The sequence below is a fragment of the Pagrus major genome, chromosome 10, assembly GCF_040436345.1.
Source record: "Pagrus major chromosome 10, Pma_NU_1.0".
In the NCBI taxonomy this organism is placed as follows: domain Eukaryota; kingdom Metazoa; phylum Chordata; class Actinopteri; order Spariformes; family Sparidae; genus Pagrus; species Pagrus major.
Window position 1 is genome coordinate 6,225,126 of NC_133224.1, and position 72,089 is coordinate 6,297,214.

The following is a 72,089-nucleotide window of genomic DNA, read 5'->3' on the forward strand; positions in this document are numbered from 1 at the left end:
CCAGAAATACTATTGACACTGTTAGATATCATCAATCCTGAAACAAAAACTTGACGATTGATCTTGTGGAAGAATAAAACAAAAATGTTAGTAATCTCTAAGATTTGGCTTTTAGGCACAGTGGTACTATGAGCTAAATGCTAATGTCAGCATGCTAATGTTTCAACAATGTTAATGCTAGCATGCTGATGTCTGGACTGGTGTAATGTTTATCATTAATATTATTATATTTTTAGCATGTTAGCTAATGTCAGCATAGAGTAAGCTAAAATGCTCATATATCATAGTGTATTGTTGACCATTTTCCCCTTGATCGCTTAGCATGTAAGCTAACATCAGCATGCTAACATTCTCACAATGACTACGCTAAAATGCTAATGTCTAGAATCATAGTGTTATTTCTACCACTTTAGTTTAGCGTGTTAGCATGCTAACAGTTGTTAATTAAAACAAGGTATAGCCGTGGCTGTTATTAGCGTTGCAGGGAGGCCTGGTGGTCTTAAAATGTAATATATTGAACAATCAGATGAACTGTAGAGGGGATCACCAAATTGATTATATTTCATCCTGATTGTGCGAAATTGACATTTACATTCTCAGTACTGAACTGCTAAATGGTTCAAATCAAAGTATAGCCTATATATAACAGTGTCAAAGTGTTTAAGGGTGGATGATTCCTTAAACAATACTATAAAAAAATCAATCTGGCCTAGATTAACTGGATGTTTAATGCAAAGAAACATGTCCAGTGTTTGTAAGAGTATCAAACCTTGCTATACGAACGCAGGCAATTAAAGGACTACTGAATGTTACTTTAAGACGTTTCCTGCAAAGTAGTAGACTGAGAATCAAACAGTATAGTTGGTCTAACAATGAATATTGAATAACAAGCATTTGTTTTCTTTCCCGACAATGCACACTTTCCAATTCCTCTCGGGGATCTTATCAAACAGCCCGACGTGTCACGATTAAAGAGTTCAGTTGTTTAGATTGAGTGGTTTGTTGGGAGGATATGTTACAGTGCAGAGTTTTCCTACAGACATTAATGCATAGGATACAAATCAGTCCAACACTACAATATACGGCGAGCAATACAAAAGAAAAAAAATATAACAGATCACAGAGACTGTGATCGAAATAAAAGTCTTGGTCGTTGGCACAGGGTTTTGGTGAGGGAGGAAGAAGGGAGGGAGGAATGACTAGTCATACACTGATAGATTTTTATGACGTTTGTTCGTCTTTTTTTTTTTTTGTTATCCTACAGCTTTGAAAAACAACAAAGATGGGGGGGCAGAAATAGACCCACAGACATTCTGTACACACCAAACGCTGAAGTCCTTAGCAAATTTCAGAATAAAAGTAGCGTCGCTCTCTTGAAAAAGTGAGAGCCGTTTTTGATTAACTTGACGTGTGCGCCGGCGTCACACAATCCCTCACAGTTCTGAAAAAACTTTGGGGTGAACACAAAGTCCGCTAAGGCTTCAACGCGGGGAGAAAAGAGACACAGTGTTCAAAAGAGCAGTTATTATAGTTTAGTTTCAACAGTCTTGCTAGCTATTATGTTTGTGCATGGCGGGAATGGCATAGTCAGCGGGTTATGAGCCGTTGTGTTCATTAGAGATCCTTGTAACAATCGACTTTATGTACAGTGTATTAAAAGGACATGTTTTATTATCACATGCCATGTTTTCTTTCTTTCTTTCACTTCCATCTCTACATATATTTTTATTTCCAGAGGCCTTAGTTTGTCCTCTTTCAGACAAATCACAAGCCGGTCAGTTTATTTTGGGTGCAACAAATGAAATGGCAACAACGGGGGTGAAAAGAAAATTTAGCGTTCGCCTCTTTGCAACATTTTCACACAGTAAATACAATATCCAATATGCTCAAGTCCAAGGCAGATGTACTTTTAGTGCTCGCTAAGACACAGAATAGTTTCCGATTAGATAAAATTAGGGTGAAAGTCACAAAACCAGACGTGGTGAAACTGAACGTTGGGTGAAAATTTTGCTGCTAGAGCCACAGTGTCCTCCTCTGTGGACTACACACTGTGGGTCAATATATTATTTCTGCTATATTTTCTTGTCATATATTATTTGTATATTTACATCTCTAGCCAGCTGATACAACAGACTTTCATGCTAACTGGTTCCCCTGATGAAAAGAGAACGCATGAACAGGGAACATCGATAGTATAGAAATAGAAATAATTGCTTTAACTTTCCCATCTAAATATTTTCTCTAAATAACTCTCACTATGACGCTTTAGCTAAAGGCAAATATTGGCTTTTCCTATGAAAATCAACTTTAAATATCTTTTAAAATACTTGACTTTTATTCTTTGCTGCTCATAAAACATGACATAGTCGTCTGCGTAAGAGTAAAGGGAATGCATACAGAACCTCAAGCTGTCTAATCCTTTAAGTTTGACGTAAAGTTTCTTTTAAAATACAGCAACCCTGTGGCAATGTAGCCAAAAGAGGCAAAGGGATGCTAACATTATAACTGTGTTTTTATTAAATGAACTGTACAGTCTTTATAAGGAACAGTCAGACAATTTTGGAAGTCCTTTAATTTGCCTTTTTTTGCTGAAACTTAGATGAGAAGATCGACACCACTCTCATGTTTGTATGGAACATATGAAGCAGTTAGCTTAGCTCAGCTTAGCTTAGCTTAGCACAAAGACTGGAAATGTGGAGAAATTTCTGGCCTGGCTCTGTCCAAATGTAACAAAATTTCTAAGCTAAGCTAGCTGTTTTTCCATGCTTCTGCACTTTATGCTAAGCTAAGCTAACCATCTGGTGGCCTCATATGTAAAAGACAGACATGAATGTGGTATTGATCTTAACATCACGGCAAAACATGTGTATCTCCCAAAACGTCGAAGTACACTTGAACACAACTTAACACTTAATGCAGCTACACACTGAAACAATCACCCTCGTAGATTTTTAGCTTCTAAGCGTTAGGTTAAGCTGCAGGTTCGTTTTTTAAAATTGTTTGTTTTGATCACGTTAACGTTGTATTCACATGTTTTAGTTCCAGATAGAAGCTGTCAGTCGATCAATTTTGACATTTTGCATATTTAAGGCGAATTAGCAAAAACAATTGAGCACTTTTGAATCACGTTAGTTATAGTTAGGTGTCACCGTACACACAATACGTACACAGCTTAACTGTTTTCTAGTTAACTATCGGCTTTTCTTCAAAAATAAAACTTCGCTATTTCACTTTGTTGTTGACTTCTGAAGGCTCGGGTTCGTCGTTTTCTTACTGGGTGTTGATGATTTAACTATAATAAATTTAACTGACACACACGCACGCACACGGTTGCATAAACACAGCATCACAGATTGAACAGTGTTTACAGATTATACTCATTCTGAACTGACCCACTCAGCGTTTGAATCGAGGGTAGACTTTGGCTCTCTGACTCTGTCCATCCGTCTCCAGATTTCTTCTTCTAATGTCTTTTTTTCCCCCCCGCAGCTTCCCGTCTCCCCTCAGCTGAAGAAGAGGCTGCATCGCTACGATCTGATTGGTTGCTCTGTAAGGTGGATGGCCTTGCTTGGCTCTGTGTCACGGAGGGTGGCGTGGCTGGTTGTGTGTGTGTGTGCGGTAGGTGTGGATGGGGGGAGGTGGGCGAGTGATGGGGTCGGTCGGGAACGGTTGGTCGGTTGATTGGAGTGCCAGGAGTGAAGAAATCAAGATGCAAGGATCAGGCCCCGGGGTCGTGACCTCACACTTTTTTAGGGGGAGGGGCCAACTTGATGATCTCATCTTCAGAGGGCTGGCGGATGATGTCTTTTAGGAGAGGGGGGGTTGGAAAAAGAGAAAGAAAGAGAGATAATGTAAGAAGTTGTAGCCAAAACAAGAAAAGGAGAGTGCATCACACCAATTTTAGCATCTTTGGCTCAAACTCAGAATTATAATATTTACAATATAGCATATTATTATTATTATTATTATTGTTATTTTCTACTGTTTTATTTGTTTGACAGTTTTCCGCAGATTTACTTTCAGACTTTGAGACGATTTGTATGGATGAATTTTGATGTATAAAATGTTTTTTTGTTTGAAAAATCTACTGTAGATTCATTTCAAACAAAAGTTTCACATGTTAAGGCTGTGGGCGTATTATTGACAGTATGTGCAACACACTAACTTGCAATTAAAAAAATGATGTTTACTGAATCGCAGCGCTGTTGGTATTGAAAAAGGAAAAATGACTAGAAGTCAGAATCTTCTGATGTAATGTGCTTTCAATTTTTTACCTTTTGATTAAGAATCGATTTAAGAAGGTAAAACGGTAGCAGGAGATAAATAAAGCAAGAGACATTCAGAGGACGTAGCAGGAAAAAGAAAAAAAAACTATCTGTTAAAATCAAAATCACAATAAAGATAAAAATAAGAGCTTTTGAGTTCTTCAGGGAAACATGTCATAAAGATGACGCCTCCTGAACAGAACGGAGCCAAACAAACATTTAATCATTTTTAATAGTAGAGGAAGTCATGATTTTTTTATTGGCCACTGCACCCGCATTTTAATGTTGTTTTAACTCGACCTAGCTGCGAGCTGAATTTCCCCTGTGAACTGAGTTATAAAAAAAGAAATGAGGTTAATAACGGCAGCAAACAGCAGGAGAGAGGAGGAAAAACATTGCAACATGATGCCTGCCTCATGACATACTGATTACTTTGTCCTGAACAAGTACAATTATCCAGTAACTCACAAAAGAAAAGGCTCTCCTGCCCCCTCAATCATCCTCCGACCTCTTCAGAATGAGAGGATGTGAAGGCAGTTTTCTGTTTGGCCACTAGAGGGCAGAACTTGACTGGATTTGGCAGACCAGGAAGCCAATCAGAACCAGACACAGCAACGTAGATACTGTGTTTATACTCTAGAAAACTGACACATAAATGTAACACTATGTCTACATGTACAGTCGAGTGTGTTACCTTTGTATTTCTTGGCTGAGGGGATGCGCGTGAGCTTGGTGTCGATCTCGTCGTCCTCGGAGATCTTGAGCACGGTGGTGCGGTACTCGATCACCCTCGTCAGCAGGTCCGGTCGCCGCGAAATCTCGAAGATGTGCTCGATGTACGACAGATTATCTGCACGAGAGGTGTTGTTAGCAGCGTTGTTCACAGAGAGTTTTATATCAGACGTGTCATGCTAAGACGTTTTGGTCACCCGGGTGGACTGCAACAGGTGGACTTGGTGATCGGATGCCTCACCTTGGGCCAGCTTGTCGTTCTTCTCCAGGTAGCTGAACCACTCCTTGGAGGAGGTGATGTTGTTGCTCTGGTCCTCGGGGATGTCCTCCTTGCAGGCCGACTTGAGCTGCTCCAAGTCTTCGTTGGTGATGTTTTCAGACAGGTCGCTGAGCAGAGAGCTGTACTCCGCCATGGTCTGCAGGAGAGAGGAGAGACGGTTACATACACTGAACAAGAAAAGTAAAGAGGTCAGCAGAGCGAGGCGACAGAAACTGAAGAGGGAGAAAGATACAGCGACTGAAAAAACATAATGATGTTGTTAAACTGCCCACAGCCCACCTACTTCCCAGACTGCCGAGTGGAAAACAGTCCTGACGTGTTAGCTAATGACAATAACATACTGTCAGAGTGGGATGGAAAGAGGCTGAGCAGGACACATCAGACAAGGTCGATCGTCTCTCTTTGTGAGATCATTCGTGAGCAGCTGGAAGAGGAGACCGACTGAAAAGACAGAATGGGACGAAACAAAAGTCTTGCACCGTAATTAAAAAAAGTCCCAAAGGAGGAAATCTAAGCACTCGGTGAAGGACGTGACTCAGCGTTCAGCTTTTTGTTTTCCATCATGAGGTTATCCACTTAGACTGACACTGGTCTGGTGACGCTTGCCTTATTGTCAGCAAAAACCAACAATGAATTGATAACATTGTAATTTTTGGGTCATTTATTGTTTGTTTTTTCCACTGAAAGGAGCCCAGACATGATATGAGTCAAGAAGAAAGAGCCTGAGAGTCAAAAAACAAAAACTACACAGTCAAACTGTAAAAATGAAACTACAGAATAACATCTGCGGTTTCTTTTACTCTGCACCCTATAACCTCTTAGCAAGTACCCTAAAAATGGACTTGTACCCACACATATCATGTGCCAAGATGATGTCAGGAGTTATCAGTTGCTTTTCATCACATCAAGTCAAACTTTAATGAAGATTTATGTGGCTCTCTGCCTCCCTCTGGTGGACTGACCCATGAAAAACATGCATGTGTTCCTGTTAAGTAACAGAAAAAAGGCAAATTTGGCTTCTTCTGTGTGTTGGTTACATTAATTTTGTCTCTATTACCTCAAATAAAAAGTACTTCGAGCCTGGAGGTATGCAGATTTTCACATTTGACAAAAGAGGATATACTGGTTTGGTATTCTGTATCTGCAGACACCCTAAATTGAGGTATACTACCTCTGTATGTATGCAAGTGGGTAAGGGTAGTCCTTATTTTCCAACAATACACTGCATTTAACATTCAAAAATCACACTTAAACGTTGCTCTTTTCACTAACAGTTTCTGACTCATGAGTCTTGAGAGCATTTCTCACAGGCTTTACACACAATCTATGTTTTCAGGATCACGGTTTGCCACAGAAAAACGTTTTTTAATTGATTTCCACTGGCTTGTTTTTACATTTAAACCTCAAACAGCAACAGTGGGTAAAAGGATTCAGCACAAAGGCATGCAGTGGTTATGGTTCAGCCCAGCGTTAAGGAATGAGTGTTGTCAAGATCGCAGGGTTTTAGGTTATCCTCACATAAAGATAGGGAGGTGGACTGCCTGTGTGTGTGTGTGTGTGTGTAGGAGTGTGTGTGTTGGCATGCGAGCGGTTCAGAAACGGGCAGCCGGCGAGAAAAAAAAAGACGAGAAAGAAAAACAGAAAAACAGACAGAGTGATTCAGACATGTTGTGAGGCCGTCTGCTCTGCTCAGCTGCGTCTGTTCAGGAGAAGCGAACGAGACGGATCAAGAGGAAAACGCAGAGTCTCAGGCTGCAGCTCGTATCTCCGTTATTAACATATTTGGGTCAAGATATTCGTGTGATGTTCAGATGAGCGCAAACTTCCCTGCGTAGAGCCGTCGTTATCACGGTCGTTAGCACAATTTAAAGAGCATCTGGAGTTTGTGCAGGTGGTACATAAAAATGCTAATCTGATACGATAACTAATTAATAATTTATTATTTTTGATAATAAAGCAGGTGATGCTTTGAAAATACTGTTTAAGTATCAAAACACTCAATCCACGGAGAAATGCGTCCACCCCCGACTAAGAAACTGTGCCTTTAAACGAGCCGTCTGTAACGTTGTGATGTCACAACTGTTCAGTCTCCGCCCCCAGGCAGAAACACATTGGGGGTGGTGCCTGCTCAGGCCTGTGAGAGCTGACCAATCAGAACAGACTAAGGTTTTCAGTAGGAGGGCCTTAAAGAGACAGGAGCGTTCAGACAGAGGGTGAATAGAGGTGCTGCAGGAGTGGACAACATGAGAAACATAGTGTGTTTTTTAAAGATTAAAACGTGTAAAGATTTTTCTAGTATCCCAAAAATCCCCCAAAATTACGAACCTGAAAATATCAGAACTTCAAGTTGATTTTAGGTAAAGAAACCTTGTGATAGTAATTTGCCCCGTGGGTCAGAAAAAATAATAGTACAAGTGATTTAGGGCTGCAGTGGGTGCTTCTTCCTTATTATTAAGTTTCCTTTTTTGATATTTAAGTCTACAAAAGATTAAAAAATAGTGAAAATAATTCAATATTCAGTTTGATATCACATATAACACAGGTGGGAAATAGTCTCATAAGGGAAGCTGGAATCAGAATATTTCACTGATTTTGCTTGAAAATCTGGTGATTATTTGCAGTAGAGCCCAACTGATACTCAGCTTTTGCTGCCTGATACCAGTACCGTTATATCGGCTGATATACCCATAATTTTTGCAATGATCCCTCAAATGTGGTCATCAAACACTGGTGACAAAGATATGTAACAGAGGCAGGAGATTTCACAGTTAAGGGAATTTAATATGTTTAAACACCTGTATCTCAAGCATCTCTTCCTGCATCATAAAAGTTTTCATGTCGGCACAAAATATACGTCAAAACTGAATCATCTGTGATACAAAGACTGTCATGACATCGACTGCCACATGCTAAAACACAACTATAAAAATAATCAAAAAGGCAAATGTCTTCTTTATCAAACTAATATTAACTTATTTCATGTTTAGATTCTTTATTTATGGTCAAAGGTGTTAAAAAAAGATGATGTGAAGTTTTCTAGAAAAGGCTGCTACAGCGTATTCGCCCACTGCCCGTCAAACTTCCTGAGTCCGCCACTGCTCACATCCAATCAAACAGCTGCCTCAGGATTTCCAAAAGGACTTGATATCCCAGTATTTAGTAGAGATGTTCCCCTGCCTTCCAGTTTAGCTGTGTGGAAATGATTAAGGTCACCTGAAAGCAGCTGCGGTTGAGCTGAAAGGTATCGAGTGTCTTTGCTCAGGGACACTTTGGCAACTTTGTGCAGAGACACCAGTCGCAGCAGGACCGCCTCCCTTCCCATCCATCCCTTTCTTGCGCTCTACAACATAAACGTGCATCATACATCTCTGTCTGTGTCGCACACATCAGCAGCCCCAACCCCCCCTCTCAACCAAGTCGCTGGCAATCCATGCATCTGGCGTGAGGCTGCCGCTCGGTGCAGTGCATCATGGGCACTGGCATGAAGCTCTGTCTGCCTCTGATCCCCTCAGTCTCATCGCAGATAAACACGGCGTACAGAAAGCCCAGAAGAGCTGCGTGATGAGTGGTGTGACCTATATAACAGGGCTGCTGTTAGCGGCAGCTACCAGCAGAGGGCGCCCTTTAGATACTGTAGCAGCAGCTTTGATTATTTAAGAATCTCATGGTGGAACAATGCCTTACTTAATCGTCTCTGGCGTGCTCAGACGGACATATGGAAAGGAGTTGATGGTTTATAGCTGAGCAGCAGAACCGGAGCTCGACTTAATTCTGACATTAGACAAAAAAAATGATAATTCAAGGCCACATTTTCATGCAAAATACAGGTCAACCTGCATTTTAAATCAACCAGAAATCACAAATCCGCATTCCCAGCGACTTGATAAACAGGTGCTGCAATGACAAACAGTGATAAAGTTGCAGCAGCATGACGGCGAGTGTAACCGTCCCATCGGGCTGATTTAAGGTCAGATTTGTTTGTCCGCTCTCTAATGGCTAATGGTGGCATTTGGTTTGGTTCGCCTGATCCACGATCTCAGCCTCGGGGCGAGAGCACAATGATGACAGAGCGCTTTTTTACCGTGCATGTGGTGTGTGTGTATGTGTGTGTGTGTGTGTGTGTGTGTGTTTCTTCAGTCTTAAATGTCACATTCATCTCCTCTCTAACCAGAGCAACTTGCTCAATCAACACAAAGCGCTGCGTGGGAGAGAGCAGAGATGTGCACCTTAACTCCAGTGAATACAGCGAGGGTCTGAATGCTTAGTGTGTGTCTCTGTGTGTGTCTGTGTGTGTGTGTGCTGCCTTGAAATGCAAGTTCGTGAAGAGAGTGTGTGTGTGTGCGAATGTGTTTTTAAACGCTTCGACTCAAATGAATTGTGTGTGTGTGAGACGGAGGGGAGGCAGACTGAAAGAATGAGTGTGTGTGTGTGTGTGTGTGTGTGTGTGTGTTGCCTCCACTCTCGACCCAGGTCGCCCTGCCTGCTCTCTGTTTTGCACCACAATGGACTGGCGCTGCTTTTGTGTACTTTTAGAGGAGAAAAGAAAAAAAAAAACAACAATGGATAGAGTGGCTACATTTAGTGTTCGTCTCCCACCACCTCCATCACGTCGCTCCAGCTCCACGCCGCCTTTTAACTCTTTCTCCACCACGAAATAATACATGCTTCTGTTGAAGTAGTCGATACTGGCTGTGCTTCAAAACGCTATTCGTGCTTTTTAAATTTTATAAATCAAGTACTGGAATTTTTATTCTTTCTCTTGAAATGCACAGAATAGCTTTGTTTTCCTTTTGAGGGGCCTAAACGTGCTCAAACAGTTGTGAAACCTGGCCCGAAATTGAAAAGTGTTACAAAATTTAAGTTCTGTCTGAATTATTTTCTTTTTCTTTCATTTCTTTCTTTCTCTCTCATTATCTCTCTTGTTCTATGCCTAAAGTAAATCATGTTTTTGAGGGTCTAAACAAGCTCAAAAAGTCATGAAACTTTGCCCAAAACTGAAACGTGTTAGAAAAGTTAAGTATTTTCTTACTTTCTCTTTAGCAACATAACAGAATTTTTTGCAATTTGGCAATTTGGTGTTGCACCTTAAAGGGCAACACAGTTTCATACTGTTTTACTTTGTTTATATGTGGCGGACCCTGCCACCTGTCTAGCTTCTTACAGCGTCCCGAATGTTCCTCTGAGAACAGCTTGCTTATTCACTTATGGAAACTTTTTATTTTTTACAATATTGAAATTCTGAGTTTGAGTTTCTTCTCCAAAACTACGTAGTGCCCCTTTAAATACACGCATCTTAGTGTTCGTGGGTCATCAACGCTGCCTCTTAAGCAACTTTAACAGCAATTCCTTGGCAACTGTAATAAACCAAAATCAGTATATTTATGCTTTAGCTGTTGCTTGACAACAAAAAACAGAAAAGGCTGACGATAAATGAAGCGCCTGTGTTGCACAATCATCACAGCTGAAACCGAAAACCTTTATATTCCTGTGTAATATTGTAGTCATGCTGTGAGTAAGAGTTTGTGAAATCCCCCTCTAACTAACTAACACCCCCCCTCCCCTCCATAGTCTCTCTGGGACGAGCCTGACACTGCCTCCATACATAGAGACCCACTGTGCTTCACATTCTCATGAACACAAACATGCTTTTGTCTGCTCGCTCCTCTGTCTCTGATGCTGCCTGTGTGTGTGTGTGTGTGTGTGTGTGTCTTTAAATTTGTGAGAGATGGAGGGAAAGAACGAAATTATAATGACAAAATTCAGCTATAACGGGAGATTCTGACCTCCCCGAGTGTGTAACATTAATGTATGTGTTGGGTTAAATGTTGCTTTATGCCACCTTTTTGATCCTGCCGTTGCTTGTTTGCTTAATTTTGTTAAATATATAACTTCTGTGTTCGCTTATAATTCATACCCAGTTGAGATTCCTTCTATAAGCCTCTTTTTTTTAAAATCTCCTCTGCATGATTGTCTGTTTTTCTTGTGTTTTTAAATAAAAAAATGAAATAAATCTAATGAATAACAAAGGATTTACACTTGTGTTCATGCTCAGTTTGAAATCTCAAAGTTCAACAGTTTGTAAGCATCTGAGGGAGCTTACCGTCAGGTTTTGGCACACAGGCATCAACAGTGTTATCCTGTAATCTTTCACAGCTCAAGTTTCTGAAGCCGGGCTTCTCAAACGTATCACTCATCTGATTTTAGCTGAAGGTCAGGGGTCCAGAGAAATTGGCCACAACAACATAACTTTTCATTTTCAATTCATTAACGTCACATCTAAAGTCTTTAGTCATTAATTTTTTCAAAATGCTGCTGTAAAACAACCTGAACATTTAAGGCTACTTAGGGGCCTGTTGTACAAGAATATGGTTGAGTTTGCTAATAACAATTTGAGAAGATTTTTAAAAAATAATTTTTAAAATTTATGCAGAAATGAATGGGATATTGTTATTATTTTAACATTTAATTATAGAAAGCGCTGTAGTGAAAGAACAAAAAAGTTATAACAGAGTAGGACGACTTATTTCTAAGGAAAATAAGATTTTTTTTAACTTTCCCACTTTTAACAACCTTAGTGGCCACTTGAGTCTATGTCTCGAGTTTATGAGGCGCACTTGAACGCACCATGACCTCCCTGTCGGTGCACCGTTGCCATACGAAGCGCTTTTTAGATTTAAGAGTTTAAGACATGCACCTGAATGCACCATGAAGAGATTTTCTTTTCTTAGAATTTGCAAGACTAAAACATTTCATCTTGTTATACATATACTTCCTCTAAAAAAAGTATTCAACCGTCACTAAAGTTTATTTTGTTTTAATATGGAACGTGATAAATTAGCCACACTGCTGCAACACTTAGGGAAACATAAGTTTAATTAACTAGGCTTTAAATTTACCATGAACTTATGATGATTATTACAAAATGTTAAAGTTGTTTTTTTAGTTTTCAGTGGGAATCAAGGGTTTACACTGGCTTGAATAATTTCTGTGCTCATTCAGTTCTGTCATTAATGGACTTGCACAGCTCTCATGGTGTAAATGGATGCCAAGCAGTCTTTATCTACTCCGTGACTAAACTGTTAACCCCCCCCCCAGCACCACTTCCACTATAGTCTGCTTTACATTGTGCAATCAGGCCATTGTCCATCCAGACGAGACCCACTGTTCACCCTCCACAGCTCGTCTTCGTCCTTTTTCCCTCTCGTCTCTTTTCGTCTTCGATCCACTCTCTCGCGTCTTTATCTCCATGTCTGATCACAATGGGGGGTTTCATAAATGCGCAACAGCATGCGGGAAGGCACGCATGTCAGTAAACACAGCAGCAGGCGATCGATACGACCCATCGAGTACAGAAATGGTCTGAAGGCAGTGACGATACATCTGCAGAGTCCTTGTTCACTTACAGAGATTCAATCTAATATTTTATTTTCCATTATCTGCCTCATGTTTCACAACACTGTGTCTGTTCTCTTTACATTGTCAAGTGCTCGAATACTCAACCTGCTGAGTGCTTCTCACACACACACACACACACACACACACACACACACACACATACAGACATACATATATACCAAAACTCCATTCACCCTCCACACCAATGACGTTGCCATGGAGACCAGGCCTGGCTTTGCCTTTAGGCCCGAAGGCTGTTACCTAGCGACAGGGCAGAGACCATACTCCCTTCCTTCCTCACTTCACCTCGCACCCTCCCCGACCCTTTCAGAATAAAAGCGCTTCTCATTAGGATCACTGATGTACACACATTGAAAAGGTGTGCAGCTTGAGTAAAGTCACGTGTTGAGATTTTTTTATACACCAAAAAAAATACCTCACTAAAGACAGAAAAGCCATGAAAGCAACAAAAAAAGGCAAAAAGCATAACAAGAACAAAACAGCTGAAAAAAAGGCCCCTAGAAAAAGCCAAATTAAGCCAAAAAGCACAAAAAAGAACAAAAAAGCCCCTCAAAAAGCCAAAAAGCATTAAAGAAACACTAAAAAAAGCCAAAAATTACCCTAGAAAAAGCTAAAAGTAGATTTTTTTAATAGTTGTTAGAAAATTTAACAAGAATTTAGATTTTTGTTGTGGAAATGTATGTAAATGATCACAGATTTAAATACATACTGATGAGATAATGAACTTATTTGCAAATTTAAACATACAATCTCAGAAAATCTCAATGCACATAATCAACGGGGAAGTTTCACAGTGAAATCTATAAGTTGAAATCTTGATCCTTTTCACTTTTCAGTGTCTCGCCTCAATTATTGCAGCATTTTAGTCTATTTGCAAAACTGAAACATGACATTTTGTAATTAACAAACAACAGTTTTGGTTCACAGTATCTAACACGGTAATACAATACACAAAAATGTGTCAGAAAACACTGCACACACACACAAACACTGCACACACACACACAAACACTGCACACATAAATGAGTGAGTACAAAAACACGACATGAGGGAGCTGATCTCTTGACATCGTGACAGTCATATGATTAATACACATGCTCGCTCGCTCCGTCTCCTCTCACTCTCTTTTTTATCAAAGCCTGCATACATAAACACACACACAAATACACACACACACACACACACACACACACACACTGAGCCCTCGCCAACTGTGCTGGACTTCAGCATGGAGACAAGCCTTTAGATTTTACCATGGCAACCAAACCACCGGGATAGCAGCTCAAAAATCTCTGCGACAGAGATCTGGGAAGAGGAGTAGACTCTGTTGTACCGTTTTCAATAAATATATCCAGACTTCTTTGTGTCGCTGGTTTGTTTTTGCCAGCTCTTTCTAGTTTTCTTTGTTTATAACTCAATTAAGTTAAAAAGCGAAACTATATTAGAGGTATTGATCAAACCAGAGGCACAAAAGATACCAGCAGTCAGGTGTTATTTACTGTGGATAGAACGATGTGTATGTATCCGCCTTACTCCTGGCTAATGAAAAAATGGGCAAAGAGGTGGAGCGTGGGTGGAGATGAGGCAAAGCATAGTTAGTTAAACAAGACCACCAAGCTAGCTAAAGCTAACAAGCTATCAGTTTGATCGCAAAGAGTCAGAATACCTTCCTGTACAGTAGTCGCAAGAAAGTGTGTTTGTGTTCGATCGAAACAAAGTTAGCACTCACCAGGCACTCGTTTCTTTCTGTTACTCTGGAGTTTTTTTACTTTCTGTATGTTCATTATGTTCATTTAGCAGTTGAATAAGAGAGTTACTGTAAATTACAGTGGATTTAGGCATCTGCACAGCTCATTAGAGCAGGCACGACTGAAGATAAATACATTTTTTAATCCCAAAAGTTCTGTTTTCTCTCCTTAAAAAACTCTGGGTGTTTACTCCTCCAGAAGCACCAGGCTCTGCCAACCGGCTCCAGCTGCTAAAAGGGTGGTTTGTTAATGCAAAACACATGCGTCTGTCTCTCCCCTCCCGTCTGTTGGTCCAATTAGCCACACAGTGAGACATGTTATGTGCTAGATATTTACATTGAAATTCTCCAAAAAGACGAGACCAGGCTGTAAACATGTTTATTTTGCTGCCAGCCTCAAGTGGCCGTTAGAGGAACTGCAGTTTTTTGTTTTTTCTGAGTTAGCTTCGTTTCTCTGCCTCGGAGGTTGCAGCTTGATTAAAATTGAAAAAAATGTCTCTCACAGCACACAAGGTGTTGATAAATATATATTTATACTGCCTGCAAACTCCAGTATATTATCTTTTAAGGTTATCTCCTTCTCGTGAATAAAGTCACCTCAGTAAATAAACTCCAACAGCAAAAGAAAAATGAGGACAGACGTACATTTAAGCTAAACTTATCACCCAAAAAAGCTTCTGAGTCTCTTAAGACAGAGTTTGTACTATTACCTCATTATGTAAATATCAAAATTCTGAGTTTGAATTTCTTGTCCAAAACTACATAGTGCCCCTTTATCATTTTTTCATACTCATTGAGCGTTCTTATGTGAATAAACAGCGAAGAGGAGCTCGTGGGTTGCGGTCAAACACTTGAAAGAAAAAGCAATTAGCCGCACGCTCAGAGATGCAAAATGATATCAGTGGATGGGTGGGAGAGACTTCTGACCGGAGAGGTAGATTTCGGAGGCGGACATTTGCTCCGACCTGCAACTGCGAGCTCTTCTGCCTCCCACTCTCTAATCCCTCACCTCCTGCAAAAACTGAGGATATATTCTGAGAGAGAGGGAGAAGGTTTGTAGACGTAACATCCCTATAAACTGTGGTTATTTGCCTGAGCTGCATGAGGTAATTACATAATATTTTGTTGCATTTTTTTGGGACAAGAGCCTGTGCTGTTTGTTTGAGAGCCGGACAGATTTTTTTTTTGTTAAGTCGAGGTGAGTTTCATGGGAGATTTAAAGATGGAGAGTGGGTGGGACTCCTACACGCCTGCCTCTCGGTCCATGCGAGTGAAAGAGAAAAATATACCGAGAGAGAGAAAACAGAAGATAGGAGGTTCTGAAATGTCAGGGTGTATTTAATGAGAGATTTAATGAAGGAGATAGAGACTAACTGCATGTACGCTCTGTCTCCGAGAGTAAAACATGAAGCGACAGGGCGGAAAGAAAGAGGAGGTAGAGAAGTTGTGGGGTATTTAAATCGGCTTCACCACGTTTATTTGCGACGTTTACGGTTTGATGCCACTTTAAAGTTCATGAGGGAGACTTGCTGGTTTCATTGTCAGCATAAAACAGGCGGAAACACTCTTCTTCTGAAAGTTTCACACTTTCTATTCAACTCTTCTGGTGCCGTTTATTCATCGAGAATGCTTTGGTATGAGCTGCCGAGTTTTGAGATACTGAGAGATGTCTGCCTTCTCTTGAATATAAAGGAACTCAGCTTGTAGTGATAAAAACAAGCTGAAAAAAATAAATAAATAAAAGTACAATTTTGTACTTGCCCTGATGAAGGCCTCGGTGGCTGAAACGCGTAGGCATGCTTTAACTGTTGTTATGATTCAATAGCCATGAGATATTAAAGGCTTTTTAACTCATCGCCCTCTTGAGTGCCTCAGACTTCTTCAAAAACTCAACAGCAATGTCTCTTTCCAGAAATCATGACCTGGTTACACCGCCGTTACTCTATAAAATAATCTTTTATGAAAAAATGTGCTAAGAAATGCTGTTTTCAGCCTCTCGGATATGAAGGATTCCTGCCTTTCTCTGTTTTATAGTGTTGTAAAAAGTACTCAAAAGTAATACTCGAGTAAAAGTAAAGATATCGTGTTAAATTATTACTTTGGTAAAAGTGAAAGTCTCCCATCAAGTAAAAACCTTAAAGTATCTGATATCAAATGTACTTAAGTACAAGTAAAAGTAAATTATACATTGTTTGGCTCATTTACAGTATGTAATCTGTGAAGTAACTAGTAACTAAAGTTATCGAATAAGTGCAGTGGAGTAAAGAGGAGAATATTTGCGTCCAAAATGTAGTGGAGTAGAAGTATAAAGTAGCAGAAAACTTAAAGTAAAACCACCTTAAAGCTGTACTTAGGTACAGCACTTGAGTAAATGTACTTAGTTACATTCAATCATTGGTTTTAAATCATATTAAACTGAATATCTTTGGGTTTTGGACTGAGAAAACAAGACATTTAAAGACATAACCTTAAACTCGCATCGACATTTCCTCATTTTCTGACATTTCCTGTATCTGCTCTTGTCTGTAAACATGTGTGTGAACCACTGCAGGCTCTCACGCAGCGGTCACACATTGATCAGCGCTCCATGCCACAGGCGCTAAAGCGATCCAACCTGCCTCTCCGCGGGTTCCTTTTTCCGATAGTAAACAACAAACAGACGCCCCCTGCAGATGGCGACCGAGGAGGAGGAAACCCTGTCCGGTCACTGCGGGGTTCAACAAGCCCCTCGCCGCACATCGCCACGTAATAGCTTTATCCACCGCTGCTACACCGCGGCGTCCTGCTGGGCTGCAGAATGACACCATGCTGTTGGCGGGCAGCTGTGTCTCCTGTCTCATTTCTACTGGAGGTGGTTTGGGGGGCAGTTTGAGTTTTTCATTCTCTGCCTTGTGCTTTTTTTTCTGGTTTCTGTTCGGTTTCTGGCACTTTATATTATCCCACCGACAATGAGGAAATGTTTGAAATACCACAATAAAAGCACACAGGAACACAAACTTCTGTAAATGTTTTTTGCGTCTGGATTCCTGAAATTCTTTATGCCGTCCTAATATTTTCTTGACAGTCACAGCTGCAGAAAGATAACAGTCTTGCCAGGCTTCAGGTAAAGAGTACCACCTGGTGCTCGACCATTCGTCCTTGTTGGTGTGCTACTTGCTACGTAGCGCAAAGTGTGATTTGATTCATAAGGCTGCAGGTGTGACAGTGTGACACTGACAGCTTTTAAGTGTTTATCAGAGGACTACAACTTAACCTTTTCAGTTGGAATCCGTCTGGATTGTTAGCGATTGAAATGGATTGGAAACCACAGCTTGAAAAAAAAAAAAAAAAAAAAATTTACACGATCACATCTCATCCGTCCGCTTTAGCTGCTAATCTGAGTCTAAGTCGACGTGGCAGCTGGCCACCCAGTAACCCAGACATCCTTCTCTCCAGATACTCCAGCTCGTCTTGAAGGGTACAAACATGTACCCAGGTGCCCAGAACCGACCTCAGCTGGCCCCTTCCAATAAGAAGCAGCAGCAGCAGTGTACTCCGAGCTCCCTCTAGATATCTCAGCTCCTCGGTTTGTTTCTACGAGCCCTGGCAAAAAGATTTAAGCACTAGTGTCTGTGGTCTTTCCATGACCTCAATCTCGAGGGGCTCGAGTGCAAATCGACTCGTAAAACAACTCAGGCAGCTCAGGCCAGTGAAAGTTAGGTAGGTCATCTAAGTGAGGTGAAATGTCGATTTCTTTTTATTTCTGTGGCGAGCAAAACCAGCTATTTTTCACAGGAAGTCAGACCATCTCCATCCGTGATCATGCAACCAAAACAGGACAAGAGAGAGAGAAATAGAACATTTTAGTTGTAAGTTGTAACATGAAGAAAAGTCCAGTTTTAACTCATGTGTGGTTCTGCAGAAACATACTTGCGTTGTGGAGGTATAAAACTCCGATGGATCCCTAATGCCAAGGCTTTATTGAACATGTACATATGTAGACCATCTGCAGAGATTATGTCCTGCAGAAGATATTTTACTGGCTAGAGCTGCAGTGCTTTCATTTTTGGGAAAGTGCATTCAGTTTTTTCACTGTGAAACAACATCCTGCGGTTGTAAATGCTGACGGGGTGATCAAGACCCAAAAGTGGAAGCTAGCTAGAGTTATTTTCTGTATAAAAGCAGTTTAATTTAAGTTTTTAGGCTTGTAGAGCAGATCCCCGGGGCACATACGCATCAATGTACGCATTCCTATAACACTGCTGGGTAGTGTAATCGATACCTATGCACAAGGTAGCATGAAATGGAAATACTCAAGTACAAACTTCAAGTACTTGGGTCTACATCTCTGGTACTGCACGGCCAGTAAATATACAAAATCTGCTGACACGACTTATAATAATCTGTAATGTAATGGACAGATTATGATTAATTCATACCAGTGATGAGCCAACACTTAAGTTGGTCCACTGACGGTGAATCACTCGGGAAGACTTCTGGCTCTTAACAGCAGATGTTCCCGTTTTGCAAAACGCGAGTTTGAGTGAGCTGGATTTTAAACGAAGATGACATTTACGACGCTTGTACTGTATGTCGTTCTTTATCTGCTGAGCGTAGCGCTGCCATCTGGTACATGCATACACACGCAGACATCTTTAAAATTGAAACACAATCCTGCCACGAAAAGGTCAAAACACAACGCTCCAGAGGTTGTGCCATCAGCCCCCTCGCCTCATCCACATCATTCTCAACCAGCTTGTCTCACTTCGTCATCACTACTCCACCATTATAATTGATTTCTGACCATTAATCTTACTTTGATCCCTCTTCGCTGAGAACAATGTACAGTCGCCAACTAAAACACCTTGTGTAACACCATCCCTCCTTCAGCTGCTCGCCCTCTTCCTCTAAATCCTGCTGTTTCTCTTCTGGACGCCCTGTTTTGTTTTTTGAACGCTTTGGAAGAGATTCCCTGCCCACAACCCGCAGGATTAACCCTCGTCCGGTCGGTCATGTTGCCTCACCGCTCCCTTCCCATCCACACCACAGGCCCGGGCAGCGAAAAGAAGGATGCAGAAGTGAAGAGGGAGAGCAGAGAGAGCGATATTGTGTATGGGATTATGGGATGAGAGAGGGAAAAAGAGGAGGCTAGATGACGGGAGTGGAGAGAGAGAGAGAGAAGGAAACTCGGCTCGTTTCCTTACAGACGGCCTCGTGTCCAATGAGGCAGCGAGCAGTGCCAGCACTTATCAGTTCAAAAGCCCAGAGCGAGAGAGAGCGGGAGGGAGGGAGAGATATGGAGGAGAGGAGGAAGCGCTAATCTGGGGAGAAGCAGTGAAGCGCCGGAGAATATAGGCCACTGGCCCATTTTTTCATTGAGGAGAAAAGAAGATTTGCTGTGTGTAAAAATAGTCCCGTTGATTCAAATATCTTCATCTTTTTTTTAACAATCCATCAGATTGTTTTTAATTTTGTGAAACTACTCTTTTCTCTCTTATTCCATGTGTCTTCCCTTTGAAGCCTTTTTTCCAAACATTCATTTCAGCTTTCACTGTGATATTTTCAAATCAGTCTTCTAGTATGACTCCTTTGTTCATTAAAAACGTTTCTGCATGTGACTTTTGTGGCTGATCTTTCTCTGGAAAAATGTGATGCACTGCACACATGTTGGTTTGTTTGCAGAAAAATTGAGGAGTTAGCATGAGTAGTAACAGCTGCCAGTACAAAGAGACCAAAGACAAAAGCAAGAAACTCAAACCTTAGCAACAGAAAAACAAGGTTACAGACATGGCGAAGATTTGTGAGGCTGCACCTTTACACAGTAAATCTGTTAGACAGATAATACTAGCATGGCAACACGATAATATGCCGATGATACTGTAAATTATTTACCACATTCACCATCTCAGTGTAGTGTGTTAGCATGCTAACTTTTGCTAATTACTATTAAAGCTCAAAGTGTAGCTGAAGCTTTCTGAGGCTGCGATTTGGCACCGCAACGCTTTGAGCGAGTTAACGTCAGAATGACAACATGATTATGTGCAGATGATTCTGTAAAATGCTCACCAATTTACCATCTCAGTTTAGTATCTTAGCATGCTAACTATTTGATAATTAGTATGAACCTGAAAGTGGGAATGCCATTTGTTTTGCAGGCTAATCAACCAAAGTATTGGAGACATTAAAACCCAAGCCTGATGGTGGAGCTAGGATGAACCAACCGAGAAGCTCACATTGCCAACGGTGTGTTTGACGATATTCTATATTTTTGTTATTATGCAAAATCCCATTAAATGACTAAAAACAACAAACATGCTAACGAGTAATGTCTATGTAGCCACAGCCTGATGCAGCTTTATGTCAATTGTTGTGCAAAAACTAAAAACACCAGATGTGTATTAATCCATTTCTAAAAATAATCCCCAACAAATGCACATTTTGCCCCTGTTTGAGGGATTTTTGCTAAAAACCACAGTTCCCTGCTGTTTCAGGATATTAGCCTTGACCACTTCCAAATGTTTAATCTCCAGTAGCAATGAAAAGACAGGATCAGTTTACAAGTTTTGGTCTTTTGATGGAATTTGTTGAAAACTTGGAAATCTCCATGACAACTGTGTATCTCCATCTGCTGTGGAAGATCCTGTTATACGATTGATAAGTACTGAGACGTCCTCGCGATAGTTTTTGTCAAAAATGTGGAATAACGCCAGCCTTTAAATCCTCAGCAGATACTGTTACTATGCAACTGGCCTCGATTTTCAGTCAGCTGTATTTTTTACTGAGTGAAAGCCAACATTGAATTTATTCAAGATCTACAGAATAAATTTAATTTCACTCTTTTCATCACATCGATTTAGTCAATCAAACCTTCATACGATCCCATATTCAGTCTGAATGAACATGATTTACACCCTAAGGTTCAGTTTTTCTCATTTTACAGTAAGTAGCAGGACGGAGAAAAAGATCTGATTTACTGCTTATCATCTGGGATGGAGCTTATTGCAGTCTAAAGGCTCGTTTATGCTCCTCTACGTATGAAAATAGATACATCCCTCTCATACAATGCAACTGTAACTGCCCACATACAGTCATGCTTTCTTCATGTTACATGGACCTTTGGCAACACATCTACTAGAGGGCAGCTCAGAGTCACGAGCTTCCGACAACAACAAACATGGCGACTGTGGAGGAGGTTGTGATAATGCACTCGTTAAGACAGAGATGATGTGGACAGAGAAATCTGTTCTCTATACAGATGAGAGAAACTGACGTTGAACGTCGTTTCCAGTCCTGTCGGATGTGCACCATTGTTGAAACTTCTTCGTCGTCTCTCTTGAACTATTGGCTACACTGACACCCATGATTACTGGTGGTGCTGCTCCATTTCATCTGTAAGCTTTCAGAAATCGTGCACAAATATGGACAGAAGTCTCCGTGGTCGGCCCGACCTACCAACCCAAAGCATCTAGTCTGATCTAGTGGTATTTAACCATGGATTGGTTTTAGTTTTATTGGCAAAGGTTTTAAGATATTCATCTTTGAGAATCACTCTGTCACTGAGCTGTATAAATCGATAAGACGATAGGCTAATATGCCCTATAATATCGATATAGTGCCCAGCCCTAGTTGATCCAATTGCATCTAAAGACAATTTTGGTCTGTGCCTGTTAATAAACAAGCTGTATAAATCCAAAATGAACTGAGACGATCCAGACTAACGTGCAAATTAGTCTAGTAACACCAGACTATTGTAATAAAGAATTGGTCACTAAAACTTGGGTGAACTGAGCCTTTAAACTTCGTGCTGCCATCCAAGAAATCATCCAATTTATTGCTGCACACTGTGTATCTACCTCTGAACTTATGAATCTATATTAATTGTATTCACAAGCCTAACAATCTGTCTTTTACATAATGTATTCACAAAAAGTAAATACAACCACTTGTGTGTATTTATCCGTCCACATATATGTGAGTATTTTCCTCCCTCTCATTTTTCTCTTAGCTATAGAAGAACAACAGTGAGGAGTTTGTGTAGGCAGAGCCAACAATCAATCCTCCCAAGTGACACACAAACACAAAAAACAGCACACACAAACACACACTGTGGGCACTGTGTGGATGTGTCCTGCATACAGATACCCCTTATTTTTTTGGCACAAGCTAGCGTAAAGCCAGAGGGGAAAGGTCACCGAAAGAGAGGGAGAAAAACACCACGGGAGACTTTCGGCAGCTAAATCGAAGTGTTTCGCCGAGTGAACGCGAGGATGCACACAAAACATGAAAATGCTGAGAGTGAATGCACGTTCAAGAATGAAAAAGGGGTTCTGGGTTTGTTGTTCGGCAGTGGAGGAGATGGTGCTGTTTTGTACAGGCGGGGACGGATTCATTAGTCGACCCAGATGCTGTCTTTTTCAAACTCCCATTAAAAGAAAACCCAAACACGATAGCCTGAGTGCATCTTCACCTATTATAAGAAGAATGACTTTGATTTTGTTGCAGCTTCGGAGCCTAAATTAACATAAAAAAACACATTAAAACTCTAAGAGATGCACCTAAGGGCTGGGATGAAAGAGAAAACAAGATGTTTCAAGGAGCTGCAGACAGTGTGCTGCGTGCCGTGGAGACCTGGCTGTGACTGACCAGCCGAGGCTTTACTTCCTGCCGTCACCATGGACACACTTCCTGGCCCCGGGTTTAGGGCAGCGGAAAAAACAGCAGCCGCCAAGAGAGAGAAAGGGAGAGCTGGAGAGGATGGAGGGAGGAAGAGGAGAGGGGGAAAAAAAAAAAAGCAGCAGCTGGACTCGGAATTAAAACTGGAGCTAATCCCTTCTGCATTGTTCAACACGACCCTCTTCCTCTTCTCTCCAACTCTTCCCCCTCGGGGCTTTACGGAGAGACATTTTGCAGACAGTGACTCTTATTTGTCGAACCGTTTTCTCAAAAATATGCACAGAAGATGCTCCAAACACATCCACAGGAAGATATTTAGCGGCTTTGTTGACAACATAACGTATTAGCATAATTAATCCGATTACAGGACTCACTGATGACATAAACTAAGGTTATGTAAGAAGTATTGATGACATTTTTTGTATTCCAGCTCTTCACTGCGAGTGAAGACTTGAACAAGCTGTAAACACAAACATGTTGGCCTTCAGTACACATTCGACAGATACAGAGCAATGTTAGCATTCATTTGGATCCGTTTTCAGAACATTTTAGTCCATTTTAGCTCCGTTTTGGTCTCCACCAGAGGGAAATATGTCTTTCTTTGTTTTTTAGCTGTTAGTCTATATGCTCCACTGGCTAGCTAGTTGCTAACTTAGGCAGGTAGCATACAGTAGGTTTATCGGGGGCTCTTTTTTTTTGCTATTAAAGCTGAAAAATGCTAAAACGCTCCACTGATGACATAAACTAAAGTTACGTAAGAAGTATTGATATTTTCTGTATTTCAGCTCTTACTGCGAGTGAAGGCTTGAACAAGCTGTAAACACCGACATGTTATCACTTTAAAAAGCTGGCATGGCTAACATGTTAGCATTCAGCACTCTCGGCAGACACAGAGTAACATTAGCATTTATTTATTTATTTTTTTTTCCAATCAATTTTTGTCCATTTTAGCTCTGTTTTGGTCTCCACCAGAGGCAAATATGTCTCATTGTTTTATTAGCTGTTAGCCTACATGATCCACTAGCTACCTAGTTGCTAGCTTAACTGTTTGGTGCTAGGCAGGTAGCATACTGTAGGTTTATCAGAGGTTTGTTTTGCTAAAAAAAAGCTGACTCTGGAAACAAGGTTGATGTGAGCGGTGAGAATGAAGCATAAAATTGCAGCTGATGAAACCAAAACAATACGCTGAAAAGTGCTAAAACGCTCCAGTGAGCTGAGCAGAAACTGCAGAGTCAGGTGGTAATTCTCTGCAGGTTCATCACTACATCACTTTTCAAATCAATGTGGGATGCCAGGACTTCAGGAGAGCTGTGTGGAGCCATTTTATGTTTGTTTTTTTGACGTTATTCGGTCTTCTATCATAGAAATCTTTGAGAAGCCAGAACCAGACAATGCTTTCAGCTCAAAACCCCCAAACAAAAAGGTTTTCCTACAGAACTCATGACAGCTCAGAAGCACAGGAGCTAAGATCAACAACACCTGCATCATCAAAACAAAAGGAAATGACACTACTAACATTAACACCGGCAGCTTACAACTACCTTAAACGGCTTGTAAAGCCTGTTGACTGTGCCGTCTTATCAGGCGCAGAAGGTTTTTGACTTGCTTACGGTAGCTTAGCCCGCATAGAAGCAGGATTTTAATGGATTAGAGAATTTAAACCTGCATGGTGGTTCAGCGTCGTGGGAGTGCGTTGCGTGACTGTCGACGTCTCGTCGGGCCTGACCGCTGTCACTGCGGGGTCACGAGGCGGCGAGGTTCGTCCCAGAATAAACCGGGCTTTGCTTTGGTTTGAGGAAGCACAAAAGACAGTGTATCTGTGTGTTTAGACGTGTTGTGGGCTCAATAACTCACTCCTGGCATTCCTGCACCTTCATCTCCTGCTCACTCTTCTTTACTTCTTTTCCTTTCATGCCGCCAGCATCTCTTCCTGCATCTCTACACACCACATCTGGCCTGTCTCTCTCGCTCTCTCTCTGTCTGGTTTTAGTCACAACCATCTGGTCTTTTCCTGCAGCCACGATGAAGCGTTTGCCATTTCGAATTTAGATGAAGCAGAAGGCAGCTCCAGCGACAGGAGGATGGACTAACTCACTCTCTCTTACATCTCTTGCTCACGCCGAAGCACTCATCCACAGGAGTGTTGCACATGCAGCCTTTAATCATCATACAGCTATTCAGTGAGTCTTGTGTTTTAAGGAAGAAGAATGTCTAAGTCCTGACCTTAAATCCTCCAATCCTTTCTTCTGACATCTGACAACAATGTCTTGTTCAGTGATGTCATCATGTGTTTAATCGAAGCCTCTAACGTAAGAACAAAACAAAGAGAATAAAGATGGCGAACCTTCATTTATCTCATACAATCTCGTTCAAAGTTTCCGTCTCTTGCGACACACCTTTATTTTGTCAGAGCGTGCACAAGATGGAGCGAGGCGGACCCTGAGGAGTCGTCGACCGATCGGCACACATGATGAACACAAAGCACCAAACAAAACACAGTAACTGCACCGGCAGATCCGGCGCCTGCACAACAACTCCATTTAGCCATGAAGCACCGCGTCATACACACTGTATATGTTTGCAGAGGATTAAAACGGACATAAATCCGGATGATAAATAACCAGGGAGCAGGTATATCACATCACCTCAGCAGTAATCTGATAGCACTGAAGAGGAGTGATATCATGTTTGTCTGTGGCCTGCGTGGTTTGGCCAACAGAGATTTAAACGTCAGGCTCGATGACAGTCTGTTGCATCATTCAGACCGAAAGCACATCCCTCGATAGCAATGACACGATCTCCGAGTTTGTGTGAGTCCGTGTTTGTACGTCTCATTCTGAATCTCCTGATTGTGTACAGGTAAAGATATAGATCAAATATACCCCCTCATCCAATCACATGATTTAGCTTTAACTTTAATGTCTTGTTTGGTTAAAATCTGGCATTTTTGTAAACTTCCTTCACTCATTTCCAATGCAAACAAATCCATTTTAGAGAACTCCCTTGAATAATGTGTCACAATGTGGCGGACGAGCTGTGTGTCTTGTTTTATGACACCGCCTGAATCAAGTAAATGGACTGGAAATAAGTGGAAGCGTCTCACCTCGCTGCCTCACTCACCTTAATGAGCTTTACACGATTTTTAAATGTATAATATGCATTGAAACGCTTGCCGTCATCTTGACTCTCATGCACTCTGACAGTTTGTGTTCACAGCAGCAGACGGAGATGCTGAAGTGTGTCACAGCAGCGGCGGTAGGAGCCAGATTTGAAAAAAAAAAAAAATCATGGAAATGTATTTGTGTCGTCGATGCTTCATTAGCGTTTGGGCTTTATGGAAGATAAAAATATCTTTGTGCCTCTGGGAGGAGAGAGGATGAGGATGAGGATGAGGATGAGGAGGGGAGGGGTCGGCTGTGTGTGCAGACGAAAACCGGGATGAGTTTTTTCTTTCCTCTCCCTCTCTCTGAGAATGTGGACGGGTTTTTGCAACCGTGACACCGTTAGGAGCAAAAAACTTCCTAGGCGAAATGTGACAAAAGGTGCGATTCACGCGCTGACGTCAGCCTCTCCAGACGTCCTGCTGTGAAGTCAAAAATATCTCCCCTCCTCATCTCTCTGCAGCTCTTCCTCACTTCCTCCTTCATCAAAAAAACACACTGCGGGCTTTTGTTAGTTTGGTGGCGCGTGAAAACGTGTGTTAAAACTTAAAAAACTGTGGGAGGACGTCTTCCAAAACGTTTATATTTCAACATACATTTCATATTTCATCTCTGCCTTTCAGGCGTTCTACTACATATAGCAGCAGACTATACGACTACCACACCTTCCTGACCCGTCCTTGCACCGAACGAACGACTAAATTGAGCGCCATTACACTAAATTGCACTCATTTTACATCCATTTGTTTCGCCGTGACCTGCTTGGAAATGATGGTGTAGCAACAGGTTCTTAACAACTAGCTGTCGAGTCTGAAATTGGCAGTTGAGCTGAAAGCTGGAACGAGCGGACAAAAGGGCTCGAGGTGCTGGACTGCTTCAGACACGGATAGTGCCGAGGAACCGGCAACGCATGAAAGTTATTATTATTTATCCAGACAAATCATGAATTCAAACATTCAACAAGATCACCAGGATGCCTGCGAGAAGGCCAGACAGACAGGTGTCCAGGTAGTCGAGGGGGAAAACAAATTAAAGAGCCGGCCGGCCTGCGGAGAGACACTGTCGGATGTTTTGATCGGCTGTCCAATAATCAAGAAAATCAGCCAGGAGTCTTGGCTGGTTTCTGACGATCAGCTGATGACGTGTCTGGCTGTGCGTGTCACGGTCGTATGAGCGCAGAATTAAAAAGACAAGCAGAGAAAATGCCTGAGGGAGAGGAGGAAGAGAGAGAGGGATGATGAGGTGGAAGAGGGTGTGAAGGAGGGATGAGGCGGCGCCGAGACGTTCAGCCTGTTGTACGTTACGCTTTCAGCGAGCTGCGACCCGTCTTTAAGATGCTTTTACAAGCCGTCTCCCGATGAGAAGATGAGAGCCAGATGGCAGAGCAGTCCCTCTAATGGCAACTCATTTCCTCAAAGGGGGTTGAAGTTCACAGAGCAAATTCATCATTTGAAGAGGAAGGAGGTGAAAAGAAGTAATACTCGGTGGACAGGAAGCGGCGCAGGGACATTAATTTTCACCTAAGAAGGCTGATTATGAGGTTTAAAGCTTCCTCAATCCTAAATTTAACCACAGTAGAGCAGCGTAAATGAAGCAGAAGCAGACAAGGTGAAGAAAAGTAGCGACTCTGAACTCATAATCTCTGAGTTAATACACCAAATGCCACAAATTAATGATGATGTCATGTGAGAGGACAGAAAATAAGCTAAATCCTGTGTCTTTCATTACCAGCAGTGAACCATCTGCCTTTTTGAAGTTAAAATGTGTATAATGTGATGATGCAGTGGCTCTTTTCCAAACTGCTGTCGAAGTTCAACAGCAACTAAACATCTCCATCTTGCTTGCTTCCGACTGAAACATGCCAAAGCAAGCCTAATTACAGCCTCTGAAGCTGTAAATACGCATTTACGAGGCGCGCATGAAGGCAGCGCGACTGCTGCTCACACAGGGCTCGAGGTTGATGGGCGATATGTGAACTAATTTACAAAAGTTCCTACAGTTCAAATGCAGCAGCCTGAGTGATTTTGTTCACAGGTTTTTGTTTGATTTCTTGACAATAGCTAGCTAGCTTAGCTTAGCATAGAGCCTGGAAACAGCAGGAAACAGTTGTCACTCCCCAATCTGAGTAGATGCTTGGACAAATCACTCACAGCACTACTGTAAAAATGGAAATTTGTGAAGTTTAGTTATGGTTATGATTACATCAGAGTATAATTGTACTTAGCTGTCCAAGATGGCGGACGCGCCCACACATGCGCTACACAGATGTGGGCAGCATATCAAGTCGCCTGCCTCACCACTTATAGAGAAGACACAAATCCAGGAAGTTTGACCAACTGCATCTGAAATAGTCCAACCCATAACTGTCCGTAAAAAGCAACTAGATGCTAGTTGGCGAATCTTGTTACCTGCGTGCAGAGCCAGGCTAGCTGTCTCCACCTGTTTCTAGTCTTTACGCTAAGCTAACCAGCTGCTGGTTGTAGCTTCACATTTAACGTACAGACATGAGAGAGATAACGATCTTCTCGTCAAACTCTCAGCAACAAAGTCAACTTTCACGTAAGACTATTAAAAGCGTGAAAGTCTTTCAGCTGTCTGCTTCATTGAAGAGAAAAAGACCTGCAACACTTCAGGTGACGTCAGACACATCCTCACACTCTCCAACACCTTTTCCTCACTATCCAACCCTCCTTTCATCTTCTTGCTTTACTTCCTGCAGAACATCTCTTCTTCCACCACCTCTCGTTCGCTCCCATTATCACATTTCTCTTTCTCCCCGTCGTGCTGCTCACATAATCTCACACGTTCTATTTTTTCCCTGTTTTCTCTTTCAGAGGCTCTTCAAACATCCTACAATCTGTTGTGTGCGAAGCAGCTCTTCTGCCCTCTTGATCTTGTTATCTTTGTTTTAATCTCTCTCTGACACACGTCACACTCTGGAAAACAAAATGATGTCAATCAAGCAAAAATTCTCACTGCTATTTTGGTCCAAATGTGGAAGCAACCTGGATGTTTTCAACTCTCAAAATCATATTTCCTTTATGCTTCAGCTTAAGAAATATTCTCCCCTGCTCCCCCGGATGTTAGCAGAAAGCGTTAGCAAAATTGTTAAATTCATGCATCTATGTGTTCATTTGTATTGCGCATGTTTATGGCCATGAAAAGATGCTTTGGCCACACATTTGTTGTGTTTGTACAGAACAGACCAACTTCCTGTTCCCTGCCATCAACCACTGGGGACTTTGCTACCCCAACTTAAACTTCTCCGGAAACATTTCTTCCCACACTCCATCACTGGGACCGGCAGACTTTTACAACATTGACCTAATCTTGACTGTAAAAACATAGTAGTTTGATGATGTTGTGAAGTAGCATGGGATCATGGGAGTTGTTGTCCTCATTGTTAAACAAACCATCAATAACAACCATAATAATAGTGAGTTTTAGAGGTAGTATACCTTGTACAGAACTAGGCTAACACTTCCCCCCCATTTCCAGTCTTTATGCTAAGCTAAGCTATTTTCTATTGTTGATGCAAAACACACAGCTTAGATGGCATTGACTATAATTGCTATATTTACAAACTTTAAAAGGAATGAGTTCCACATTTTTGGGATTGATGATTGTTTTGTTTTCTTGCAGGAAAATAGATTATTAGATCAATACCACTCTTATGTCTGAACCGTATATACGGCATAAGGCAGTCGGCCGGTTCGTTTAGCTTAGCATGAAGAGTGAAAATTAAGGGGAAACACAACATATGAACCAGTTAAAGCTTAGTTTACTTGATCTGTAAAAAGTTAAAGTGTAAAAACAACAGGTTGTAGTTTATTGGGAGGGTAATGAGTGGAACGATTTTTTGTCTGGGAGCAGGGACTATTCAAATTCAGTTATTTGTCATTATTAGTCAATTACGTGGCAGTTAAATATCAACTGTCCTGTCTTATGATGCTAGAAGACCGAAGCAGATAAAGTAGAGGACAGTCTGGGCCGTGACGTGGCTTTTTCTAGCCCTGAAAACAACACCACCACCTCCACCACACATACAGTATACTCCCTCTCTCTTTCTCTTTGTCTCTCTCTCAGCAATATGCAAAACAAAGAAACAAGCACAGAGGCCAACTGACACACACACACACACACACACACACACACACACTGGGTCAAAATCACTTACGCAGACATGCAAAGCGATGCTGATAAAAGGCACACTCTGACTTTGATGGTGCAGGATTCGTTTCCCACTCACTTTTGTTTGCACCTTTGCATGAATAACATCAAGCAGCTGACTGAACCCAAACAAAAAGATTACAAAAAAAAAAAAACGAGTTCCTGTTTGGCTTCTGCCTGATCCCAGATGGAGAAGTGGCTTGATGGAAAAACGCTGCTGGAGCATTTGGACAAGACGGGAAAGGAAAACTCTTTGCTCACGTGTTTGCAGATCATGCCAACGAGCTGATGCATTGCTGGAAGTTTTCTCTTGTGAATGGGACACAACAAAAACAGCGTCGTATTCTGAATGAGATAAAGACATGCAGGTTTTCTCCAGCTGCCACCTTCTCTTCATCCTCTGCGTGTGTTTTCAATTCGACAGACACCTGCACAAACCCACATTCTCACTTTTTCTCTAGCTGTTATCGATGTGTGAACATTGTGCCTTCGACAACATGTTTCTCTCCCCTTTTGTTGCCCTGCTGGTATTTAAGAGTGTGAAGCATATGCAGGAGCGTTAGCCTGGTTTGTTCAGCCTGCCTGTCTCTGCCTTTACAGCAGCTGCTGTAGGGCCTGTCAGGGAGGAGATGGAAAAAAGCAGTGGTGGAATGTAACATGTATTTAAGTAAAAGTACCTCTGGTTTGTACTTGAGTATTTCCATTTTATGCAACTTTCTACTTGTACTCCACAGGACAGAAATGTTATAAAGGACAGCAATGCTATAATGGACAGCAACGCCATAAAGGACAGAAATGTTATAATGGACAGCAATGCTATAATGGACAGCAACGCTACAAAGGACAGCAATGCTACAAACATCAGATAGTCTTATAGAATATGATGCATTGCTGTAGATTAAACTAGCCAACAGTATAGAGGAAAATGAGCTCAACCTTAAACATCTACAGCAGTAAACAACATACACATTAATATAGAAACATCAGATATAATAGTAAAACACTGACAGGGAACATTTTACTGTGGAAGACTTTTACTTTAGATTTTTGCGAAGGTTTAGACAGATATTGTGATTGAAATATGAGTCATGATTTTAGTGGGAGTAGTAAGTTTTTCATTTCACTGAAATAAAAAGGAAAATGATGATGAGGTGAGTTTTTGGGTGTCTTTACCAAACAAGCACACTCCCTCATGACTGGAATATATGATTTTGTATGTTGTGAAAAATTGCAGCTTCTTCAATTTGGATATTGCACTTGGCCATATTACGATTTCAATAATACATAGAGAAATTGTTCAGCACTACTTCTATTCATTGTTTTTTCTATAAAATGTCCATTACAATCTCACAGACTGCAAGGTCACTTACTCGAATTGACCATCAGTCAGCCTAACCACAACCCATTCAAAAAGATATGCAGCTCTCATACCAACATGCACATCGACATGTTTTGGGTATTTTAGAAAACTTAATTTCTTTTAAGAATAGTTAGAAACTTGCACACAAACATGAAGACACACACACACACACACACAGTTGCAAAGCAGGCCTTAGTCCGGATGCCGGCATTCTCCACAGTGATAATGGGGCTGTATCCCACTGTAATGCAGAGTTCACTGAGGCTGGCTCTGCTCCAGATGGAGAGGCAGCGAGGAAAAGGAACAGGATGCCATAACCTCGCCTCACACAGTGGACAAGAGCCACAGCTGCAGACACACACACTTACAAACACACACACACACAAGGATAAACAGGCCAGAGCACCCACGCCTGCATCAGCCCACATGAATGCTTGCATCTCCAGAAAAGCAGACACACTCGACATATCTGCTGTGCATGTTTTCCTGAAACATCGACATGGGCGTGCTCATGTTCAGTTTCATGCACAGTAGCTTCGACATTCGTCATAAAAAAAACCACACTGACTTGCACATTCACACACAGCCTAACAAACGGTGCACTTCAGAAAGAGTGCTGGCTGTAATCATGCAGCTCCAGAAAGTAAAGGTGGTAGTGGTGGTGGTTGGAAGTGGCGGAGGAGTGGGAGGAGGAGAAACTGCCTTTTGTTGTATTTTCAGGCTCTGTGCGACAAGAAAGGCAGAGAGGAGCCGCGATGTGTGAGAGGATTTGTCGCTGAAAAGTAATAATGTTATTCCGCCCCGTTCTGACCTGTTTAGACGAGGAAGCCGAAAAGCCTCTTCTATGCAGTTCTGCAGCAGAGCTAGTTTACTCCCTCAGAAGCACAGCAGGGGGGGAAATGGAGGCCAAAACAAGATCCAGACAGCATGAAAAGTGTGAGCGTTTCAAATTTTTTAATTAGTTACTTGTTTAAATTACAGTGTTGTTACTCAGATTCTTCCTTCAGCTGTTTGACTGATGCAAGAGAAAATGGTATTAGCCACGCTAGCAGTGTGGCTTTAACACGATGTGAGTTGTTGGTACACACTAAAATATTTCAACAACTATTGGATGAATTGCCATGAAATCTGCTGCAGATATTCTTCGTTTTCAGATTATATTCTTAAAATACTTAAGCCCCTTTAAATTTCCATCCGGTGCCATCATTGTGTCAAATTTGTATCTGTTTCATGACTACATAACTGCAGAGCTAATGATTACTCCATGAGCTGTACTTTGTGTTTAGGACTGGCTAGCTAATGTTAGATGCATAGCTAGCAGTTTGGACTGGGAGCTCAGGGACATGCTGTTTGCGTTTACACAGCTAGCACAGGAGCTTTGGACCAGGACGGGCTGGGTTAGCATGCTAACTTCAGTAGATATCTCTGTAACAATCACATCATAATGTCAAAATTTCTATTTTTTCACATTCTGTTGATAATCTTGGTTGATTTTTTAACTTTGAATGAATCTTTCATCAGCTGTACATTATGTTCAGGGCTAGTTAGCTAACATTAGCCTGCTACGAGCTACATTGAGATGGTTAACATTGTATTCACATGCATACCATATTCACACGGCAGCCATTTTCCTCTGACGTTTGGTTAGCTAATAGCAAAAATGTAGCTAACACATTACAGTTACCTTTAGCTTTTAAAAGTTAGCATCATGAATTTCTTTCCACTGCAGTCTTCGCTGTCGGCTTCTTGAACCCAGAAATGATTTAATAAACACTGCGGCACCTGGCTACACAGGACTGCCGTCGCCATGTTTGTTATTGTCTTAACTATTATTATGTAATATCTTGATATTCTCAGATACTAAACTTTGCCACAAAATTATGAACTTTACAAGATAAAACTATTTTTGAGATCACATCTTAGTGAAGTAAAATATTACTGAGTTTACTTGACTTATTTCTACTTACCCAACAGATAACACACACATACAGACCTTTGATTACATAATTAAGGTCTAAATAATTAAAGCACTAAATCATGTTTTTTTAATAACAGAGGTAATATTAGCAACTGCAACCATTACGAGAGCATCACATTTGTTCTCTGAACTTGAGAACCCGAGGAAAACCATTTGTTGTTATTGCACAACAATTAAACAATTAAGTTGGGCACTTGAGACGGACCGGTTTGAATTAATTTACATAAAATCACATTTAACAATATGGCAAGTGGCATTGTGAGCATGCTCTGCCTCCACAGAGCCACATTATGTTACTCTGAACAGGATCTTTACTAAACTGCTGCATAATGTTCTGACGCGTTTGTAATCCTCTGCTGCTCATTCTTGTGCTCCTCTGATGGGTTTTAGTGTCGACTCATAAACACACCTTACACGCACGACTAAAAGGCATTTGCACACAAGCCCACATCTGAGACCTTGGGTTACATAATAACAACTCTGTGCCCCTTTGTCTCATTTTCTGCAGGACTCAACAGTACCAGGCAGAGGGATAACTTATATTTTTAGACAGTGGAACTTGCATTCTGCCTTTATTTGCTGTAACCAACTCCTTATCTGACAGCATATTGCACTGCTGCATAGTCAACACACCTGCTGATATTGTGAGGCTGAGGAATAAGTAAGGATTTGAGCAATATTGGCTTTTGAATTTCAGTATGAATACTATTATTTCAATATTTTATACGCAATATTATTCTTTTTTTTAATGTTTTATCTCTTGTCTTTGTCCTCTTTAGTCTGCAGGTCTGGAAATAAAGCAAACTGACACAGCCCAGTCGTCAGCTTATGTTAGCAGTTAACATTTCTGCAAATCACAGACACATTATATGCTTACTGGCCACCTTTCACATCAGGAGGTGGAGGTGGCGTTACAACAGCCAACCAGGCTCCCAAACTGCCGACCACAGTTCGAGCCACAACACCGGATATGTCTGAGAAAACTTGGGGACATTTGTTGTTGAACAAAGTTGTTGAACGCCAACATCAGCTAATGAGCTATCAAATATGTTGTTTAACTCGGGATATGGCCGAATTTACCTCCAGATTTTTGCTATGCATCATCTTTTCAATTGCTGATAAACTCAAAAGCTGTAAAATGACATCAACTTTTGTTTCTCACCCGGAGCGTGACGTTGGAGGAAAAAGGAAAAAGGTCGCCGTGTGAACGAGGTCTTTTCATTCAGCCTTGCGTCCAACACAGCAAATAAGCGACCTGTATCTACCAGAAAGAAAGCTAGGAAAGCTTGAGTCAAACAAGTGTAGCTTTAATTGACAAGTTATTTGTCTCTGTTGTGAAGAATACAACTAATTAATACTGCAAAACCTGGAAATGGGTTAGCATTTTAGCACTCCCGGATCCCTCGTCTCAGAGTCGATGGGTTTTTTTCAATGGATTTTTGGTTAAATGCCTGAAATAAAGTCTGTGGTTAACGTTTAAAAGGTTTTTTACATTTTGTTCTCTGCCAGTAAATTCCCCATGTTTGAATTATAAAGCGTTTACATGTCTCAAAAATGTCAAACAAGTGGCTAAATGAGACTACAGGTTATAATGTTGGCAACAAAATAATCTGTCTTGCATATTCGTGCATCAGTCTGTAAAACATGTTTCAATTAAAGAATGAAGAACTACTCCTGATCTTGAATCGTCAGCGTTTTTGAGAAAAAGATGAAAGGACGAAGGCGGAGAGTACATCTATACCCTGAGCATTAATCTACAGCAAGTGCCGCTGGAAACACAAGAGGAGGAAAGGAAACATGAGGGATGAAGGGAAGGAAGGAGGTGAGAGGAAAGAGAGGACGGAGAGGAGGATGAGGAGAAGGAGAGAGGGGGAAGGAGGGACGGGGAGTAGTCTGAGTCATCATCAGTTACAGCCATCATCTGAGCCGAAGGGGGAGAAGAGACAAGGCGCACACATGCACACACACATGCACACACACACACACACACACACACACACAGAGGAGAGAGAGGAGAGGCAATCTTTAATGGCAGCCTCCCCTTCTCTTTCACTAACGGGGACGTGGAGTCAAATGGTCAGGGACTGTTGGGAATGGCTGTCTATATTAGAGCCATTGACCCCCCTCACACACCCACAGACAGACACAGACACACACACACACACACACACACACACACACACACACTGACGGTTCGGAGTCCCCAAACAGTCCATTAGAGATTAAACAAGTTGTTCAGTCAGTTTCAGACTCCAGGCGTGACTCAAAATTTCAGATTAACTGTGCCGGCTCGTCTGCCTCCTCCTCCCCTCCCCTCTCTTTCACTTCGGCTCCTTCTCCATTGCTTTCTCCCCGTCTCTCTTTCTATCGCTCAGTCTTCTCTATTGTTCCATTAGGGGATTAAGCACGCCGCTACCAGGGAGGAAGATGGGCGCAATTCAGAGGAAATGAAACTCGGTCGATCACCGAGCATCGAGGGGGACGTTAGACATCTAACTGCCGTGCTTTACCTGCCGGCCTTCATCGCCTCTTCACATTACGGCTCCATTATGGACTTCTATAATAACAACAACGGTAGATGGATTCACTGCAGGACTCAATGTGCGGTCCTGCTATTTCTCCTCCACATTATTGAGGCAATAACTCATGGTTAAGTGAGTGGTCCCGTTGCCAAAGCCAGACTTTGGGGGATATTTATGGCCATGTTGCGCTTTAAACCTGTTGACTGCGAACAGCAAAAGTTGCACCTCAATCTGTTCAACAAGATAAAGAATAAACAGCCATACAAGTGGCTCAGTGAGGCTGAGTGAAGACACCAGTGTATGAGCTGAATGGTGATGCTAGCATGGCTGTAGACTAGCAACACTGGCAGCCTTCATACTGGGAAAAGATAGATTGAAATTAGCTTTGTCTGGTGCAATGAATGTATTGTGCAGCCTATAAAAGAAGCGAATGTGCCTGAAATCTACATTATTTCTGATGGCCAGCAGGGGGCGACTCCACTGGTTTCAAAAAGATGTCTGATTGTATGTAAACTTATGAGAAAATTAGTCAGTAAACGGTTTTCCTAATGAGTTTATGGTCTCAAGTCTTCTTCAATACAGCGTGATGTTATTGCATGCATTCAGTGTTCTTGTTGTTCCTGTTAGCATTGCAAACATTTGCTAATGAACACTAACTGTGACGGATGGGAGTTAGTTTCCAGGTACTAAATCACAGTATTGGAGAAATTAAAACTTGGAGCTTATAATGTAGCTCGATGATTAGCTAGGGGATCGTCAAAGTTGCTGGTGGCATTAGAGGAAACGTCTGGAGATCAGTAGAGTCATGGGGAATAATCCTCTCTGGGCACCATGAGTACTAATTTCATACCATCACTGTTAAAGAAAACATCCCTCAGATATATACATGGTACATAAGGCCTTGTGATGATACATAAAGAGCATCAAAGTACCCACAATTACTGAAGAGCAACCTCAAGGATATCACTGCTCTTACACCGTGTCATTAGCGCCACATGTGACCTGACTCAGAGTTATGACGAGATGCAGCAGCAGAGGGATATCATTGTGAACGATTGCTAATTGGCTCATTACAAGCTCACAGCCATGTCTTCGTACAACAATTATTAGTACGGCTGAAATGTAACTTTCATCACTAAGATTGCCGGGATTCAATTACTGCTTATGTAACGCAGCCATTAAAGATCCATTTGCTCTATTAAACATCCTTGTTGTCCTCGTAATGTGAAACTAGATGCTGTGTGAGGTCTTTAAAAAGGGAGCATGAAGTAAAATTGGCTTTCCTGCTCAATAGTTCCCCGCCTGTCCATACGCTGTGACTGACTGTGTGCAATTTTTTTGTAAAATGGAGTACACATCCAGCAAAATGAGGTAATTTTGAGCAGGCTACATAACAAATTGTCCTGAGGTCAGATGGTTAAAAAAAGAGGTGTTATGTTGGCTGATATTGGTCTATCGCAGATATATTTGCTTTTGGCATATATGTTGTCCAATATATTTAATATCTGCACTTTTTTCCCAATGGGCCTACCAAAATGTGCAAAAACATAGTATTTATGTTCCTAAACTGTGTGTTTGACTTTACATTTTAGGTAAATCATTGAAAATAGTGCATACAGTCAAGCTCTATGGTGGTGACCTTTTCACAAATCCGAACATCAAGCTTCAACTGCAGATGACAAACGGAGAAGATCCTCACTTATTAACTAGATGGGAGTTTAGAGATGTTTAGACAAGGTTGTACATGTAAAAGGCAAAGGTTAAAAGGTAGATACAAAGCAGTGTTCACACAAAGACAAGCACTTTTGAGTTTTCATGAAAGGGACTGACAAAGTAAAGAATATTCACCTTTTAATACTAAATACATTCACAAAGCATCAGATCATGTCATCTAAAAGAAGACGGGCATGATGTAATTTAACTCATTAATGAGAAGATGCTCCAAATGTTGAATACTGAGTGCTACAAATATGGGAAATGAAACAATGACAAGGGCGGATGTGGCTTGTGGGCTGCTCGTTGTTCACGGTGGGCTTAGCTTCTCCAAAAACTCTGTGAAAAGGTATTACATGAAAGCTTGTGGTCGGGCTTTTGTGCTGCGATACAACGCATTAGTGCAACACCTCGAGCATCTAGGTGGGTACACATGTCCCCGGAGGGTTACATAAACAACACACACAAGCAGGTTTGACGCCTGCATCGCATTTTATCAGTTTGAAGGTACACGTGTTTGTGTGTGTACTTTGTGAATTTTTCGTCTCTGTGGCGAGGAGGTTAACCTGATTCCCGAGGCTTTTTTAACCACACATACAGTACCATGAACATACACACACAAGCCAGACTACAGGAGGGGATGGCGGTAATAACATTAAGGGAAGCAAAGACACGTTCTGGGCTTCAGCTGATGAGGTCAGGAAGCAAACTTCCTTTTCGAAGCGGAAGACGTGTGTGTACAAACATCAGGAAATGCCAGAAAATTGGCTTTAAAATAAACATTTTATGCTAAAACATGCATTCCACCGGCTTATTATCCAAAAATCTCCTATCAATCATGCTCAAACAGTCTTCGTGAAGCAGATAAAAACAACATTTGGTCTAATTAAAGGTGTCATTAAAGAAAACGGCCGCTCTGAATCACCTCAGCGACGCAAAGTGTCTCATCAAGCAACTCACGGCTCATCACAGCAACTGTTATAGACCCGTACTTTCCACCCACGCCACGAGAGTCTTAATCACACACAAATATCCTTCATCATCCAAAGAGCAGATGAAGAAGCGCAAACACACCAGACCACCCGACGGGCAGGGCCAGCTTCTTCACAGCGCCGCAGGCTGAGTCCTCGTCTGTCGCATGACAAACACGAAAACTGGCCAAAAAGTTAACTGAGTCACACAAACACAGCAGGGTTGATGCAGTCCAGGAGTTGTTTGAGGTTTTTCTAATCTTTTGTCAGTTATATTGCATCTGAAATCTCATAGTGTAAGACCACTCACATGTGTGTACGTCCAATTATAAAGCTGTTGCCAGGAGAGGATTAGCTTAGCTTAGCACAGAGGTTGGAAACTGCAGAAAAGAGCTACTCTTGATTTGTCTGACCGTAACAGAATCGGCCTTAACAACTCTCACTAATTAACACGTTTCATCCAAATACAAAAAAGTGTAGCTTGACCCACGTTAGCCGTTTCTGCCTGTGACCAGTCTTTATGCTAAGCTAAGCTAACCACCCCCTGGACGTTCCTTCATATTCTACAGAGAGATATGACAGTGGCATCAATCTTCTCACCTGAGTCTTGGCAAAAAAAGCAAGCAAGTAAGCTGAATACCCAGATTATTCCTTTAAAGTGAAGCTGAAACTGGAGGCACTGCAGCTACATGTCAGCTACATGTCAAAGTACGCAGCTCTGCGAGTTAAAATCCTGCATGTTTTTGAATTTTTGGACAAATCCTTTAAATCTCAGATCGTGGACTTTCCCACAAGCAGCTGAACGCACCACGTTGGCTCTCTGCTCTGTGAAATTACTGGAAGTGAACAGCTGCGTCGAGCGTACTGTAAGGAAAACTGACCTAAATGGTAAAGCAATCATGACTTTTGTGTGTGTGTGTGAACATGAGTGTGATGAGGAGACCATGTGAGATGCATCAGCTCGTCAGCACTGAGAGGGACTCGAGGGGATCTGCCGAGCAGCTGACTGCACTACATTCAGCGTCGTGATGTTTCCTAGTCGGCTGCGACTTTGATGAATCAGTGCGACGGCGATCCGGAAGTGGCACGAGAGTTTGGTGTGATCAGCTAACGTTAAAAAAAAGGGTTTGATGTGGGGAATCCTGCAACCTGCAACACAAACACACACACACAGCAGAAGTGTATTCACCTCCCCTCCTACTTCAATCGAATCAACTCTTATCAAATCCAATCAGACCCACTGAAGCGTTTCATTTGGAGTCGAGCGGCGGAGTAGATTATGCACGCGGACGAAGGGGAACGAATCAAATCAGTGTGTGTGTGAGTGCACGTCAAGCACCTCCACGTGTTTGTGCATGTGTGCGCTTCAGCCCATCTGCACCGTCTGTGTAGGCTTAGGTGTACTTCATCCATTTCATCTATTATTCTGGCCGCTGTGAAACGCTGCCAGTCGCACAGATTGGGCTTATGAAACACTTCCACAGCTATGTTAAGGCAGGCGACACCCCTCCGTTTCACCTCCGCCCGCAGAACCAACAGAGTCGCTCCAGTTTCGTGCAAAATCACGCTCGAGTCGTAGCTTTTTACATCCTCACGACCCTGCCGATGCAGTTGCTGCTCCACATTGACAGAGGAAATCTGAAAACTCTGCAGAATGCTGTATTTACACGGAAGACATTACAGCATTAAAAAGTAGCTTTCTGCCGGTGTAGGCGTCACTTGTAGCACAGCAACTGACCGTCCACGCAACCAAGGAGTTGCTGGAGGGATTAAATCTGTGTTGGTTTTTTTTTGTGTGTGTGGCTGCGGCCTGAGAAAGGAAAGCTTAACCTTTGCGGCATTTGGGAATTTGAAATAAATCATTGCACATGCTTCAAAAATACAAAAACTGCATCAAGGTAAATCTCTCCTTCAGTTTGAAAGCCTGATAAATGGCGACTAGCTGCTCATTTCCTCCTCCAAGAAACATATACATGGTTGTTGAAGCTAATTTCCAAGTAAGCCTCGACATAATCATCTCGCTCAATACATTGAGCTGCAAATGAACTGTTACATATTCATATACTGCTGGCTAGTGGGTGGAGATGGACAACAAAACCCACACAATCGGACCATCTGTAATGTATATGACTGTAAGGTACAATATATAACTGGAAATGCAACCTTCCCCTTTAAGGCATTACTTCCTGTTTGCACTCTGGCTGAGTACAGCACAATCAACACTGTTTGTTCAAGACTTTTTAAAAAGCGGTTGGGGTGGTAAGCTTTGCTCTGGTTGCTGGTTTCACTCTCGGTCCAGTCCAATTCTGTCCTGTTCTCAGTATCACTTTCTGTGACCCCAATGACTCAGACATAAGGTTTGGGTTTCCGGCCGTTTCACCTGATATGCAGTTGTGAGTGTTTGGGAAGTACCTAGTCTCGCATGGACAAAGCTATCTCTGCAGCCCTGTGTGTGCCAGCGCTAGAGATATACTCATTCTGCTATCTGGGGGGAAAAAAATGCTCTAGTTCATTTGCATTTCCTTAAATAAAATCACAATTGTCTTGGGCTGCGCAGAGCCCAGGATGTAGCGACAGTGCCCCTGCGAAATAGCGTCGGGGAGGAACTTGTTTTCGTGGAAATTGGGTGGAAATGAACATGTGGTGGTGATCGAAACCAACGTGCAACGAATGACATCGCAACAACCAGATGCAAGTTTGTACAAAACAATGGCACAAGTAGGAGACGTTGCATTACAATTGGTGTGTTTACAGGAGGGACTAACAGAGAGCGTCTCCCTGTAAAGCATCGATGCAGATGGCGTCATTCTCTGGGACAATCCCGACAACCTACAATCTCAAAGCGCCAGTATTTGAGAAGTCGCTTTAACAAAAAGGAATTTTGGCTGAAAACATTCAAAATTGACTCTCCTGGTGCACTGTCTTCAAAATCCAAACCGCAAGCTGCACTGCTAACTGGGCTAACAAGCTACAGCTAACAGCAGCTACAGTTAGCAGCAGTCAGCGGTTACTCTGGTGATATGCCCCCTCTATTTTTAATGCAATTCATATTGTGCTTTAAGGGATTTAAATATGTTGTATTTCAACTAATTTTAGCGGTAAAATAAAAAACAAAACAGTAATTGCTGGATAACGGAAACCCTGGGTTGTACCAACATCTTGTTCAAAAGTAATTTAGCTGAGCAGTGATTTAACTCACGCGCTGCATCGTCTCCATTACCCTTCGCTATTTCCATTAAAGTCAGTTTTAGTTTCTGTGGCAGCCTTTTGAAAAGGCAGTTACAGTCAATAGGAACCAAATTCGTGGAGACATTCAGTTCATTTTTATGAATTTGACACAGGAACACGAGGTCATTAATAGAAAATAATTTAATAATGTACAGTTTTGAAATGCTGTTTTCACTGCCTCATGTACTACAGGCCTGAATATCTGTAGTCGGAGGATCGTTCCATAACGTTATCGATCTCTGCATCACTGCATCTGTTCGTGGCTGCAGGATTACAATGCAAATTTAGTTGCAGACCTCATGTCGTTTTACTCGCTGCATGGCCTCAACTCGGGTGTTTTCTTGTTGAGTTAGAAAGTGGCATCTGATCCAGCAGGTTAATCTGTAAATGGACACCGAGAACAAAGCTGAGAGAAGTGGGCAGCAGCAGCAGCAGCAGCAGAAGACGATTACAGGCAGTGATGTAACTCGGCTCTAATGGCAGCGGCCCGCTGTAACTCATAGCTTCCTGAGAGCCTGGCGCACACATGGTGAAAGTAAACAAACGCGCAGCAGGGGGAGAGATGGGAAACAAAAGGCAGCGACGCTCTGACAGTGACATATCTGTTCCCTCCGCATGTCAGAGGATCCACGGCTGCAGGAAGCGATCCGCTCAGAGCGACGGCGAGGCGGCTCCGCTGAGAAACACGGCTTGTTCTCATGATATTCGAGTCCACCGCTCTGAGACCACACGCATTTGTGTTGGTTTTTCAGCATGAAGTGATTTAATTACCCAGTCGGCTGCATTGACATGTGTTGTTAGATCAGGCTAATACTGGGCTTTATCAAATATCGCTCTGTCTGTGTCATCCGCAACCCGGGTCTCATGAGGAGAAAGGCTTTTCCACACTGACAATAATGCAGTCCAGTCACTAACGGTAATAAAGAGATATTTTAAAATAAACAGTGAATAGTTAGTGAGAGAGCTGCGTTTATGTTAAGAAGTGGAAAAAGCACACAAAAGCGAAATTCACGGCTCTATAAAGTTTAAAAGGTTTTTCATCCACTTTGCTGACAGTCGTTGGAAGCTTTATGTTACGGAACAAGCTAACGAAATAACTCTTTTTGCCCATTTCTTTACATTACATCACATTACCAAATGAAACCGAGAGGAAGGAAATAAATCAGATGTTGGCGAGTCCAGTTTTGTCTGAACAAAGTCTCAATTCCTCATTTTCCTGCGGTTGCACAAGTGACTGTACTCAACACCGGACTTTCTTTTTGGCTAAACTTGGGTGAATTTATGACTTCCAGTTTGCGGTGCATGCTAAAAATTAACATATCCTTTTCTCAGATGTTGGTTGTCAGGCTGGAAAACTAGTTATGGCGAAGTGATGAAGCTTATTCCATCCTGTTGTTTGTTGTCTTGAATGTGCGACAGTGAACAGCTTGCCGACAACAGAGCCGTGACAGTCCGTGCAAAAACAAAAAAAAAGACCTGGCATGTTTGTCGTTTGTTTTGATTGTTCCAACTTCCACCAGTTTATCGCTGATCTTCCCCCGAAAACTGTGTTTGACTCAGCGCCTGCAAACACTCAACCGCAAACATTCCCCTGGCGGCGTCGGGGAGGACAACCGACACCGCCGACACAGACACACACAGAGGAAGTGAACCCGAGAGAGGAAGCACATTTCTGCTGCGCTGCCCAGTTTTCTTTATTTTTTTTTTCTCCGTCCGAGAAGACGGATCGATATGTATCAGAGATGAGAGGAGGCCGGCTCCCAAAAAGCTGAGTCAAGGCACACACACACACACACACACACACACACACACGCACTTGTACTTGTATACACGATAAAAATCCTTCCTCTAATTTTAACCTAAAACTGAATCTCATCTTGTTCCTAAAACCACATCCTAATCTTTTGAGGAAGTCAAAATGTCCCCACTTTTAAAATAGGTCCTCATAACCCTGCATGACATCACACGCGTCCCCATACATGCATTACGGGGAAGCTTCACATTGCAAGCACTTGCAGTCAAAGGCTTCAGTAAAATAAAGTGGATTCCTCTATTCTGCTGTTCTGGGATTGTTTAACAGCTTGTGGAGGGATAGTATGACTGGAACGCAGCCACACAGGAAGTGGACTGACAGCTGTCACACTGTACACAAGTGTCACACACTACAAGGGGTTTGTGCGGAGAATGTGGATGTACAGTATGTACTGTATATGTGCGTCACATGGGGTCGGGATGAGCGAGAGAAGGGCGTTGATTGAAACATATGTGCAGCATGTGGATTGCTTAAAGCCTGAATGGAAACAACTGGCGGATGAACAAGAAAATAATCCGCATTTTTGGGGAGTTTTTCAGCAAAAATGTGAAAAAATGCCATTTTTTGTAGCTTTTCAGTTGTGATTTTCTTTGTCAAACATTTTCTTTTCTTTATTTTTCCAATACTGAGGTCTAGTTAAGTATGACAGTGAATCATCAGCCTCTACATACAGTTATAATACTCGATATTCATCAATAACTGTGGCTGAAAGAATTAATTGTATTTATTGAATAGACTTCGACTCGCACTTCAGGTAGAGTGTCTCGCTCTCGTCTGCCATCTCCTCCGATACGATCATGTGCGACAGTAGTAGTGACACTGTGGTAGCATGCATCTAACATCTGGATACAGTGTTGGGAGATGGAGCCAAAAAGCCCATATACCCAGATCTTCTGCATTGTGGGGCCCCGCTGACTTCCACTTTAATGCCTGACTGACTTGAGTAGAGATAAAATAATGTAATCGTGCGGCTCTTCAGACTTTCCAGATGTTATCAAACCAAATACCTCGAATTATGATAGTGAAAGGAGTTGTTTTGTGCGGGCTGTGATGCAAAAAAAAGAGAAATGTGTCCAACGTTTTACAAGACACTTCGTTCCCAAGTCTTGTTGGGCCCACGTGCATCACGTGACAATGTAATTACACAGTTTGGCCACTACGAAAACCGGCTTCAAAGTCTGACTCTCTTCTTGGGAGCTTGTGTGGTAGTAGCTAGCTGCGTTGTCAGCGTCACCTATTGTGACTATTTGTTGAGTTTGTTTCTTTTTTATATTGTTTATATTGTTCTTGTTATTTTTTCTCTTGTACATATCTTAACTTATTTTTGTCATTTAGTAGTTTTTTATTTCATTTTATATTTTTGCTCTCCTTTTGCTGCTGTAATATTGCAAATTTCCCCACTGTGGGACTAATAAAGGATTATCTTATGTTATTATGAAATCTCATGATTATCGTCAGTATCGGCTCTGACATTATGATTTTTCTCTATCAATAAATACTAATAAATGAATCCTTATTGACAGCCTGACTTAAAGAGGCATTACATAGTTTTAGGAGAAGAAATTCAAACAATTTACAATATTTCTAAGGTTATAATACAACCTCAGAAATATTTATCTTTGCCATAACTGAATTAACAAGCTGTTCTCAGAGGAAAATAAGGTCTGAGGCTAGAAAGGTGGCAGGGTCCGCCACATATAGACCAAGTGGAACAGTATGAAACCGTGTTGTCCTTTAAGCTCAGTTTGTTTATTCAGTCATGAAAACAAAGAGTTTATTTATTTATTTTCTTTATTTCTCTTCTGATTGAAAGTTCTTCCCCAAAACAACACAGTGCCCCTTCAAAATAAGACAAAAACAGAGACAGAGGTCCTCCATTGCAAAATAAGGGAAAATATATGAAAATAACCACAATCACAGTGGCTTTCACTGCTTTATATTTACTGTTTATCATCCTAGAAAAGAGTTCCTGAGACTTTACACAGTTATTTAACTTATTTTCACCTGTAAACAGTTTTTTAACTTTAGAAAAGAGGCCTGTTCGCCTCGAGTCCAACAAGAATATTATGAGAATACTTTCGTGACACTATCAGGATATTAAAAGCAGACATGTAGTGATATAAACCAGCTACTGGCCAAAGAGAGGAGTACAAGTCATCCCCACCCCTCCCAACACACACACACACACACACACACACACACACACACACACACACACACACACACACACACACACATTCATTCATAAAAGACACACCCTTTCCCCATCCGCTCTCACACACACTCATTCATCCTGGACGGTCACAGGTGGTTCAAGGTTGTTTATTGTGGCTTCTGACTGAACTTTGTCTCATAATCTGGTCCAATCCTCACAATCATACACATAAAACCATCACAACAATTAATTTGGGGAACGAACGTCTTAAATTAAAATTATTTAATTGGAGGAAATGTAATATTATCAATGAATCAGGTCTCTGCGGAGGGTGTTTGGCTGAGAAGTAGGCCTAATGAAAAGGACATTGGATAGGTGAATGCCAACAGGGACACTAAACCCAATCCAATTAGTTTAATCAATGGTGTGTTAAATGTCCTCCTGAGAATGGGAAATTCTGCCTCTATAACAGTCAAGTTCATGACTGAGTCAACAAGGAATGCACATTTAACGTTGTCATTTTGACTTTTTGAGTCATTTTTTTACTCAACTTGGGAGAAAAATCCCCAAAATATGTTCCCACTCTTATAGTCAGCGTGAGTTTACAAACCCCTCCGGGACCATGAACGCCCCATTTCTGTGTCACTGTCCCATTTGATGCCACAAACAAGCCGGAAAACTTAATTTTCCAGGCAGCCTGTGAAGTAGGCGACCCTCACACACACGCACACACACGCACACACACAGTAAACATGTAACGGTATGTGAGGAGAGAAATGATCCATATCCACGAACGGTCCAAACAAAACCGAACTACACCCCTGGAGGGTTTGGCCTTAAAGAAATAGTCCGACCCAGAGAAATGAGTTGGACCGGACTGAGACGTACTCACCCCGAGCAGCAGCAGAAATGAGTCAGCTTACGAGACGGGGAGAGATGATGCGGGAGTGTGCGGGGAAGATAATCTCCTCTGGGTGTCACAGAAAAAAGCAGCAGCAGCGGCAGCAGCTTCTGTGGGGAGGGGAAATGCGGGTCCACTCCGTCGGGTCTCGGTGGTACTTTTTTTTTTGTGCGGCTTCGAGTTGGTTCAGTGATGGATGAGAGTCCGGGTCATCGGCGTGTGGAGACGCGGCCGTGAAGGGGACACGAGCTGTCAGTCACGGTTCGGAGGGCAACGACACAGAAACGCCGGGTTCTTTTAGGGTGGTTCCGCTCACGGTCCGTCCGCTCGGCTGTCCGCTGCTCTGTCACCGGCTGCTCAACGTGGAAACGCCTTTTCCTCCCTCTCTCTCTCTCTCTCTCTCTCTCTCTCTCTCTCTCTCTCTCGGTCACGGTTAAGCACGCTGTCTGATTCGTCCAGAGATCGTCTATTGGAGACAATGGCTCACTCTCCCCAATAAACCACTCAATGAATGAATGAATGAATGGATGGATGGATGAATAGATGCATGAAAATTAGGCCAATTTTACAGGCCGTGTTCATAACACACACACACACACACACACACGACCCATTGGACCTTATTCCAGAAATAACTTCGTACAGTAATCGAGGGAGAGAGACAAATAATTTGGCACTTTAAAAAGTCAATAAAGTCAAAGTTTGTCCGCATATAAAGTAAAATACAATCTTGTTTTGTGTTAAACCCGCTCAGCTACATCGTCACCAACGTGGACGCCAGCTCGGCACAGAAAAGGTGATAAAAATAATAAAAATCACAATAAATCTGGACTGTGTTAATCAAAAATGGATTTTGATGTAGTGAATAAAGCCTAAAAAAGAAGCCAAAGTGATTAAACACCTTAAAATTAAGCAATGAAGCAATTTCCAGTTTGACCACAATATGTGTTTTGATTACCTTCAAGTAAGGTCATAATAAAATCATTGTTTTACACATTCATTCATACATTCACGTCCGTATTGCAATGAACTGTGTGTCATTGAATCAGTGAAGTCCGGTGAAGTCTGCAGCCCAAGCCGACCCCCTGGAAGTCTGGTGAAAGTCCGCTCGAGGTCCCTTGTGGCCAGCGAGCAAACATTAGGGCAGCAACTCAGCCATTTTTATGTTTTTTTCCCACAAACAGGAAACGACCAAGAGTCTTGAACGCTGACAAAACACCACACGATACCGATGGTGTTACATAATACTACTGGCTGACAAACCTTGTTAGGAGCTGGAACCAACTGTGAGAATTATCACACAGACGTAAACAAAACAATCATTTTGGACCCAACAACAGTGTAAAATTATTAATTTACAATCATAATAATGTTTTTAAGGAAAAGAGATACTTTTATTCCTCACTTTTCTACAGGCCACAAGCCTTCCCTAGATTTTTACCGATCTCACTCGCATGTTAACAAAACTTCCTTTTCTTCCGCGATGACTTTGACACCCAGCTTGATCAGATCAGATCGACTTTGAACCAAGTGGTCCAATAACACAACACGGGACAACCCACAGACTAGAAAAAGGCCTAAATGATTAAAAATGTGCTACACTGTTACCAACTGACCAAAAACCGTGTTATATATGACAATGTCTTTGATCAGCTTTTGATCTGTATATTTAGGGCTGAGGATGTCAGAGCATGCATTGGGAGGACAGGAGCAGAACATCCTAAATAGGCTTTCATGTGTCAAATAACATGAGGTGAACATAGATCGGCCGCCCAACACGTGTCATCCACAAAAACACTTTAGAAACAGCAACTTTTTTAATTGAGTGCATTTTTGCCGAACAATGCGGTCCTCCAAAAACAGAACAGAGTGAGAGCTCTGTCTGTCCTCCTCCCTTCTGATTCCCCTTTTTTTTTCTCAGACACTGATACACACTCAGACACAGGCACACACACACATTTTTCAAAGCTGATGTCACCGCGCTATCCGGTCCGCAAATCCCTCCTCCTGTTTCTTTCTCTCCATCACAACATGATCCAAAACACCACCACCACCCTCTCCACCCTCCAACCCCAACTCCATTCTTTAAAAAGTGACAGCGAGCCAACAGGAGCTGTGCCGCTGGGTGTTGGTCCCACAAATGAAGTTACATCATTCATTGGTTTTCTCTTCTCCGTCCTCCAAAAAGCAAAAACTGGCCCGTAGTACAATTAAAATGCATACAAGTGGCAAAACGGGACTGTGCTCCTCTAGAAATGGACTTTAAGATCTTCTACATGACTATCTCTGATTTCTAAGAGGAACTTGAGTCAAATATTGTCTTCGACCTTTCTGTGCTGATGTGCACGAATCTTAGTATGACCCAAATTTCCATAAATTGGCAGCGCCCTCTAGTGGCTGTAGTAATTATGACAGGAGCAAAGGAGGAAGTCAGGTGATGTAGTTTAAAGAGCGCAGGGAGGAGGACGAGTTAGAGAGGAAACAAACATGACAGTCTCACCCAGGAGGCCGCTGTTTGTGTCTCAGGTGATGTAACGTAAAGTGACATAACATAAAATTAAGGTGATGAAACGTAAGGTGCCATAAGGTGACATAACTTAACGTGCCACGATGTAACATAACTTAAGGTGATGCAACATAACGCAACGTAACATGACATGATGTAACGTGAGGCAACATAATGTAACATGACATGATGTAACGTGAGGCAACATAATGTAACATGACATGATGTAACATAACATAAGGTGACTTAATGTATCGAAAGTTATGTAACGTGACGTAAGGTCAGGTGCCATAATCAAAAGGTGACATGAGGTGATGTAACGTTACATAATGTGACATGATGTAACATAACGTAACCTATGTACATACCTCAACCTGACCAACCATGTTTTGATTTGCAAAAATGTGTTGCCAGTTGCAGCGTTAGTTACTTTATCAATATAAGGCAAGATTTTGGCAGACAAATCCCCTCTCAAGGTAAAGTATTCATAAAGTCAGCCACACAGCTGACTACAGTGAAGATCCTGGAAATATCTTCATTTGTTTTTCAGCAGATGTTTCCTGGAAAGGCTCATTTCTTCTCTGATGATATCTACGAAACTTTTCAAAAACTGCTCATACGTGGGTGCAGCTGGTTTGTGCTCTTTGAGTGTAACTGAAACCCAGAGCGTTCACAGGTGCTGGAGATCAAAAAGAGGCCACAGCCACACATGAAGCCACTGAAAGAAAATGATTCTGCTCGCAGCTTCACGCGGCTAATGGAGGCTAATGGCTTCTAATGGTTTCACATGCCTCAGGTGTGTGTCAGCGTGTGTGGTTTTCATCCATTTGTAAGTGGAGTGTATAAACTGCCACTAAGGTCAGACGACTCTAAAAAACAGGAATTCTTTTGACCTTTTCTAATATTTTCTCCCTTTCAGTTCGGATGTGCTGCAGCGCATGCTTTAGAAATTTCTCACTCTGAGAAACTGTTTCTGCTGTCTGGAAACTTCCCAAAGATTTGTTGTGCATCTCATGACCTTATGTCTTTTTAAACTGTGTATCACCCCTCATCAGAAAAAGAGTTATGACTCTGGTCTGTAACTCATGACGAGGCCAATGCTAAAACATCTTTAAGCATGAATTAGACTTTTGTTGTGAGGTCTGTGACCCCGAGGTGAGGATGAAATCCCCTTTTTAAGACGAATGCACAAACAGAAACACATGGCTTCCTCCAGCATCAACAAACAGCTCTGGAGAAAGTATCCAACCCTTCAGTCCGTTTAGTCTGAAGATGCTGTAAATACTCCATCGTACAGCCGCCGAACACGTAGCTATCTACAGCGCGATAGATTTCAATCGTTGATAGCCCCACCGCCACTATCGTGATCTGCCGCATTGTGCTTTAAAAGGTGTTCCTGATAACATTTGCTACATCGCTAACGCTAGCTAATGTTAACGTTACTAACACTAGCTTGATAAACCTTCTAAATAAAGTCTCACACAAAGATAAGCAAAACATTTTGTTCCCGACAAGCATTTGAAAATTGTTGATTCACAATCATAATGATGTTTTTATTTATACAAGTCTTTATTTATTTAACATTAAGACAAACGTACAAGTATGGAGAAATTAAAAATAAATAAACAAACAAACAAACTAGACAGAAGCACAGCATCTCCAACACGGCAACTCAAGAAAAGTCCAAATAAATAAATAAAAGAGAGAGCCCGTCCTTACACCATAATAATTAACAGAAAATGAAATACTCAAGAAATCAAAGATTTCTCAATCATAATAATGTTTTAAAGGAAACGTACAAACATATTTCGCCTTGTCATTACAGAAGAGAAGAGACTGTCTTCATGATCTTTAATTCATTTTAAGTGCGTTTCCATCTACCACTTTGAAAACAAAAATATAAAAAAAATCATGGTGAAAAAGCCCAAAACTCTCGGCTGAGGTGCAAAAGTTGGTATATCGGTGGAAACAAAATCATGACGTACGCGAAGCACACAAAAACATCAGACATTTGTGGACATTTAGAAGAGAAAGCTAATACAGATGTCAAATTAAACATTGTGACCGTTGCTAAACACAATGATCGTAGCAGCTGTTCAAACAAGGTCTTCACACAGTCCAAATTTTTCTCCACCTGTGAGCGGCTCAATGAACTGGAGTCCTCTCACCGGCTGGTTTCACTGAAACAATAGGCATATTGTTGTTAATGTATGCAAATAAGCACACGGTCATTTGCATTGGAGCAACAGAAAACGTTCTTTGGACTCAGAATGACACAGATACACTGTCTTTACGTCTTCAATGTTATGTAATGTTACTTTAAAAAATAATCTAAAGAAATGTGTCAAACATTGTTACTTACCAAAATGAAAATGTAAAGAAAACAACAATCTGTTTTTCTAACGTCACTTGTCAGACATTCAAATAGCGCTCAGTTGGTGATGTATGAGTCAGTTGATGATCTTCGGTGGCCTGGGGGGCCATATGTTGATTAGCACGCTGGGATTTATGGAAATGCTCTCAACATTACTGACAGACGAGGGCTCACCAACTTTGCCTCTGCCACAGAGAATCATGAGGGAACACGGTACTGAATATCTTCAACATCAACGGTTGTCTTATTTAGTTATTGTACGTCAACAGGTAAAAACAAATATATCAGTGCGTTTGTTCAGGCTTGATTTTACAACGAAACCTCTTGAATGGACTCTGAACTGCAGAAAAAGTCAAGTGGAAAAGAGGCACATTACGTCGCCGCTGCAGTGAAGGAAACATTGCCACAGTATGGAGCATTAATCCATTAGTGGCTCTATGAGAATTACACAAAGGACCGAATAAAAAAGTCTTACTTCCCTTTTGTGTACTCTCCTGGACCCCTTGAACCTCGGCGATGGTGCGCTAACTGCTAGTTTTGGGTTAACTCGAGCAGTCAAGTTAGGTCTCCAAACTATCACCAGTCATAAGTGTTGTTTTTAATGAGACATGAAGGCATCACACATGCACACTTCGAAATAACGTCATTAAAAAGGACATGTAAGCAAAGATATGACACAAACACTGTGATCCGGTTTGTAACAGTCTTTTATTTTAAGCCGATGCAACATTTTCTGTGATTCGTCTTTGCGTTGTGTAATTATCTGAGCTGTCATGATATTTGTGTTACGTTATGTGCCAGTTTTATGTGGCATTCTTCTGTGGATGTCAGAGTGCACAAAAAAATGCATCTCGCAATTTTAAAGCCGCTATTGTGAACATTTGCCTATTGTCCTGCGCTGTGGACCACCGTAGCTACACACATTTTTGCCAACGATTATGTGTGCGTGTGTGAGTGTGTTTGCATCCTGGGGATGTGGAAGTGGCCGGACAGGAACCAGAACGAATACAAAGCCGAGCACTATCTGCCTCGCCCTCCCCTCCCTCACACACATATACATACATGTAAATCTGTAGTGTGGGTTTAAACCACATTTCAGTATAAAAGCACATGTTCTGCACATGTTGTGTGAATCCTTGTTTATGTCTCTGTAGAGTAAATACAGTCTGTATGTGAACATGTAAATTGTGTGTGTGTGTGTGTGTGTGTGCTTTCCCTAGGGCGGACTAAAATAGGGAAGTTCTTGTTTCCCATCACAAGACACGGCTCGTTCATTAAAGGGGAGAAGAAAGAGCCACAGAGAGGAAGTTCTCCCAAACAAAACAAGTGCGAGGATTCAGCTGGAGAGAAAGCAAGGAAGGAGGGAGGGAGGGAAGGAAGGAAGGAAGGACGGAGGAGACATGAGGATACAAATGAGAAACAAAGACAAAGCGATGAAGAGAGGGGAAAGAACGGGAAGGATGGAGGGATGACGGAAAGAAGATCAACTGAGAGAGAGAGAGAGAGAGAGACTGTTGTGTCACTGTGTGTGAATGTGCTTATTGAAAGGGATGAGTCAGTGGAAAGAGAAACAATGAAAATGCAGAGTCACTGCACCCCTTTCATTCACATCTCTGCTGCTCTTACTTTCTCTACCGCTGTTTCATTTTCTGTTGGATAAAGGCTTCATTCACATTTCAGCCTTTCAGTTTTGCCATTTGGATTTCATTGTCACATTTCGATTGGGCTCTGTCGATTACTTGTCAGTGTGGAAAAAAAGTTGCCAGGAGTTAAATTTTCCTGTTTCTGATCTGGCTCAGGTGGACATGTGGGACAAAAAACAATATAAATATGTCTCCTACAGCATTGTTGGACTCACGATGGACAGTTAAAGAAGAAAGGATCAAAATCAGACCCAGAGGTAGCACTTGTTATATTCCCTTCTTCTGCTGCCTATATTACCCACAATGCAACTCAGCTTCAGACAGTTCACTTGGAGATGAGACTGCGTTATGCTAGTAGCGGCTAATGTAGGCTAGCCTCAATATCTATTTTACAAACTGCACATCAGTTTACTTCCTGTCAACTTCATATCAGTGTTTTTGATCATTTTGATAATAATCTCAATGTCTTAGATAGATGTTAGCAAACTCGCTTGGTATAGCACCAACATTAGCCTGATTAGCCTGAACTCATTAGAAATATTTACTCTTTGTTTTCAAAGGGTTGTTTTTTAAAATGTTGATGTAACATCAGTATCTTAGACAACCGTTAACAATCCTTTTTGTCCGCTCAGTTGCTAAACACAAAATTCAAAATCGAATGATAATTACTGGTAAGAACTGGCAAGTTTATTTCTAGAGCACATTTAAAAACAACAAATATGTACAAAGCTAACTGTGCAGTTGGTAATGTCACACATTGTACAGGTACAGAATAATCAGACTCTCATGTGTGAAATTGGTGTAATTCACCTTTAAGAAAACATATGAGAGTGATTGAAATTAAACACGGTGTGTTACTGGGATAAAACATGAAACACTGTCAGTTTGGGAGTCATTTTGTCACATAGTACAGAGCTGCATCTTTCATCTGCCTCATCTTTTGTCATCCATCATTCTGTCAGCTCACCTGCCTGCAGTCATCACTCACTGCCTGTCTGTGCGTTTCTTTTGAAAATCCTCCCTTATGGACATTTTTTCCATCGCAAACTTGGAAGGACGGTGCTCAACGGTGATTCATCTCATCTCTGTTCGGCATCTTTCCTGGTCTCATCCCCACCCAGCCCCCAGCCCTCTATCACTTCCCCTCTCCTCGCCCTTCCACATTATGACACTGACTCTGCTGCAGAAATTAGAGGCCGAGCTCTAATCACCAACAGCACTAAGTGCAGGCCAGCAGCTCAGGGCATCAGACCCCATTATAAATACAGTCGGCTCAGAGCGGTAATGACAAACCACGCGGAGCAGCCGCTTTGGTAACACAGAGACAAGCCTGCCCTGCCTTGTTAAACCATGACACCATTTGATGCTTTTCTGCTGTACTTGCTCCTGTGCTTAAATGTTAAAACTAAAAGCACTCTGTGAACAATATAGAAAATAATAGTGGTTATTAGGCCCTTCAGATTGTTGCAATTACTGCTCACAATCAACAGGTGTGATCTGAGCTCGGGGTTTTTTATGTAAAAAAGAAATGTGGCCTTCAATTAAGGGATAATTGGTGTTCATTCATGCCTGTTCTTTAGGTTTGTAGTTGTTTCATAGTGTTAGGCATCAATCAAGGCACTTAATGACATTAAATTTAAGTATTACGTCAGTACTTGTAAAACACCCGTGACAGTTTACAGACCACTTCCTCGGTTGACCTTTGACCTGTCGGAGCAGATCTGTAGTTGTTTAGGTTTAACTTATTAGGTTTAGGCACAAAAACACACGGTAGGGTTGGGAAAACATCATGGTTTGGCTTTAAATACCTGTTTTTCTCCCAAGATTATGGATGGAGATTGTACTACTTCCCGTGCAAAATAGCCGGTCTTGGTCGCCACAAAACCCCCTGGAAATCTCAGCAGGTCTCCTTAAAAAACCCAAAAATGGATCCAAATGTCTCCTGGCCTCCTCAAAAAAACTACATTTTGTTGCCAAAAACTCGGAGAAAACTGTTTCCTCCTTTACAATAAATGTACTTATCTATCATACTTGTCAAATTCCCAGTTTTACAAGTATTAACAATCAGTGGCGGACTCAGGGTGTTTGAGGGGCATGAACGAAAAAACTAAAAGTGCACCAGCTATATGGGTCGGGGCACCAGCGTGCCAAAAGGGCACCCTAAAGGATATTTCACCACGTTTTCTCCACTGTGTTGACAGCTTGTTGCGCTGCCCCCAAGTGGCCTAGGAAAAATAGGGACTTCTCTAACTTATACCTTCAACATACAGTTTTATATAACATACATATAAGTTTTATCTTTTATCTGATGAAGCCTGATTGAGTTTTGAGATAAAACTGATCAAGATCCAGATCTCCTCAGGGTGACTTGAGTCACTCAGGGCTGTTTTCTGCCCTCTCCTGAAATACTCCAGCCTCGTCTAAATGTGTCATACGGTCGTGACTCCTCAGCGTGGTTTGTTAATTGCAACCCGGTGACGTTGCCTGGTGCTGTGATGAGTAATGACCGAACTAACAGAAGGTTTTTTTTTTTAATAGGTTTTACTGTATTATACTGTATGACACATTTTGTTAACATGAAATAACAATTGTTCTGGGGTTTTTTGTTTATCGTCATCAGGCAGATTTCGGCCCAATCATCCCCAGCTTGAAGGTAACTCCAGGGATCTTTACTCATCCTCTGTCTTTGTGTTTCGCACTCTGGCTGTTAGATGTCGTCAAACACGTCATGAAAGAGTCTAAAACATCTACAAAGATGTCAAAAATAGAGACAATGGACGTCAGACTCAATGACGAATTCTTCTGCTGTGTACATTGACGTCATTTCTCCCGACACTTTCTCTTCTCCTGGAGTCATTTTTGTCTTTATGATTTGTGACTCTGTTTCTGCTGTCAGACGCAGTTGCATCAGGCCAGGTCTGGGGTAGACATCCATACAACGATAACTGGACTTCATTACCAGCAGTTTCCTAATTACACCATCCCCACAAGGCCTGTTAGCCGGGGCACAATTACAATTTACAATGACAGCCTAAAAGGGTTGTCACATTAGGTGTTGCTCAGAAACCTGCTGAGCGATTGATTACAGCTCATTAATCATGACCCAAAATGGCTGCTGCATTTTGTAGTTGCGTGTGGGAAATGGCTTGGGATTAGAAAAATGAGCTTGTTCTTCAGGAGCTTGCAAAAACTGGATGTCTTTTTCAACATTAAGTGCATGGGTGTGCAATTTTGGCATTTAGTATTTGGACAAACCCAGCGTCACGAAACACATGGGGTGTGTTTGATTTGTTTAACTTAGCATGCTCCATACATGCTTTCATAGTCCAAGCAAATAGCGGGCGGCATATAAACAGAGCTCATTTCCATTCTATGCAAAGGGCCAAGAAAAACCCTTTGCGTCCGGTGGCGAAAAACAAATTTGCATCGTGGCTTCGCAACCAGATGCAAATTTTCATGTGGAGATCAACTTCAATGAACGTTGACTGGCAAAGTCGCAGCTACAACCAATAGCAAAGAGGTTTGTGTGGTCAGCCCCACAAACGACTACAAACCTTCATGCATTGCCCACATTCATCCACCCCAACCTCATGCCATCTTTATGCCACGTCAGCTGACTTCCTCCTTTGCTACTGTCATAACTGCTTCGGCCACTAGAGGTCGCCACCTAACAATGAAAGTAAATAAGGGTTGTCTGGAGTTATGACGATGAAGATGATGTTATAATAAAGCAACAAAGTCAAGAGGCATGGCCACAACTGTTCCCCAACCATACTTATTACTAACCATGTAACCATGACGAAGAAGGTCCCCTATCCTCAAAGCCCTGATGATTCCCTAAACCTAACCAAACCCCTAACCATCCCATTGTCACATCATAATGGTTTATTTTTTTCAACCGTGATTTGTAACATGTTTTTATTTGGAGCACTTGTTGCACATAACAGTTTTGGGATAGCAGCCACTCTGTTGCAACAGCTTGGTGCGTATTCTTCAGGCTGGAGCTCATCCCAGGATGCCATTGGTGAAACGTGGGAAAGCAGCTGAGGAAGGTCACTAATTTGTGTGTTTGTTTGGACCAAAAATTGTAGCTGTAAAGGGTTGTGTTGGTGGGTGTTGCTTCATATACCGATTTAGTTTACATGAACCAAACAGAATGTTGATATTGAACGATTGTGGCCACATTATGCTCAATGACAATGTTTGTTTTTGTTTGTTTTTTCATTATTTATTCAGACAATATCAACTTATGGCCACAGTATATGTTTCCCAGATATTCACATACCATTAGTTTCATCTCAACATGCTCTGATGTTACTGGTGACTCAAACACATCAAAATGAAGGTAAAAGGCTGATTGTGACTGAATGACCATCTGCTTCAGTCTCATGATTGCAGGCACCCGGATTGTAAACAGGTTAAACCCTTTGACCCTTCTTAAAACATCATTTTCCCTCTTGCCACAGATTTACACGGCTCACACACACATACACACACACTCTTACTACAGCACATATACCCATCCTACACACGCCAACTGTTCGGTCTGAAGCTTGATCACTTAGTCTGTCAGGTTTTCAGTTACTAAGCAACATCTCGTCCTCCTGTCATCAGCCAACTGTCAAAGAGTCTCTTTGTATTGACATTTCTTGACAGAGACTAAATGGTCTCACAGTACTGGCATGAGCCTAGACGCCAGAGACAGAAATTAACTTCTGCTCCAGGCGCAGATGCCCAAAAACCTTCAGAAAAATGAGCAGCAAAGGCCTCAAAGGGTTCTCGACTAGGTATGTGCTGGCTTTGCATTCCTCCATGTTCCCATTTTATTTTGTATTTCACAGACTTGCCAAATATTCATGCTGGATGCAAAAGTCGTCCCCCGTGGGCCAACGTGGGTGATGTGTGACTGGGGGTTTCTCTCCAGTGCATTCTGGGTGAGAAAAATAAAGTGGTAGAAAAAACCAAGAGCGCAGCCTGAAGCAGTTGGAAGTGTTGGCAGAACACAACCAGCAGTAGTGTGCTAAAACCACTGCGTCAACAAAATACAAGCCAACAGTAAACATGATATTTTGCTGCCCAATATCTCAGCAAAAAAGTCAGTTTCTTATTTTTTCTTTATCTATTTTTATTTCTTTTTAATGAAGCAGTGATCAGGCACGAAATGCGAAAGAAAAAAGGTTATAACCCTCCTTTAAAAGTTCAATTCTTGGGGAATAGACTTTGGAGTGAACACTAAAAAAAAAAACAAGTGAAACTTATAAAGGCAATTAAAAAAAGGCAGGAAAACAAACAAAGACAGGAAGTGGAAAATAACATGACATAGGAGGATAAAACCTACAAAATAAAACAGGAAATATCAAAAAACAAAATTTATGTCATTTAAAGACAAACTCCACAACATAATTGGGTTAAAACAATTCTTAGAATAAATGATGTTCTTTATCAGTGAATATAATCTAATCCACATAGTTTTGCATTAAATAATTGGCTGAAGGAGGTCATTCAAAATCAAGATTTTTTGATGAATAATTTATGTCACAAACATGCAATAACAGCTGGAAGTAGCAGGCTAGCTTATTTACACACCCAGCAGGTAACAAGCATCAATCATTTAAAGTCGGATATTCACTCTGCTGTAGCTCTGGTTTTGGTCTCTGGTTAAATATCTGCCTCTTTAGCTGCTAAATTCTCCACTATGTTCACCACCTACTGTGTCTGTTTGCTATTCGGTGCTGAGAAGGTGGTATACACTGTTTTTAAAAAAAAAAAAAAAAAATCTACTGCAAACCTGAACTAAAACAGTAAAGTTGTGCCTCGGACAGCTGAATAACGAGGTTCAACTCGCTATGAACCTCCATAAAGTTGCTTTAAAGTTACTTCTCACCCTGCAGCAGTCTCCTACGTCTGTTTTTGAACTGCACTGAGGCAAAATTCAAGCCTGGCGTCTTACTCGACACAACAGTGAAGTATTGAATCTTGCATAAAGTCAAACTGCGCTGCCCTTTTATTCACAGCTGAGTGCCATCCTGGAAGACAGCTGAAGTCTGACAGCCATCCAGAGTGTCTCACCTGAAAGACTGGGACTTCTGAACTGTAAGAAATTTGGCTCACTCACAGCCGCTGCACACGGCCATTTCCCCCATTCTTCTGGAAATGTCAAGGCCTTAAATGCTATTAATATAAAACTCCATGTCAACGAATCTCTGTGTATATCTGTGCTTGCTGTTCTCTGTGCAGTTGTGTGTGTGTGTGTGAGAGAGTACACTCTTTTCTGCCCTCTCTGGTTGCTTGGACACCAGTTCTGAGAGGCTGGCCTGTGCTTCAAGCTGAGTGCCAACCCACCACTTTACCAAAAGAGAGACGTACGAATGCACTCTTGAAGTATATTTTCACGTTCAACTGTGCATCTTAATATTAGCTTCTTTTGCACAGTCTGAGTCTGACTCTTTACATGCATCTGAATCTGTGATTTGTATAAACTTTCAGACATGTCAGTGTGTGTGTGTGTGTGTCATAGCAGGAGAGAGTGTTGGTAGCATGTGGAGACGCTTAGCAACATTTATGCCAGCATACGGACCGTGGGTGTGGGACAGAGAGGGAGCGGGCATCAGGGCCAGACCGGTCCTAGTGGGAGGTGGTGATGTGTGTGTGTGTGGGACGGGGGGGTTGTGACATGGGTCTGATTTGGGAGCTTACTCATATCTGATAAATTACAAGTCAAGCAATTCTTTTATTAAACATGTTAAATCTGGTCAGCTGCAGTGTGTTGATGTGATTCAGAGGAGAGAAAGCAACACGACTGCAACAGTTGGATTTTATACGCCCACTGCCAGGCTGTGACTCATGTCATTTGGTCCAAGTCCCAAGTCATGTTTTTCTTGGGCAAGTCAAGTCAAGGTACAAAGCTGAAAACATAAAATGAACACAGACAAGTCATTGGAGTCATTATGTTTCAATTCAAGTCACAAGTCTTTGAGCTCTATCGTACGCCTGGTGCAAGGTGTGATGCAGTTGTCATTTTACGCCCAGCACCTACTGCCCGTTGTGTAGGAGACTAATGAACTTGCGCCCATGGACGTGTTTGACTGACCCTTAATCGTGGTCTAAAGTCAGTGGTACATGGGGTGTATTATTCAGATAGTATAATATGCGCCTACATTGGCGGATTCACAACAGGCATACGCTCAAGATAAGAGAGGTTGCTTTGAGTAATTTTAAACGTTTCCATGCTCACAGAAATGTCACTTCAGCAAAGATCACGGTACATTTAAGCAGCAAAATTTAAAACCGTAGCTATAAACTTGACAGGACAGAGGAAACTCTGCAGAAGCAACAGAATGAAGCTTTTAGTCTCTAAATATTAATATTTTTAGACAGCTCTGATGGAGCTCAGGATTTGTCAGGACGGCTGCTTCACTCCAATGTCTGCAATCCTTAACAGCTGCTTCACTCGAACGTCACTGCATGAACCTAGACTGTTTGTGTGACCTTCTGGATGCTTAGAGACATGAAACATTAATTCACACTTGATCTTGACTGGTCCTGCAGGCATGTCAGGTGATTTAAATAATCAGTAAGGTTAGGCTGATGTGCCTTGTGCATAAATGTGCACATAGTAAGATATGCACCTACATAGGCGGGATCACAAAGGGCGTACACTTTACTTTAATGATCAGAGAGGCTGCTGCGGTATGTGCCTCCAAACCAACAAGATGTTGTTCGAACTGTTACTGTTACGGATTTTTCGGCAATAGACAGACTTGCAGATGTTTAATGAGTAGACCATTGCTGCTGCCACAACTCAAGGCTTGACACTGCTGCAACAGCTGTGCAAAATGTTTGGGATATTTGGGAATTTATTGCAGCATTGAGTGAAGAAATAAAGTTGCAGCTCACCTCCGCCACCTTATCTCTGCAACTATCACATGTTGCCAAGCAACAGTAAACAAAACCAGCACCCTGCTATCAGTAGGGTCCTCGAAATAATGTTTTAATGAGATCTAAAAATAAAGAGTGGAAAAACTGTTAGGGCTGATTCTCAAATCACTTTTCACTTATATCCCACAGGCCCACTTAAATTGATATTTCTGGCCACGCTGCTGATCCACAGTTTTTTAAATCATAGCCATCTTTAAAATGAGAGCAGATTTGAGATATTGCAAATGAAATACAGTACTTTCATCAGTTTTTCAAGTGTATGTCAGATGTGTGTGTGTGTGCGCTTGCAGCTTGGCCCTATCATCTCCAGTGAGAGTGATTACCCTTCACTTATTACACACATTAATTACTGCCTAGTTATTAGTCACACATGCAGGCACATTTTCCTCTTTTCCACACCTCAAGTTAATTTCCCTCCCCATCTCCATCGCGTGCCGTTGTTCCCTGATTTCTTCTTCCTTTCCGTCGCTTCTCCCTCCCTCGCTCTCTCGCCTAATTTTCTCTTTTCCCATTACACCTTCCTCGCTCTAACTGACTCCCTCTCCCCGCGATGCAGCCTTTAGATCTCATTAGCGCTCCGACTCAGACATGTCACATTCTCACCCTTCTGCCATGGCGGAGGAGGTGACGTTCAACATGGAGGCCTTTCATCGCCCTGCGGAGACGCACCGCAGGTCACCGGCCTCCAACCTGAACCAATTCGATCATTACTGTAAAGGGACAAAGCAAAAAGGACCTAAAGTGACCGTGGCTTTTCTGTTAAGTGTGCATCGTGAACAAATGCAGGTAAATGGCAAAGAAAAAGTGCAGATGGAGAAGACGGGAAAAAGGTTTTGCCAATTTTTTTTTCATCTGTGAAAACTTGTGGGGAAAGAAAATTCAGTTAGAAAAATAATTCTGTGTGAAACCAATTAAATTTTTTATACCAGGAGAAAAAAAAGGTTGTTTTGATTTTCCCAACATGTGAAACCAAGTGGAAAAACATGTTTTAGCAGGAGAATTATTATTTTTTTGACTCATGTAAACAAACTCAATGTCAGTTCCTTTATTTCCATTCAGTCACTTCTTTAAACCTAGTTTAAAGAAGTGAAGGAAGAACCTAGTTTTCCACAAAGGCATTCTCTTAACTCTTGTTTTATTGATTATTGAATATTTGTACTTTTTCTTTTACAGAAAATTGTTTTATTTATCATTTTGTGTCAACCATTTTTATTTTGTCCTGTAAAGCTTTATTTAGAAAGAAGCTGTATGAATATATTATTATCATTGTTATTTTTGTTATTATTATTATTGTTGTTGGCATCATTCTTCTTCTTCTTCTTCTTCTTCTTCTTCTTCTTCTTCTTCTTAAACTCATCATGAACCTCTTAGCCGATGGATTTAAATCTTTGAAATATTTTTTGTTTGTCCAAAATGTACTAAACACAAGCCTTTTTTAAAATTGTCTATTTGCATTTATTAATGTCTGAAAGACAAGTTACTGTTTTATAACAAAAAATGAATTTGTATTAATTTGGACTGATGGTTGGACTTCATTCGCATATTTTTGCAATTCCATGTCATCAAGTCCTTGAGACATATTTGCAGCAGGACGCTCTGTGCTTTCTCATCTGATACAACAGGCTGTTTGAGTCAACCTCCCAGTCGCCGTAGCAACAGCACACGCATGCACGCACACACACACACACACACACACACACAGTTTAGTGACTCGGCACAAGCCGCACAGATGCTTGTTATTACTCATCCTGCTTGAGTCGATTTGAAAAGAGGGCGAAGGAGGGACGAGAGGGAGGAGATGGACTTGTAATGAGGTTTGTTAGTGCAACTGCCAGAGGAGGGTGCTGTTCACCTCAGAGGTGCAACAGGTTACGGTGTCACTCGGTCACAGACATGCAGCCACACACACAAACTGCCTCCACAGAGGGTGATTAAATGAAGCAGGCAGTGTCGGCTGCTGCTGTGGGTCACACGTGTTTAATTTAATCAATGTAAGGGGAAATGTCAGCTCTCTGCGGCAGTAAAACTCTTGTTGCTGAAGCTGAATACAGTAAGGACTCCAGTGACTCCAGTCCTGCTGCGCTCTGCCATCGCTGCAGCACCAACTCCCGCCTGCAGCCTCTCAAAATATTTGATACAGAGCTGATAAGTTAAACCCAAAGCCTGTCAGTCAGCTTGTCACCAGGCTATTCTTGCACTTTCTGACAGCTGAGTAATGGGAATAAAATACTCTCTCGAATAATTTAATTCACCAAGCATTGGGTTTAATGTGAGATCTCTACAATGTCTACATCATATCGCTGGAGTGTTTGTTTCGATACGTCTTTTTAGGGTTAGGGTCACTTTATTTTACTTCATCGCCCCCATCGCGAGTCCGCCACTGGACGGATCTGTGGTTGGCAGAAATGTTAGCGGCTGACATTACGTCCTGGCGACTGGGCTGTTGTTTAGCCCCTTTATAAACAAGGCAAAAGGATAGAAGACAGTTTTATTGACTGTATTTTGTACGAGAAAGAGTTTGTGCAACAACATACGGCAAAAGTTTTAGCACACAATGGCAACAAAATTATATCTTAAAGCAACATTATGTAGAAATGGGCATTTTGTGTGAGTGTCTGAGTGCAACACCACTGTGATAAACACAAATCCAAGGTCTAACTACAAACAAAACCTGTATGTTGAAGTAAACGTGTATGTAACGCTGTGATCCTAGCCTCTCACTGAAGCTACATTCACCCTATAACACGACACTGTACCATCAACATGATTCTGAAGATGGTATTTTACGATGAAAAAGATAGAGATAATTTCAACTTTATCTCATGATTTCAATATTTTCATGATTTTATCTCATAATTATGGCTTTTCTTTCTCATAAATCTGACTTTTATAGCAATTTTGGCTTTTTTAATCTAATAATGATGAACCTTTTATCTCGTAATTGTGACAAATATTTTACATTTACCGATTTTTTTCCTGGAAATAATAATATATTTGTCTAACAATTGGGCGACAATCCAAATATTTGATCAAATATGGCTTTTTTATTGAACTATTGCAACCTAACTATGTTATGATCTCTAAGATAACTTAGCAAGTTAAAAAATATCAACACGTCAACGCTCAACTTACCACGACTCAACAAAAGTCAACATACAAAGAGACACATATTTTTATATCTGACTGCTCACACTATCATGATGCTCGATCAGTGCCCAACCCTCCCACACCCTCACTGGCATCTAAATAGGCACACACACACACACACACACACACACACACTGTCCAACCCACCATGCTGGCAGGGGGGCGAGGGCTGATCATGTTACACACTGATATTAATAGCCACCCTTCTCATTGTAAACTAATAGCTGACATGATCCCAAACTGTCTCTGAGTCTCTCTGTCATTCCGTGTTTCCATCTTTCTTTTCTCCACTCAGATCATTTCTTCCAAAATAAACTCCACATGCACGCCTGACGTGTGTGTGCAGAAATATGACATACATGACACTGGTGTGTCAGCTATTACACTTGACAGCCAGCAACCACAGACACTCATGTGGTATAACCTTACCAAGTTTTATGTAATGAGCCGATGGTTTCTAGATTCCTCTGATGAAGGTTTAAGCACGTGTGTGTTTAAACTAATAGCAGTTGATTAGAGGGAATTTTCATTTTGACACCAGATATTCTTCCAAGTCCTGTTTCCCATTTTGCAATGCATTTTGCTCAACAAATATTGAAGAGGATTAGGGCCACTGTAAAAAAACAAAACACATAAAATGACCTTTTTCTTAGAATTCAGAGTTTAAACTCAAAAACGTCTGAATTGTGGCCCAAACCTCTTCCATACAACAATGATTTCATTGTAAGGAAAGTTTTATTTACACCTGCTGCTATAGCAAAGTGTTATTTTTGACAAACAAGAGCAATGGGAGTGTATGCAAAGATACAAAGAAATTTCCTAAATATTTTGTATTTCTTCTGACTTTTGAAAGATTTATTCTAACTCCCAACACCAGACATTGTTTTACCTGAAGAAGAATGAGCCATGATCACAGCTTTCACAGAGTTTTTCATACAGAGCATCTGCTGACTTTATAACAGAGTTATCTGGACATTTGGTTTGCTGTTGCAGAGTACAAACTGATCTCTGATCACTGATCTTTACATACATACTGCATACTATGACTCGACAGATTATCAATTAAATCTGGTTGCTGATGAAGTAAAAATACTTTAGAAATGAGCAACTTTGGCTCTGATGCAGCATGAAATCTGCAAAGTAAGTAGTTATGTTATCAAATAATGTAGTGGAGTAAAAAGTACAATATTTGCCTCCAATATAAAGTGGAGTGGAAGTATAAAGTAGCAGAAAATGAAAATACTCAAGTAACGTAAAAGTACCTCAAAATTGTACTTACTGTAAGTACAGTACTTGAAATAAATATATGCACTTAACTATAATCCATCTACAAGAAAAGCTTTACTTGCACTAAATTGTAACTTTGCATGAATTACTATTATTCCATTGACAATCAGCAATTTTTCATTTCACTGACTTTAACAACACACTCAACATGCTCGGTAATTTAGACGCACAAACAAGCGTAAGCAAGACTCCACGTCTCCAATTCTCTCCGTCCATCTGTGCCCACCGAGCACATCTACCCTCTGACCCTCTGCGTGGACGCCATCTTGTCCACAGGATTGTCCCGCTGAGGCCTTATTTTTAGCGAGAGTCCGACTCCTCTGCAAAACTTAATATGGGAATGGCATCTTGGAGCTCTTCTTTCTTCAAGCTCTCATCGTACATCCATCCATACCTTCAATCCTCCAAGACACTGAGCTGGTATCTGCGGCTCTCCGAACGCCCAACACAACCGCTGTCCCTTTTCATAGCCACGGCTTCAAACAGGTGGCTGTGTGACCCAAGCACGCCCCCCTGATCCCCCTCCCACCCCTCTCGCTCTAAGTCCTACTTTTTTGGCAGCCCCTCTGGTTTGTGCATGGCTCTTGGACGAGTGGGATCTCGCCTACTCCCCCTTTCTTCGTCAGCAAAACCACGTGTACCTCTTTTTTAAAGGGAGGGCATCACAGTCAGACCTGCTCTTCTCTAGCCGGTGGGGAAAGGAAGCAGACTTTGTTCCTAACTCTCCCTGCTTGACACCAATTTGCCTTAGGGACAACGATAAACATCTCAGGTGTATTTTTTATTTTTTTTTTACCCCGCTCTGAGAAGAGGCGTTCTTGCGTCCACCAGGTGACAATAGCCATGAAGTGGGGCTGGGTGTTTTTGGGGGTCTTCCTATCATTGGGGACCCTGTCCTGGGGGGAGAAGGGCTTGGAGATCCCAGAGTATGATGGCAAAGACCGCGTCCATGACCTCGGCGCCAAGAACTACAAGTCCATCATGAAGAAGTACGACGTGATGGTGATCTACTACCACAAAAATGTGGACGGGAACCGCAGTGCCATGAAGCAGTTTCAGATAGAGGAGCTGGCGTTGGAGGTGGGTCTCCGCCAAAGCATGACAGTGGATGGATCTGTGACCCATGTGGGGGAAGGGTCACGGTGGGAAGAGGGGAAGGAAGGTAAGGGTTTCACATGGAGGGTTTGGCTCCAGTTTGGGATTCTTGGACGCAGTCATGGCTTTCACACTTAAGGGTTAAGTGGGCTTGAAACTGTTGACAGATGGGGAGGAAGGCAGTTGGTCACGTTGTGGGATTTGTGGACCTTTCAGGTGTGGCATCCTGCCAAGTATGACCGGATGGATGCTGACCTGTAGGGTAAAGGTGGGGGTGATTTGGGGACAGGAGGAACATGATGGAGGGAGGTACTGAGAGGGAATACTATGCCAACACATATTCATTACCTGCTCTCTGAACATCAATTAAGTCATGATTGGGTCAGCTTGTCTTGAACACAACCTGTCCAGTATACGTATTTACTATATAACTATTTGTCCATTGCAGGGATTAGCAAACTTATTAGGGTGTATTGCATATGCGTATATTGTTTTATGCCTGACCATTTGCTCCATGAATGAGGGTTGGGTGCACCATATTTGGTAGCAGTCCCAACTGGAAAGCTTTGGTAACTCTTGGTTGAACAGTGTCTGAAACTCCCTCCCACCACACCCTTCAGATGGGGTTCAGGGGGTTGTATTGGTGGTGAACAGGGTCTCAAACAGACAATCCCACAACGTGGACAATCATACTTTGCAGGGTGTGTTGAGGTGAGAGAGTGGGCAGTGTTTGAACTTCTCTCTCAAGCTTCACACAACTACTTTTCTTTGTACAACACTATGAATGTTTTTGAGGGTAGTCTGTTATCCCTTCATAGGACAGCAGACTTTTCACCCTGCCTTTGAGTGTGGCCACTTGGAATAGCTATTAACATGTTTGCATTTACACCGCGTCCAGTACACCATGACTATCGCATCACGTCGAACAGTCTGTCCACATTGAATCCCTGAAATATATACTTCTGTTACGTCATGTAAACAAACCATGTTCCTGTCGACTTTACACTGGAGATCAGTGACATAACTGTTCAAATAAAAGATGGGTGAGTTTGCTAAAATAGCTTATCATTCTACATTTTTTATTTTTAAACACAAATGAAAAATCTTATTTTATGATTTTTGTAAGGTTGTGATGTCACAACTATGCAGTCTCCTCCCCCAGCATGGCCAAGGTTGTAAAAACTACGACAGAGCTTATGCAGAAACATGGTGGCCGGTGCCTGCTCAGGCCTGTGAGAGCTGACCAATCAGAGCAGACTGGGCTTTTCAGGAGGGGGTCCTTAAAGAGACATGAGCTAAAACGGAGCATTCAGAGGGTGGGTGAATAGAAGTGCTGCAGCGATGGACAGTATGAGAAAAATAATGTGTTTTTTCAACATTAAAGTATGTAAACATTTTCAAATAGACACCTAAAATAAAAGTATAAACCTGAACAAAATAAAACAATACGGGAGCTTTAATTTGCTCCAGTGGCGCTCCTGAGAAAAAGAGTATGCATGTTTATTTACTGGATTACTTAATCTAAGGGACTCTTTACCAGTCGTTCCACAGTGGACGCACCTGGACCCCACTGTCAACCAGTGTATTCACCACAGCAATCCTCTGCCTGTCAGAGCAGCAGTGTCTTCTTACAGAGACACAGTGTACCTTACACTAGCCTCCATAAGTCACCTCTGTAAATAGCCCAGGACAGCCCTGCATGCTTAGCAAGAGGCTAAAAGCCCTCCTGGGATGGACAGCGAGTTTAGGGCCATATCTCACCTCAACTACTGCTCCCACTGCTCTGTCAGCTCTCTCAGGTAACACACACTGTTCTGTTTTGTGTTACTACACACCCCTCTGGCTGCAGGCTGAAGTCCTAAACCATCATTTACACACCCAAGTCATCGGATCTGATCAATTTCCTCTCCGTGCTGCCAAGTTGTGCTTCTTGGCTTGAGAAAGAGATGCTTACGGGAGCAGGTCCCTGCTGGACTGTGACTCTGTTGCTGACTTCCTGCCAGCTCTGGCCAATCAGGATTGAGCACAGGAGGCGCTCAGAGGGGATGCTTAAAATAGCTGGTCATTACCACCTATGAATCAGGAAGTATGAATTATTAAAGTGCAGAGCTCAGGGAATCAGATCTAAAATGCCTTTGTTCAAAGCTTGGGCCTTATGGGATGTATTATTTATTCATTCTTCTACTCAGAGTTACATTATGTACATTTATGTATTCATAAAAACATAATGTTAGAAGGTTTATGATGCATATTTGGCTGTGATTAGTGTGTGTGACCATACAAAATATGTATTTCTTCAGTCTTCAGAAATTCTCCCTGTTGCTGTTTCTTTGGCTTTCACTTACACTGTAAAAGTACATTTCTATATTTTTTAAACCAGAGCTTCCTCTCTGATACCCAGCATATGAAAAGAAATGAGTCTAGAGAATAATCCTGCAGGCGTTACCACATGTAGATGATCGCTGCTAATGGATAAAGCACAAACGATCTATTGGTATCTATCTATTGTAAGATATGGCCAGAATTTTAGTTTAAAACATTAAAATATTAACTAACATTATCACTGTGTTGCAGAAGTGTCTCCTGAAGTTAGCATGCTAACTAGCTAGCCTCGCCCAGTCTTGTAATACCACTGTCTACGCTACGTTTCACAAGTTGTCTTAGCTGTTTAGACTGATAGATAAAGAAAATAAGCTCACAAAATGTCAAGAAATTCAAGATTTTTACTTTTTTACTTTTGGCTCATTAGCTAAAGAGCCACTAGCTGCACCGCTAATTGAGCTAACTAGGCAGCTGGTAGCTGCAGTTTAAAAAGAGCAATGAGAAGGCCAGAAATGCAGACAGGACAGAAATCCTGACCGCCAAGGCAGGTAGCGAAACCTCCCAGTGTAGCGATACTGTGACACGCATCATCAACAAACTCGGCATTCTCCACTCAAAGAGGTTGTGTGACGGAAAGAGTCATCCTGTCACTCCTAAAATATGTCACCTCTGACCCCAGCTGGAGTTGTCTTAGTCTGTGAAAAATAATCCAGCGCAGCCTATCTTCACCGCTGTGTCAGGTTAGAGCAACCTTCCCATAGTGGCCAGTTGTGAATGTGCAGTACATTTTAAAATGCCAATGCAAAAAAACCACACACACGAATATTATATTTTAGTTAAACAAAATATAAGGTGGAGGTCGTGGAGCCTCTGGAAACTGCAGTAGTGCACAGACTTGGCATGTCATGTCTGCAGAGTAATTAAGGTGTCGGGTTATAATGGTCACCTTGAATGAATATGATTGGATGTTACTAGTCAGCTGACGGCCACACAGCTGGTGAATGAGCCAGTGACTGTGGAGCATGATTCAAACAGCTGATGCCAGTAAGAGTGCTTCATTTATGTGAGACCATAGTAGGGCTGCAATACATTATAATTTTATGTAGAGATTGATCTGCCTATAAAAAAAAGGGTAAACAATAAGGTAAAATGCCTTTTTGTGTGTGTAAAAACTTTATTGTATCTACCATAAAAGAAAACAGAAAAGCTGCAAATTCTCACATTTGAGAAGCTGGAACCGTCATTTTTTGAGGAATTTTGCTTGAAATTATACTATAATTTCAATATTTTTAGTGGTAACATGATATTTAGAATCACTATAACACTAACACCACCACCCTTTTTCCCCCTTACCTACGTCACTGCCTCTCATACAAATGTGCAAACATACTCACAAACACGCTAACCTACCTATTCTAGATAATCTTGACTGCTGGACTCTTATTATATCACCTTATATCATCGCTGAGCACAGTAATTGTTTATTATCTATACATGTGCCCATTATGTCTACATTTATGTTTTTTTTGTTGTTTCGGTGTTTTTACACTTTTTCACCAATAAAAAGAAAAAAAGACTGAAATGGTTAATCAACCATCCAAATAGTTAAAGAAACATTATGTAGAAATCGGCATTTTGTGCCATTTAGCGCCCCCTTACAGTTTCCGAGTGCAACACCACTGTTGTAAATACAAATCCCAGGTCTGTTACAACTTGTCAGACGTAATGTAGGTGCTAACTACAAAGAAAACTCACTACGTCATAACAACGTCGTGTTGAAAACTTGAATCTTGCAGTAATATGTACCATCAAAATGATTTTGAAGCTGTGAAAAGTTACATAATGTTGCTTTCATGTTTCTAAGTGTCATGTTTCCAAGAGCAACTCTCTCCTCAAGAAAGTTTAGCATGTATAAGACACTAATTTGTAGGCTGTTGGACTAAGACAGTATGTGTGCTTGAGCTTCCAGACAAGCAGAGCATGTTGATAAGCAGCATTATTTATAAAGTCTTTCATAATGTTTTGAATGTTAAAGACATGTGTTGTCATGTGAGCAGCAACACCAGTCCGCCTCTGCTTTTTTCTCCTCAACAATTATTGATTTGGAGGCGGCAAAGTGATATTTTTCAGGGAGGCTTTGGCGTTTGGCTCGGCGGCAGGGCTTAACACAGCTCTCACCGTGCCATTTTTTTCGGTTCCATTTAATATCCAGTGGAGTAATCACAGGTGTCGAACATTCAATCTGCGCAAAGTGACAACAGCAATCTGTTTAATGAACTGGAAGCGCATTCAAGAGGCATGGGGATTTGACAGTCCTGATGAGTGGGTCTCGAGATAGACCCACCTCACCTGCAGCACTTTAGCCAAAAATATCCCCCGTTATTATGACTCAGTCTTTAATCATATCTCTGGATGACTTCCGCTTCATAATATTTGGGCTAACAGGCAGGGTGCAAAATTAGCAACCATATGCCGAAGGCTGTGACTAAATGAATTTCTAATTTTGAGAACACTTTATTCTCTCTCTGTCTCTCTGTTTGGACTCTGACCTTTGGCATACTGCATACTGTAAATGCCCATACTCATCAATCACTGCCCTCCACACAGCTCAGATTGCAGTGATCTTTTAGTTGCCACCGTCTTTACCAACATACCACCCCTCTCCCCCCTATACGCACATGTACACGCACACTGTTGCTATGCTACCCTGGT

General features: G+C 41.7%; 2 protein-coding genes across 2 annotated transcripts in view; one reads left to right on the forward strand and one right to left on the reverse strand.

The window, feature by feature from the left end:
* Nucleotides 1-246: 246 nt before the first annotated feature.
* On the reverse strand, nucleotides 247-47,461 carry pea15 (proliferation and apoptosis adaptor protein 15). The gene is made up of 4 exons (XM_073475584.1): nucleotides 47,057-47,461; nucleotides 5,239-5,413; nucleotides 4,960-5,115; nucleotides 247-3,804 (listed from the first exon to the last, which is right to left on the reverse strand). The coding sequence occupies exons 2-4, from the start codon at nucleotides 5,408-5,410 to the stop codon at nucleotides 3,740-3,742; spliced, it is 393 nt and encodes a 130-aa protein (XP_073331685.1). The 5' UTR covers nucleotides 5,411-5,413; nucleotides 47,057-47,461; the 3' UTR covers nucleotides 247-3,739.
* Nucleotides 47,462-66,636: 19,175 nt separating this feature from the next.
* casq1b (calsequestrin 1b) overlaps nucleotides 66,637-72,089 on the forward strand; it is a 24,219-nt gene continuing 18,766 nt past the window's right edge. Inside the window, exon 1 of the mRNA XM_073475093.1 lies at nucleotides 66,637-67,040. Within this exon, the coding sequence (XP_073331194.1) occupies nucleotides 66,804-67,040 (237 nt within the window). The 5' untranslated portion in view covers nucleotides 66,637-66,803. The remainder of the gene's footprint in view (nucleotides 67,041-72,089) is intronic.

Coding starts and splice junctions, on each gene's coding strand:
- pea15 (XM_073475584.1), bottom strand. CDS start 5,410: ATGGCGGAGTACAGCTCTCTGCTCAGCGACCTGTCTGAAAACATCACC. Junction 5,116..5,238: donor GAACGACAAGCTGGCCCAAG/GTGAGGCATCCG, acceptor CCTCTCGTGCAG/ATAATCTGTCGTACATCGAG. Junction 3,805..4,959: donor CTCAGCCAAGAAATACAAAG/GTAACACACTCG, acceptor CTCTCCTAAAAG/ACATCATCCGCCAGCCCTCT.